General features: G+C 44.8%; 1 protein-coding gene across 2 annotated transcripts; it reads left to right on the plus strand.

The window, feature by feature from the left end:
* The first annotated feature begins 26,621 nt into the window (after window positions 1–26,621).
* BIRC2 (baculoviral IAP repeat containing 2) lies at window positions 26,622–55,727 on the plus strand. Of its 2 annotated transcripts, none has more exons than XM_040340210.1 (9): window positions 26,622–26,703; window positions 39,924–41,509; window positions 44,689–44,788; window positions 46,494–46,572; window positions 46,834–46,882; window positions 48,120–48,359; window positions 51,083–51,340; window positions 53,728–53,769; window positions 55,524–55,727. In XM_040340210.1, exons 2-9 carry the CDS (start codon window positions 40,642–40,644, stop codon window positions 55,715–55,717), a joined length of 1,830 nt encoding a protein of 609 aa, XP_040196144.1. In that variant the 5' UTR covers window positions 26,622–26,703; window positions 39,924–40,641; the 3' UTR covers window positions 55,718–55,727. The 2 variants fall into 2 exon arrangements, with proteins under 2 accessions (XP_040196144.1, XP_040196143.1); XM_040340209.1 differs by lacking the exon at window positions 26,622–26,703 and adding an exon at window positions 27,030–27,135.
* Window positions 55,728–72,089: the final 16,362 nt, after the last annotated feature.

Here is a 72,089-nt window from a genome sequence, read left to right on the forward strand (position 1 = left end):
TAGGTGTCATTCTTATCATATGACAAACAGTCTCCTTGTGATGTTGTATTAATATTATATATTAATAAATATAAATACCATCATGAGTGATTCATGTCATACTTCAAGTGCCTTTTACTTTCATGTTGAACTAAATGAAACAAATTCTACATCACTTTCATGTTTCTGTTTCAGGTTTAGGATAATGATTTTCAAGCACACCCACCCTTCCACATAGACACACACCCATAATACTCCTTAACCACTTGCTTACTGGGCACATATACCCCCTTCCTGCCCAGGCAAAATTTCAGCACTGCGTCGCTTTAATATAAAATTGCGCAGTCGTGCGATGTGCCTCCCAAACAAAATTGACGTCTTTTTTTCCCCCCACAAATAGAGCTTTCTTTTGGTGGTATTTGATCACCTCTGCGGTTTTTATTTTTTGCGCTATAAACAAAAAAAGAGCGACAATTAAAAAAAAAACACAATATTTTTTACTTTTTGCTATAATATATTTCCCATTTAAAAAAAAAAAAACTATTTTTTTTCTCAGTTTAGGCCGATATGTATTCTACATATTCTTGGTAAAAAATAAAAAAATAAATAAAAAAAAACGCAATAAGCGTATAGTGATTGGTTTGCGCAAAAGTTATAGTGGCTACAAAATAGGGGATAGAATTCTGACATTTTTTTTATTATTTTGTTTTTACTAGTAATACGGCAATCTGCGAATTTTGTCAGGACTGCGATATTATGGCAGACACTTTTGACACATTTTTGGGACCATTCACATTAATACAGAGAATACTATAAAAATGCACTGATTACTGTATAAATGTGACTGGCAGGGAAGGGGTTAACACTAGGGGGCGAGGAAGGGGTTAAATGTGGATCCTGGGAGTGATTCTTACAGTGGGGGGAGGGGACTGACTGGGGAGGTGACCGATGCTGTGTCCCTATGTACAAGGGACACAGCATCAGTCTCCTCTCCCTGACAGGACGTGGAGCTCTGTGTTTACACACAGAGCTCCACGTCCCTGCTCTGTCACTGCCGATCGCGGTTAGCTGGCAGACATCGCGGCCGCCAGGCATGCACATCAACATCTCGGTGCCGCTCGCTCGCCCAAGAGTGGTCGGAGGCCGTATATAGACGGCCTCCCGGCAATTAAGAGCCACATTGTGGCCGTAATTGCGGGCGGGAAGTGGTTAAGAAACTCATGTAGCATGGCGTGTGAAAATCAATGTTTCCTCATGGGAGCCATCTTAACTGCTCCTACACAAGTCGTCCGACTTTAAAAATGCTCCCTGCACTACTTTGGTCCGACTTTGATCGTACTTCAGCCCATTGAATATCACTGAAGTCGGATCGCCGTTTTGCATGATCCGACATTGGCATGTGATTTGTGCTCTGATGATATTGAGGGGGAACTTCATAACAAATAAAAAAAAATGGCATGGGTTCCCCCTCTAAGAGCACACTGATACAACACAAAATCGTACTAAAGGCAAAAATAGGGTACCACAAGGACCCAGGGGCTATTGAAATGGTGCAGATAGAGATTCACACAATCAAAGTTTTTAAAAAAATAGAAAACAATTTATTATAAACAATTATATGACATAAATATATTAGATAAATCTTGATTATATACATCTTGTGAAATCAAGACGAGACATTGTTTTGGTCAGCTCTACATGTTTCACTCTTTGAGTTTCCTCAGGAGCTTTAGACAGACAATGCTAGATAACAGAAAACAAGAAAAGCATATAATTAAATGACTGTAAAGAAATTTTACATGTCAAAACATACCGGTAAATATATAAGTTATAATTAATAATATGAACAGGGAAAAAGCAGTTGGTCAAATTACATAGATTTTAACAGAAAATGCATGCTCAGGGGTCTCAATCATAAATAAACAGGGGCACTATGATAAATTTCAAAAAGGAGAACTTACCAAGATAAAAATAAAAATCAGCATGAAAAGACAATAGATCACGCAGGAATAGCTAATGCTTCAAAACGAAACCCGAAGACACCTCGAGAGAACCACAGCAGAATATTAAGCCCTTAAAAGGTAAATATCTGAAAAATAGATGACACATATGAATACACGTGTGTCCAAATATCTCTCTAAATTGATACAACGAAAAAGTATAATCCAAAAGGAAATGGATATATAAGAGTACCTGTCTGGTTTAGACACAGAGGCTTATTTAAATATAACCAAAGGATGCTAGGAGGCTAGCATCCTTTCCCTTGGACCTTTTCTAATCAGGTATCTATTCACAAGTCGGTTTGGCTTGCTTTATGATTCTTTGCTATCATGATTTTTTTGATGTATGATTTTTTTTTGGCATACATCTATTCTTTTATACATTATTCAATATACATATATATTCCTTTCTTTACACAGTTATTGTCCACTGTGACGAATACCAGATCAACTGGCAGTGATAATGCCCTCTCTTAATCTAGTTCACAACTGTGGAATATATTGGATTGGTTCTATTTAAATAAGCCTCTGTGTCTAAACCAGACAGGTACTCTTATATATCCATTTCCTTTTGGATTATACTTTTTCGTTGTATCAATTTAGAGAGATGTTTGGACACACGTGTATTCATATGTGTCATCTATTTTTCAGATATTTACCTTTTAAGGGCTTAATATTCTGCTGTGGTTCTCTCGAGGTGTCTTCGGGTTTCGTTTTGAAGCATTAGCTATTCCTGCGTGATCTATTGTCTTTTCATGCTGATTTTTATTTTTATCTTGGTAAGTTCTCCTTTTTGAAATTTATCATAGTGCCCCTGTTTATTTATGATTGAGACCCCTGAGCATGCATTTTCTGTTAAAATCTATGTAATTTGACCAACTGCTTTTTCCCTGTTCATATTATTAATTATAACTTATATATTTACCGGTATGTTTTGACATGTAAAATTTCTTTACAGTCATTTAATTATATGCTTTTCTTGTTTTCTGTTATCTAGCATTGTCTGTCTAAAGCTCCTGAGGAAACTCAAAGAGTGAAACATGTAGAGCTGACCAAAACAATGTCTCGTCTTGATTTCACAAGATGTATATAATCAAGATTTATCTAATATATTTATGTCATATAATTGTTTATAATAAATTGTTTTCTATTTTTTTAAAAACTTTGATTGTGTGAATCTCTATCTGCACCATTTCAATAGCCCCTGGGTCCTTGTGGTACCCTATTTTTGCCTTTTTTTCTTTTCAGTATTCATTGGGGTGAGGTGCTTTTGACAATTGATATCTGTCCTCAAAAACTTTTTACAAAATCGTACTACTTTGGATCTGACTTTGCCCTGCGACTTGAAGTCTGACATGAGTCCGACTTCAATGAACAGGGATCCGACTTCGATCCCCGACAATGCCAGGCACTGTGTCTGGTATGAATCTTGAGGGGGAACTCCACGGCAAATAAAAAAAAACCTGGCATGGGTTCCCCCTCTAAGAGCATACCAGGCCCTCCACCCCAAAGCACTTTGCCCCCATGTTGATGAGGACAAGGGCCTCTTCCCGATAACCCTGGAAGTTCGTTGTCGGAGTCTGTGTGAATGATTAGGGGGTACCCCTACCCATTCACCTGGGAAAAAAAGTGTCAAAAATAAAACCCACTACACATTTTTTAAAGTAATTTATTAGGCAGCTCCGGGGGTCTCTTCCGACTTCTCTGCTCTCCGGTTCTTCTGCCTCTGTCCAGTGACTTCTTCCGTGCCTCCTTCGCTATCTTCCGCTCCTTTGCCTGCTCTTTTGCTCGCTCTTGCCCGGTCTTCTCCATTGTCTTCTTCCGATGTTGACACAACGCTCATTCCCGCTCTAATTCCCGGTGTGCGTGCCACTACTTATATAGGCATGGAGCGGGGTCACTGTGTGACGTCACCCAGAGGCCTTCCCCTTATGACATCACTACCCATCATGCTCCAGGCAGCGATGTCATATATAAGTAGTGGCACACGACGCACCGAGCATTAGAGCTGAAAAGAGCGTTGTGTCAACATCAGAAGAAGAGAAGAGGGAATAAGGCAACGGAGAAGACAGGCAGGAGCGAGCAAAAGAGTGGCCAAAGGAGCAGAAGATAGCGGCCTGGCAGAAGACACCGGACAGAGGGAGAAGAACCGAAGAGAGCGGAGAAGAGCCTGAGAGGGGAGCAGTCGGAAGAGACCCCCGGAGCTGCCTAATAAATAACTTTAAAAAAACGTGTAGTGTGTTTTTTTTTTACACCACTTTTTTTCCCAGGTGAATGGGTAGGGGTACAATCTATCCCCATACTCATTCATATAGGGTGGGGGGCCGGGATCTGGGAACCCCCTTATTAAAGGGGGCTCCCAGATTCCAATAAGCCCCCCACCCGCATACCCCGACAACCTACGGCCAGGGTTGTTGGGAAGAGGCCTTTGTCCTCATCAACATGGGGGCAAGAAGCTTTGGGGATGGGGGGGCGCAGTGCACCCCCCTGCCCCAAAGCACCAACCCCCCCATGTTGAGGGCATGCTCATCCCCACCCCCTTTCCTGACCGGCCAGGCTGCGTGCTCGGATAAGGGTCTGGTGTGGACTTTGAGGGGGGGGACTCCCACGCCGATTTTTCAGTGTAGGGGTTCCCCTTAAAATCCATACCACACCGAAGGGCCTGGTGTGCTCTTAGAGGGGGAACCCATGCCATTTGGTGTGGCGTTCCCCCTAAAGATTCATACCAGACACAGTGCCTTGTATTATCGGGAATCAAAGTCGGATCCCTGTCCATTGAAGTCGGACTTCAAGTTGCAGGGCAAAGTCAGATCCAAAGTAGTACGACTGTCGTGTCATACCAGTGTGAACCCGGCCTCAATTACTGTACCTTTTTCCCTATTAAAGTGGAACTGTACTTCTCCTGCTCATGCCACTATGCACAGCATACTTGCACTATATGATAAACTCATATGCTGTATGGTCTCTTCCATCACTGACAGATCAGAGCAGTTTTTCCTTGCCCCATCAGCCTCCATCTTCTCCAGGTCTTCTTATGCGGTCCTCCGGCTCCTCTTTGGGCGCTAATGATGTAGTATATGTAAATAGGAGTGACATCACCCTGCCACCAGACTCTCTACCTTGGCATCTTACAGGTGCCAGGAAGGGGGCAGATAGTATACACTGCACTGTACATGTGCTACAGTACATGTACAGAAGATCATTGAGCCCAGGTTTACACTAGCATGATCTTAGACATAGCATGTGATCCGCACCCGCACTGCCATTCCCATGCAATGTCTGTGAGATGCAAGTTCAGCCATACAGTTCACATAAAATTTGCAGGAAAAAATAGCAGGGACTTTTTTTCCCCCTGCACTACAAACATATTGCATGGGTGTTCTCACCTACACGATCCGATTCCTGTGCGAGTTCACACTGTGAACTGATCTGTGGGTGTCATTAACAATGTATAGACACCCGCAGCGTTTTCCAGAGAGCAGTGTGAACTGCCTGTGGGAGAGGTGTGATGCGGGAACCAGCGCTGTAATTGTGCTGGTTCCCAGATCGAATCAGTGTGAACCTAGGCTAAAAATTTGCTAGGAGATCGTGATTTTTTTTTTTTAAAGCACAAAGGAACAATGCAAAACCTAGTCTGCAAAAACACAATATCTCCTACCATTTATGTTTTTTTATTTACTTTGCTTTAAAGAGGTTGTAAAGTCACAAGGTTTTGTACCTTCATGGATTCTATGCATGAAGGCAAAAAAAACTATTGGCCGGGATTCAGATACATTGGCGTATCTTTGAGCGGGCTTAGCGCATCTCATATGCGCTACGCCGATGTAACGTAGAGAGGCAAGTACTGTATTCACAAAGCACTTGCTCCCATATGTACGCCGGCGTAACGTAAATGGGCCGGCGTAATCCCGCGTAATTCAAAGTAGCAAGGCAGTGGGCGTGTTGTATTATAATGAAGCGTGACCCCATGTAAATGCATGGCCGATCAAACGGCACATGCGCACGCATGCTCAGAATCATGACGCAAATACTCCCTAAGATACGTCGGCTCAATGCTTTGTCGACGTGAACGTAACCTATGCCCAGCCCCATTCACGTACGACTTACGCAAACGACGTATAATACGACGATGTTCTGACGTTTCTGACATCCATACCTTAACATGACTTACCCCTGCTTTATTAGGGGTAAACTTATGCCGGACGTACGCCTTACGTAAACAGCGTAGCTAAATCCGACGGGCGCAAGTACGTTTCTGAATCGGCGTATCTAGCTCATTTGCATATTCAACACGTAAATCTACGGAAGCGCCCCTAGCGGCCGGCGTAAATATGCACCCAAGATACGACTTACGTCTGTCGTATCTTGCAAAATTTAGGCGTATCTCAGTTCCTGAATACCGCGCATAGATATGACGGCGCACATTTGGACTTACGACGGCGTATCTGAAGATACGCCGTCGTAAGTCCTTTCTGAATCTGGCCCTCTGTGTGCAGCAGCTCCCCCTAATACTTACCTGAGCCCCATCTCCATCCAGCGATGTGCATGAGTGCCTCGGCTCTCCGGGGACTCTCACTCCTATGGTCAAGTCAGCAGGATGGGGTGTGTCCTGCACCAGACTGTACAACTGTAGTGTAGCTGCAGGGAGATCCAGGATGTAGCTGTGCTGTCTGGCAGGGGTCCCTGAATAATATTGTCAGTCTAATGAAACAGAATTGCAGTTGTTGGACAACAGCTTTCCTTCAACCATATTGTCATATGTAAATATGTTCACAAAAAAAGACCTCCAGGCAGTGAGCTTCTCTATTGCAAGTTTCACCAGACAAACCAGCTGCAAACCGGCAGTTATTAGTCTTATCCACCTGCAGATAATTGCATGGCTTCTAGTAAGGACTTCTGCGCTTGTGGTGTAAACACTTGGAAGAGTTAGGTCAGCTGAAACTGTTGTCAGGGAGGGACATATTCTTCAAGGATGGTTTTAGGTCAAATTTATTTCATGCATGTTGATTATATATATATATGAGAGAGATATATACAGATATATATATATATACAGGGCCGTGGTGAATTACATCAGCAGCTCAGCTCCCTTCTCTGTGCCAGTAGGAGAGCAAAGCGATGCCACTACCGGGTTCCCTTACCGGCAATGGAAACCATCAACATCGCTGGACTCCAGGACAGGTAAGTGTCCTATTATTAAAAGTCAGCAGCTGCAGTATTTGTAGCTTTTAGTTTTTGCAGGGGTGGGAGCAAGGTCCATAGAGACATGAATGAGCGAGTTTGGGGTGGAGGAACTTGACCTCAACCTGATAGAACACCTTTGCGATGAATTAGAGCGGAGAATGGTCAAACATTCCCATAGACACACTCCTAAACCTTGTGGACAGCCTTTCCAGAAGAGTTGAAGCTGTTATAGCTGCAAAGGGTGGGCCAACTCAATATTGAACCCTACGGACTAAGACTGGGATGCCATTAGTTCCGTCGTCCCAATTATTTTGGTAATATAGCGTGTGTATGTATGTATATATATATATATATTTTTTTATATCTATTATCTATACTGTAGCACTACCCCCGGAGAAGCTGCTGGTTAGTTTTGGGTGACATGTTACCTCTATTTCCTCACCGTGTAGGGTATCAGATGAGAGCTGAGAAAAAGTTCAATGTCCACACTTAAAGGCCCGTACACACGCTCTGACTTTTTGCCAACAAACTTCAAAAACAGACAGTTTTCAAATTAGTCCGATCGTGTGTACGCTCCATCGGACAAACTTTTTCGTGTTTCATAGGACAAAAAGTTTGCTCTGCAAACGGACAAACTTTACGTCAACAAGAGTCCGATGGTGCCTAGTCCGACCGTGTGTACAGCAAGCAATCGGACTTTTGTACAAAGTACAAACACGCATGCTCAGAAGCAAAGACCAGCCGGAAACGTTCTGTCTGGTAAAACTAGCGTTCGTATTTGAAAGAGCACATTCGTGACGCGGCAAGTTCTGAAATCAAGAAAAGCAGCGCACATTCTCTTCTTCTTTATAATGTGATAATACTAAAAGCTGCTTTGCTGGCGATACTGACAGAGTAAAAACAATGTCTTTACTTTGGATTAGTGTATTTTGGTTATATGAATCAAACATATTTCTAAATTTTTTGAGGGTCAAGTTAGCACAACATGTCTGCTTGACGAACGGACGTTCAGAAACGAACAAAATTGCACAAAACTGAAAATCGCGAATGCACACAGACGAAACCTCTACTAACTCTCAATTAGCAGAAGGAGCCCAAAGGGTGACGCCGGAGAATTGAACTTCCTCTTTTAAACTCTCGTCAGTACGTTGAAACGTCACTACGTTCGTGTTTGTTGCCGAAAAAGTCAGAGCGTGTGTATGCTATGGGTGTGACCGAACAATTCCCTTTCGGACAAAAATCCAAGGGAAAGTTTGTTGATGTCCGATCGTGTGTAGACCTCTTTTTCTTTGATTTATTTGCTGAACTTGGTAAAAGAATAAAAGACGTAGTTGAAGAGGTAGAAGGGTAATAGATAATAGGTTCAGGTGCACAACTTCTGTCCGGAAACACTCCTGCTTCCAGTAACGTAGCTTTCGTCGCCACTGTAGCCAGAGTGGGTATTGCGCACCCGGATAGGCTTCTCTCACCAGCCTAGCACCCGGGATGGCGCACATAAATTGGTAAAGTCTCTGCCACAGACCTTCCCACAGATGGAGGTATGTTCGGTCCAAAATCCTCTCAACACAGGATTCAGCACCCGGATGTCTCCCGATTAACTTCTTGTAAACTTAGAACTGACAGGCGACCATCATTCAGCCTCTCAGTAATTGTGCGTCCTTCGATGAAGTTCAAGGCCTCTCCTGAGATACCAGCCCTGTGCTCGGTGCTCTCCAAGACAGGTTCTCCATCGAGTGGCTTCCTCCCTCCAGGATGGACAGCACAGGACCACTCTGTGAATGTAGACCCAGTCTGACTACTGGGTTTAGTTAGTAGATCGCAACCCCGGACCAACATGGTCCCGGAGCCAGGAACACATGAACACGCACCCCCGGCCAGGAGGGCTACTCACGGGGGGTGGTAGGACGACAGACCAGCGATCGACGACCTCGGTCCAATAGCGTTTGTCCCTTAAGTACTCCTCCCCAGCATGCACAGCGGGACAATCAACCCCCACTGATTGGCTGCCGAGGGGGAACACCCAAAAGACCTTGACCTGACTGCTGCCACCCTTGGCCTGGGGTGGTAACGGCCCCCCAGACAACAATAGTGGTCACTCACAGTACAGTCACGGCTGGAACAGAGGCCCAAATTTGGAAAAAATCATACGGTCTGAGTCAACTAACTCTCAGACTACCCTCTAAATTTAAAGCAGCGCGGGCTAAAAAGTAGCAGGCCGCTACACAACATATGATAGAAGTACAAATTATCTTAAAAAGGTACAGAAGCAGTGGGAGTCTACTTTTTGACTTGCTTTGTTTAACCATTTCCCCTCTAGAGCTATATTTTTGTTTTCTGCACACAATAAAATCCACATTTTTGGCTATATAATTACCTTACAACTTGCTGTCCATGGCAATTTTTCAGCATTTTTTTGCTAGAAGATTACTAAACCCCCAGACTATTATATATATTTTCTGAACATAGCGGCCATATAGAAAAAAACTATGGTAGTTGCATTTTTTTACATTACGCAGTATTTGCATATTTTGTTTCTTAAATCTATATTTTCAGGGGAAAAAAAGTGCAAACAAACACAATCAAATCTATTTTTACAAAATAAAAAGATGAGGTAGTGTCCAGTAAGTAGATATATTGGGCCAGATTCAGAAAGGAGTTACGTCGGCGTATCTCCAGATACGCCGTCGTAACTCCGAATGAGGGCCGTCGCATCTCGGCGCCTGATTCATAGAATCAGATACGCCTCACTGTTGCCTAGATACGAGTGGCGTAAGTCTCCTACGCCGTCTTAGGGTGCATATTTACGCTGGCCGCTTAGAATATGCAAATGAGCTAGATACGCTGATTCAGAAACGTACGTCCGCCCGGGGCATTGATTTACGTCGTTTACGTAAGGCTTTTTCCGGCGTAAAGTTACCCCTGCTATATGAGGCGTAGCCAATGTTAAGTATGGACGTCGGGCCAGCGTCGGATTTTGCGTTGTTTACGTCGTTTGCGTAAGTCGTACGCGAATAGGGCTGTGTGTAAGTTACGCTCACGTCTAAAGCATTGACTATTTGCGGCGTAATTTGGAGCATGCGCACTGGGATACTTTCACGGACGGCGCATGCGCCATTCGTTAGTAGCGTCAATTACGTGGGGGTCACGATTAATTAGCATACAACACGCCCCCTACCAGCCTATTTTGAATTAGGTGGGCTTACGCCGGCCCATATACGCTACGCCGCTGTAACTTCGGGCGCAAGTTCTTTCTGAATACGGGACTTGCCTCTCAAAGTTACGGCGGCGTAGCGTATATGAGATACGCTACGCCCGCCTAAAGATAGGCATATGTTTCTGAATCTGGCCCCAAATGTCAGGCTTAAAAACTGTGCGCCCAGGAAATTACAAAACAAAATTATGAAAAACACCCAAAATGATCAATAGATACAGCTTCAAAAGGGCAACATAGTAAACTGGATCAGAACATTTCAGCACATTTTGTGGACAAAACCAATAACTAGATTTTGTTTATTGTAGAATAAATACTCCTTTATGTTCATCTTGAAGAAGTGGTTTTGTCCATGAAACGCGTTGAGTATGCTTTATATGTATACTACATCTTCTTTAACTACCTCAATACTGGGTACTTTCACCGCCTTCTTTCCCAGACCAATTTTCAGCTTTCAGCGCTTTCGCACTTTGAATGACAATTACTCAGTCATGCAACACTGTACCCAGCCTGGGATACAACTTCTCCTGCTTCTGCCCTACAGGACAGACAGAGGGTGCCCAGAGACAGCACTCACGTGTCCTTCCGGAAGCTCTGGTTCAGCAGCCTCGGAACAGAATCCTGTGCTCCAGTCCACATCATATGTAATTGGGGTCAGGTCGGCCCCTGCAGAGGTAGACTGTTTTCTTTTGTTATGTGTTTTTACCCAACTGTTTAATGTTTTTTGACTGATTTGGGCCGCTCCCAGCGGTTTAAGGGAGACTGGCACCCTGTTCTGCTCCTTGACCCCATCTGGGTCGGCAGCGGAGTGGGGGTAAGTGCAAGGTGGAGGACACACATAGTCCACTGGGGTTCCTAATCATACGAACACGGCTGTTCCCCTGTACCTCTGAATTATTGTCTTCAAACGTATGTATTGATACAAACGATAACTGGAATGTGTGATTATGCCATAGTTATTTTTGTGTCCTCAAGGATATATTGCCTGTTTGTTTTTTGTAGCGCATTAAAACATGTATGTGTTTTTTGTGTTGTTTTTTTCAATAAAAACTATCTGATTTAAAAAAAAAAAATTGGGGTCAGGTCACTCAGTATTAGGTCAAATAGTTGCTCTCCACAGTGGCTTCATCTGCTCCAAACTCTCACCCCCAATGGTCTTCGACAGGTGCCACGCACTGTATGTACACAGGTGCTTGGCTCCTCGGACGGTGCCCATATATCACTGCTGCCCTGATCTAACAGCCTCACCACAACACTTGTGTCAGTAAGGCACACAGGCTCTTCTGCCATCCGACCCACTCTCTCCACTGCCATGCACGCACGCACGTTGTAATCTCAAGCCTGCATAGTTGAACGGCATGTACCCTGCCATTTTGGTGCACCTTACCATGAGTTGGGTTTACTCCCTTGCCAAAGTCCATTCTCTAACTTTGCCCCTCTCCCCAGGGCTCACTGGCTCCCATGCCCTTCTCCCTTTGCTTCGGGTTAACGCTTTCCTTCCTGCACAGGCTTGAATCTTTCTCTTCCACTTCTCTTCTCCAATAGTTAGCAGTAGCAACAGCTGCCTGCACCGGGGGAGATCCAGGGCCGAGCCACCACATGTAATGTAGACTCCGCTGTTTGTTACAGGTTCTGTTAACTATTGGGTGCACAGCAGCCAGGCACACTGCAGTCTCTTCAGGCAATACCCAGGCAGGAAGTGTCTTATTAAGATTTATGGCTTGAAGAACTTGGATTCTCTGGAACTATTGCAAACTTTGACCCTCTCCCTGGTAGTAGAGGCCCCCGTCAAGGTGGGCCTCTAGTGTAAGGCCCCATGCACACGAGAAGCAATTACAAACACCTCTAAACTCACGTTTTCAAAGGCAAAAACCGGCGTTTAAAACGCCCGTTTTTGCTGCGAATTGCGCAGCGTTTTTCCGTGTTTGCGGCTGTCAGCGCTTATCTCAAAGACATTGTAGACCCTCCCAAAGTTTAAAACGCAAAAATAAAACACTTCTGAACCCAAAATTTTGCGTCTGAAAAAACGGACATAAACCCAACTGCTTTAAAACGCCAAAAAACGTGATTGTGTGCATGGACACATAGGATAACATTAAATGTGTTCAGGGGCAGTTGAAAAAAATGCCCAAATGCCTCTGAACTCGAGTTTACCAGTGTCTCGTGTGCATGGGGCCTAAGAGGATGTGGACATACAGCTCAGGGGATCTCTCACTGGAAACCTCCCTGAGCCAGCAAATCTGGAACAGTCTCTCTTAACAAAAAAGTAATGTCAAACAGCAATAGTCTCTCTAGGATCTCTCTCTCAGACCCCCTACTCATATGTGTCTCTGTGTACATGGATGCCTCCTTCCAGTACCAGCCAGACCCTGCACTGTAATCCTTCAGGCCAGAACCTAAGCAGACTCTCTCAGCTTTTGGCAATAGCCCCCCCCCCCCCTGGGACTTCAAAGAACCTTCTGCAGTCTTCAGCTAAAGTAGCCCAGGGGGGGGCAGACAACCCCTCCAAGCTGGGTCTCTCTCCACCAGGACAAGGACCCTGCTTTTCCAAGTGCCAGGCCATTTATGCACACCTCGGCACCCTGCTGGTCATCTTCTTGACCAGGAATTGGCTGAGGTTGCTAATAGCAACCTAACTAGGAGTATGCTACATACATCTTCTATGAATAGGGGCATTGTCATTGTTGGTCAATAGAGTTGCCACTTTTGATGAGTGCCTGTGAGAGTTTCAACTGAACATATTAACCCTCACAGCACTGGATGATTGTGGCTGGGGGGGGGGGGGGGTGAAAGAAAGAGGGGGCAGAGGACTCCGGATTCCAATTCAGAGAGCAGTCAAAGCACCAGGAACACTTCTCACTGAATGCAAGTACAATTCCTTGTGCTGATAAAAACATAAATAAAAACGTAGGCTATAGGTATGGACCTAGGGCTGTTCTGCCTATGTGTATAATAGAACCAACATCCCAGCTTTAAGCAATACATGCAAGAGAAAATATTAAGGGACTTTCAAGGTACCCAAGAGAAATCAGAGAAGTACATACATACTGTATTAATAGCTTTTATTATTATACAGGACTTATATAGCACCAACAGTTTGCGCAGCGCTTTATACATGGGGGCAGACGGTACAGTTTTAATACAATTCAATTCAATACAGGAGGAATCAGAGGGTTCTGCTTATAATCTAAACATAAGTTATGAAATTGTATAAATCACACCCAATACAACAAGGCTCACACACAGTAAAAACAAAAAATGTATTCTTTTTATTGTAAGTAAAACAACATCTTAAAATGACATCACCATGCTTGTGTTCCCTATGTTGCTCATTTACAGTTCTAATGAACGAGCAAACCATCTTCTAAAAGTGCATTGTCTACAGTACAATCGCAACATTATTGGAAAGAGAGGTCAGCATCCCGCTCAACGCGTTTTGCTGAATACTTCCAATTTCTTCAGGAGTTAACATAGGGGCAGTGGCTGTAAAATCAGCTGAAGCTTACTACAGAGCTGGAAATACTTGGCACTCATGAGTGAGAAACTTATATAGCGCAAACAAATGCGAACTTAATCGCCTCATGTGATCTAACACCTGCAATGGAGGTCATGTGACCCACCGCATGTACCACCATCTGAAAATTCATCATCGCTTTTTACGAAAGACTGCAGACATCAGCGTCCCAACACAGGCAGTGAGGAGGCACTAGAATGCTTCTTTGAGGTCTGACAAATGGGTTCACACCATCACCGCATCCAACGCACAGCAGGGGTCCGATTTCAGCCCTAATTTTGGGCTGAATTCGGACCTGAAGTTAACCAAAAGACTCACAGCGTTTTTGTGCAAAATGCACCGGACCTGCTGCAGAGATATGTGAACCGGCTCTATAGAGAGACGGTCAAAATCTCCTGCTATTGCAAATTGGATGTGGTAAATCCACATCCAATTCGCAATGGTGTGAACCCAGCCTAAAGGAGTTTAACTGACAGCAGCAGCTTATGGTTCCCACTGCCCTAATTTTCTCTTGTGAAAGCAGACGTGTGGGGAGCATTTCTTCAGTATAGGTAAAATAATACTTTAGACCCACTTCACACTGGGGTGGATTTCAAAAGCTAGAAATAGCCTCTGCAAAGCACCTGAAAACAGCCTCCCATTCATTCCAGTGTGTCTTTTCACATTGGGGAGGTGTGCTTGCGGGACATTAGGAAATGTCCTGCAAGCAGCATCTTTGGGGCAGGTTGGGAGTGCTGTTTTTAGTGCTCCCAAAATGCCCTGCCCATTGGAATGAATCAAAGTGGCGTAAAACTGTAGTTTTTAACCTTTTTTTGGGGTTTAAAGTGCCCCGCTAGCTGCCAAAAAGCGTCCCTAAAATGAGGTGCGCTTTAGCTCTGATGGCCGGTGTTTTCAGTGTGAAAGCAGCCTTACAGTGGTTGTAAAGTCTCAAGTTTTTTTTCACCTTAATGTATTCTATGTACTAAGGTAAAAACCTTCTGTGCTGCAGCTCCCCAGACCAGCGGGACTAGGGAGCGAGCCCAACCAATGAAGGGGAGGAGCCATATGCACTGGCGGGCACCCCAGAAGAGGATTGGGGCTGCTCTGTGCAAAGCCCTTACACAGAGCAGGCAAGTATAACATTTCTTATTTTTACACAGACATATTTATTCAAAAAAAAAAAAAAAACAACTGACCTTTACAACCCCTTTAAATGTCTGCTTTCTGGCCCTGGCTGCTGAACAGAAATGGGGCATAAACAAGGTCCTTTACCAACCTATGAGGCCGCTGGATGTGCAATACAAACTGTATGTACTCTCTCTCCTATCTTATTTTAATATGCAATTTTTTCATCCTCTCTCCATCCCTCTTTCTCTGTCCCTCCCTCTTTCCTTCTCTCTCCCTCCATCCCCCTTTGACACTCCATCCCCTTTTCTTTCTCTATTCCTCTTTCCTTCTCTCTCCCTCCATCCCTCTCTTTCTTTCCTTCTCTCTCCCTCCATCCCTCTCTCTCTCCGTCTGTCCCTCTTTCTCTCTCCATCCATGCCTCTTACTTTCCTTCTCTCTCCCTCCATCTGTCCCTTTCTTTCCTTCTCTCTCCCTCCATCCCTCTTTCTCTCTCTGTCCGTCCCTCTTTCTTTCCTTCTCTCTCCCTCCATCCCTCTTTCTTTCCTTCTCTCTCCCTCCAACCCTCTTTATTTCTTTCCTTCTCTCTCCCTCCATCCCTCTTTCCTTCTCTCTCCCTCCATCCCTCTTTCTTTCCTTCTCTCTCCCTCCATCCCTCTTTCTTTCCTTCTCTCTCCCTCCATCCCTCTTTCTTTCCTTCTCTCTCCCTCCATCCCTCTTTCTTTCCTTCTCTCTCCCTCCATCCCTCTTTCTTTCCTTCTCTCTCCCTCCCTCTTTCTTTCCTTCTCTCTCCCTCCATCCCTCTTTCTTTCCTTCTCTCTCCCTCCATCCCTCTTTCTTTCCTTCTCTCTCCCTCCATCCCTCTTTCCTTCTCTCTCCCTCCATCCCTCTTTCTTTCCTTCTCTCTCCCTCCATCCCTCTTTCTTTCCTTCTCTCTCCCTCCATCCCTCTTTCCTTCCTTCTCTCTCCCTCCATCCCTCTTTCCTTCTCTCTCCCTCCATCCCTCTTTCTTTTCTTCTCTCTCCCTCCATCCCTCTTTCTTTTCTTCTCTCTCCCTCCATCCCTCTTTTCTTCTCTCTCCCTCCATCCCTCTTTTCTTCTCTCTCCCTCCATCCCTCTTTCTTTCCTTCTCTCTCCCTCCATCCCTCTTTCTTTCCTTCTCTCTCCCTCCATCCCTCTTTCTTTCCTTCTTTCTCCCTCCATCCCTCTTTCTCTTTCCCTCCATCCCTTTCTCTCTCTGTCCGTCCCTCTTTTTTTCCTTCTCTCCCCTCCCCCCCCCATCCCTCTCCGTCCGTCCCTCTTTTTTTCCTTCTCTCTCCCTCCATCCCTCTTTCTCTCTCATTCTGTCCCTCTTTCCTTCTCTCCTTCCATCCCTATGTCTCTCTCCATCCGTCCCTCTTTCCTTCTCTCTCCTTTCATCCCTAATTCTCTCTCTCTCTCTCTCCCCATATTACCACATTCTGCACCATGCAAGTCATCTCAGACTCTAGTTAACCACACCACATTTAAGCCACACGCATTATTTAGTATAATTTAAACCAAGCCCATTTTCACCCACACCTACAAAGGAATGCCCCACGCCTAACTAAAATAATACTGCCCCTACATACAAAAAAAAAAGTGTCCCTAAAAAATTTGGGAGAATGTTGGCAACTATGCATTGGGCCAGCTTGGCCCAAAACTATGTGAATTGTATGAAAAGCTGGAGTACTCTATAAACCCAACAGCAAGCATTTACTATATTGCAGTTTACCAATTCTTACTAGTTTTCTTCTTTAGACTTTATTTTCACCTGGTGATCTGGCCAGTAAGTCTTTTTTTTTTTTTTTAAGAACAAAGCTCTCCTGTAGATGTAGCAGTAAGACTTCATGTACACTGTTTGTAAACAGACGTTTAGGAGCAGCTGCTCCTGAACTCTCCTCTATGTTATCTTATCAGTAGATATACACAGGGTCGTTTATAGCCATTTCTGGAGGAAGTACCTTTTATATATGTCAGTTAAAGGGTTTGTAAAGGTAAAACATTTTTTCCCTAAATAGCTTCCTTTACCTTAGTGCAGTCCTCCTTCACTTACCTCATCCTTCCACTTTGCTTTTAAATGTCCTTATTTCTTCTGAGAAATCCTCACTTCTTGTTCTTCTGCCTGTAAATACAAACAGTAAATGCAACACTTTCTCCCTGGTGTGGAAAAAGCCTCTTGAGGGGGGAGGGGGCGACCAGGAAGTCAGGACACTCTCTACTTTGCAGATAGAGAAAGGAGCTGTGTGTTAGTGGGCGTCCTGACACTGCTGCTCGCCCCCTCCCCCCTCAAGAGGCTTTCTCCACACCAGGGAGAAAGCCTTGCATTACGGTGTGTAGTTACAGACAAAAAGAACAGGATGTGAGGATTTCTAAAAAGAAATAAGGACATTTAAAAGCAAAATCGAAGGATGAGGTAAGTGAAGGAGGACTGCACTGAGGTAAAGGAAGCTATTTAGGGAAAAAAAATATTACCTTTACAACCCCTTTAAGACAGGGTAGGCATAAACTAGCTAGGCAACATGAATGAGCAAAGATAAAATAGGATTTTTGTACTCACCATAAAATCCTTTTCTCTGAAGTTCATGGACGGACACAGCTCCAAATAATCTTGACAGTAGGGTTATGTTCCATCTATCAGGAGAGGACGAGACAAACATGTTAAATGGTTAAAAAACATGTAATACAGCAAAGCCAAACAGCACAGCCCAGGGGGCGGGCCCTCTGGTCAGAACCCCTCACCCTGCAGTCAGCAGCTCAGTTCCTCTAAAAGCAGTACAAACTTAAAAAGGTGGGTGCTGTGTCCGTCCATGAACTTCAGAAGGATTTTACGGTGAGTACAAAAATCCTATTTTCTCTTTCGTTCATGGACGGACACGGCTCCAAATAATCTTGACAGTAGGGACATCCCCAAGCAGTGTAAAAAAAAATGAGGGGTGGGCACAGCAAGCAAACCAACTTCCACCCAAAAACAAAGCAGTGCTTCTCAACGGAGGAGTTGCAACCTGCAAAACTTTGCGGCCAAAGCAAGCATCTGCAGATACATGCACATCAACCTTGTAAAATTTAGTGAAGGTGTAAACGGACGACCAGGTCGCCGCTTTGCATACCTGTGAGACAGACGCTTGATGTCGGAAGGCCCAGGAGGCACCCATCGCCCTGGTTGAATGTGCCGTGACAGGAAAGGGAGGTGCCTGCCCCTATAGGGCATAGGCCTGAATCACGATCTGTCTGATCCACCGAGAAATGGTGGCGGACGAGACCGCCAGACTCTTCTTTGGACCAGCCACCGATACAAACAGTGAGTCTGACCTCTGGAACCGTAGCAGAGAGATATACTCGCAGGGCTCGGACAACATCCAAGGAATGTAGAGCAACCTCTTTTGGATGAGACAGCCGAGGACACAGGAATGGAAGCACTATGGCCCGGATTCACAGACAGCGGCGCACATTTATGCCGCCGTAGCGTATCTCTGATACGCTACGCCGACGCAGCGCATGGAGGCAAGCATTGAATTCACAAAGTACTTCCTCCCAAAACTGCGCTGGGTTTCCAAGGCATAAGTCGGCGTAAGTGGAAGTAGGCGTGAGCCATGCAAATGAGGCGTGACCCCATGCAAATGAAGGGCCGAGCGCCAGACAGATACGTATAACGAACGGCGCATGCGCCGTCCAGTGGGCGCATCCCAGTGTGCATGCTCACAATCACGTCGGAACAACTGCCTAAGATACGTTGGATCACTGCCTACGGCGTGAACATAACCTACGCCTAGTCATATTCACGTCCAACGTAAACTACGTAAAATACGCGGGCTTGAGTTCCCTGGTGCTGACCTTTCAATGTCTGCTGCTGAGTTACACCGGCTTAATGCCGGATGTACAACTTACGCGCACCAGTCGTAGCCTGCGTCGAGCGCATGTACGATCGTGAATCGGCGTATCTCCCTCATTTGCATATTTGAATAGAAAATCAATGGGTGCGCCAAATGCGTCCAGCGTAAATTTGTTACGTCGGTCGGATGAAGCCTGTTTTTAGGCGTATCTTAGTTTGTGGGTCAGGCGCATAGATACGACGGCGCATATTTGCACTTACGCGGCGTATCTGGAGATACATCGGCGCAAGTGCTTTGTGAATCCAGGCCTATGCCCTTATTAAGATGAAAGGCCAAAACAACTTTAGGAAGAAAAGAAGGCTGCGGGCGTAACACCGCCTTATCCTTGTGGAGGATTAAGTAGGGGGACTTGAAAGACAAGGCCGCCAATTCAGAAACCCTCCTCACTAGTGTAAAGGCCACCTTCTGAGGCCCCGTACACACGACCGAGTTTCTCGACAGAATTCAGCGAGAAACTCGGTCGGAGCTGGATTCTGCCGAGAAACCCGGTCGTGTGTACACTTTTCAGCGAGGAACCCGTCGGGCCGAAAAGAGAACATGTTCTCTATTTTCTCGTTAGTCAATGGGAAAAGTCGGCCCGCCGAGATCCTCGGCGGCTTCAACACTGAACTCGACGAGGAACTCGATGTGTTTGGCACGTCGAGTTCCTCGGTCGTGTGTACGGGGCCTGAGAGAGTGTCAAAAGGGGAATCTCTTCGATGTTCTCAAAAGGAGGTTTCTAAAGTGCTGAGAGCACCAGATTCAAATCCCACAGGGGTAGTGGTGGCCGAACTGGAGGGGCCACATGTCGAACCCCTTGCACAAACGTTCACACCAGTGGATGAGCCGCCAAGGGACGTTTAAAGAAAACTGCACCCACGGAGCCACCAACGCATCTGTCGCGTCCACCCAGGGATCTTTTGACCTGGCCACAAACCTCAATATCTTCCGATTGAGAAGAGAAGCCAGGAGATCCACGTCTGGCATGCCACATCTTCGGCAAAGTAGCTGAAACACATCCGGGTGTAGTGACCATTCTTCTTGGTCTAACATCTGGTGACTCAGGTAGTCTGCTTGCCAGTTTTCTATGCCCGGAATGTATACGGCTGACACACTCCGCTCGGCGAGCGACCTCCAATGCTGCAGCCAAGCTTCTTGTTCCTCCTTGATGATTGACATATGCCACCGACTTGCCGTTGTCCAACTGGATGTCCCTGAAGCCGATTCTGTGCCGACTGAACACCCTAGACACACCCCCAGCAGGTCAGGCTGGCGTCCGTCGTGATCACCGTCCAGTGGAAATGAAGGAACGAGATCTCAGCCACCATACCAGGGAAGCCCTGACTAGTTGACTCACCTGGATTTGACAATCCAGGGACAACGGAGACTTGTCCCATTTGGACAGGATTTCCTTCTGCAAGACACGGGTGTGGAATTGAGCATACGGTACCGCCTCGAAGGCCACCATGAGACCCAGGACTCGCATGCAGAAGTGCAGTGTCGACCACCTGTGATATGCCAGCAGCTTCACCGCCGACGGAAGAGTGTGCAACTTCTTCAAGGGGAGGTAAACTTTTGCCTCCGAGGAGTCCAGAATTAAACCCAGGTACTCCAGGTGCTGAGTCGGCACCAACTTCTGTAGGTTCAGTACCCAACCGAATTCCTGAAGAGTTTGACTGGCGATCACCACATCCTCCTCTAAGTCTGAGCCCAAAAGCCCCCAGTTCACCACCTGGAGCCCCCCCAGGGACCCCCGGAAAACAGCAGGCCCAGCAATGCATGGAAAGGAGGGATGGATGGGGGGAGAGGAAAGGAAGGGTGAGAGATCCGCTAAACGACCGCCCCAGGAATGCCCAGCTGCTCCGTCCCGCCAAGGCAGGAGGAACCTACTTACCTGTCCCGCGGGGGCCGCTGAAAACGTTCCTGACAGACCCACCGCCGACCAGAATGGGGTGGCTGTCGGCCATGGCCCACAGTGACACGGACTGCAGTAACCCAGTCATAAGTGAGCCCCGGAGCATATAGCTCACCGGCCACCCCTGGAGTAATGGGGTATGCTGTGGCCGACCGCGCACATAGCTAAATGTCTGCTCACGCTCGATGGCCGGGCTGGGGAGACTACAAGGATATTATCCAGCCTGTCACCCAGCCGGCAGTTCATAGTAGATCTCAAGATCAAAAAAACAAAAAATAAAGTTCAAAAATAAAAGTTCTTCTAGGACCAATGGGCCCCTAGGGAGCCAGGTCCTTCTCCTATGCTAGGCAGAAAAAAAAACTAAGCTGCTGACTGCAGGGTGAGGGGTTATGACCAGAGGGCCCATTTAACATGTCTGCCTAGTCCTCTCCTGATAGACAGAACATAACCCTACTGTCAAGATTATTTGGAGCTGTGTCCTTCCATGAACAAAAGAGAAAAGTAGAGACCTTACTTGAAAAAAATACCACAGAACAAAGGCAGCCTTGTAGACATATGTACATAAAAATTTATGAGATGACTATATATAAAAAAAAAAGAAAACGGATTGGATTCTCAGTGGGAGGAGGCAAGAAGAAAGACCAAGAATAACTTGAATTTAGACGCATTTCGTTTACAGCCTTTTAATGACGATTTGAAAAAAAAAAATGCGGCAAAATGTTTTAAAATGTCGGTTACTAGCTGTCAAGTTGAAAAGTTCAGGAGAGGTTGTAAAGCGTCCCATGTACATTAAACTTAAAGCCTCGTACACACGATCGGATTTTCCGTCGGGAGTTGCGCGATTGCAGGCTGTTGTTGGAAAATCCGACCTTTTGTACGCTCCATCGGAAATTGTTGTTGGAATTTCCGCCAAACAAATGTGGGATAGCATGCTTTAAAATTGTCCGAAAACAAGTGTGATGCCGGACTATCCGATCATGTGTACAAACACGCATGCTCAGAACCATTGCTAACCATAACACAACATTAGCACAAGTTGCCCAACGGGTGGCACCAAAGAGCTGAAAAAACACATTGTTTCGTGTTTGCTGGCCAACAATTAGTTGCCGTTTGCATGCAAGACAAGTTCATGGCCAACGCCCGTCGGACGAAAGTCCTACGCTTTGTCTGATGAAAATCCGATCGTGTGTACCAGGCTTTAGACTTGATGAGACAAAACATTTAACACTGACATGGGGTGCTTACAAAAGTCAGCTTTTATTTATGTAAAACCTTTATGCCTAAAGGGTAAAAAAATTGTTTGCTGCAACTGAATATAAAGTGTGTTTGGCGTAAATTTGTTAGTGTATTGAAAATGTGCTACTATTAAGGCCCATACACACGATCGGACTTTTTGACAACAATGGTCCGACGTACGCGTTTTATCGGACAATTCGACCGCGTGTACGCTCCATCCGACAATTGTCCAATTGTGTAAATGAGGCTTTAGCCAACACTCCCTCCCCCCTTAGACTGAAAATGGTGCTGTGCCCCCTGTGCTCCTTCATCCAGAGTAGAGGGGACTCTAATACAGGAGGTGTGTTAATGGTCAGATCACCAGGTGAAAACAGAGGGGGGGGGGGGGCTTCAAAAACTGAAAAGTAATGCAATCACCATATCTAATGATTGGTAATCTGCAATACATGACAGATTTGGGGTTATTATGGGCTAGATTCAGCATTGATTTACGCGGGCGTATCTATATATATGCCGCATAAATTCTAAGCTGCGCCGGCGCATCTTTTTTCTGTATTCAGAAAGCAAGATACGCCGGAATTAGGCTAAGATCCGACTGGCGTAAGTCTCTTACACCGTCGTATCTTAGGGTGCATATTTACGCTGGCCGCTAGGTGGCGCTTCCGTTGTAGAATATGCAAATGACCTAGATACGCCGATTTACAAACGTACGTGCGCCCGGCGGAATTTTTTTACGTCGTTTGCGTAAGGCTTTTCCGGCGTATCGTTGCTCCTGCTTCTATGAGGTGTACGCAATGTTAAAGCGGTGGTTCACCCTAAAAACGACTTTCCCCTATTACACTGCCCCCCCGCATTACAATACGATTATGCCTTTAATTTTTTTTTTTGCTGCTGTACATACCTGGGTACAGCTATTCACCCATGTCCTCCGGGTTGCGAGTCCCGCGGGAGTGGGCGTTCCTAACATGGCGGTGATTGACGTTTTGACTAAAAAACGAGCTCCCCCCGTCGCGTAAGCAGCGTCACGATTGGCGGAAGGAGCCGAATGGCGAGTCGGCGCTATACTGCGCCTCGCCGTTCGGCTCCTTTCGCCAGTCGTGACGCGGCTTACGCGACGGGGGGGGGGGCTCATTTTTTAGTCAAAACTTCAATCACCAGCATGTTAGGAACGCCCACTCCCGCGGGACTCGCAACCCGGAGGACATGGGTGAATAGCTGTACCCAGGTATGTACAGCAGCAAAAAAAAAAAATAAAGGCATAATCGTATTGTAATGCGGGGGGGGGGGGGGCAGTGTAATAGGGGAAAGTCGTTTTTAGGGTGAACCACCGCTTTAAGTACGGACGTCGTTCCCGCGTCAAATTTTTTATTTTTTACGTCGTTTGCGCAAGTCGTTCGCGAATAGGGCTGGACGTAATTTACGTTCGCGTCGAAACCAATACGTCCTTGCGGCGTACTTTGGAGCAATGCACACTGGGATATGTACACGGACGGCGCACCCATTTACATAAAACACGCCCCCCTCATACTCATTTGAATTAGGCGCGCTTACGCCAGCCCCATTTACGCTACACCGCCGTAACTTAGGAGGCAAGTGCTTTGTGAATACAGCACTTGCCTCTCTGTTTTACGGCGGCGTAGCGTAAATACGATATGCTACGCCGCCGTACAAATGCGCCGCCCTACCTGAATCTAGCCCTATCTCTTTAACCACTTCCCGCCCGGCACATAGTCAAATGACGGCTGCAGGAACCCTTCGTCCCTGTTCCTGCAGCGTGGAGAGCGCGTACACTCGCTGCATCACTGAGGACCCGCGATTGCTCGTCACAGAGCAGGGACGTGTATCTCAGTGTGTAAACACAGAGATCCACGTCCTGTCAGAGAGAGGAGACCGATGGTGTGTCCCTTGTACATACGGACACCGATCGGTCCCCCCCCCCTATAGTTAGAATCACTCCCTAGGGAACACATTTAACCCCTTGATCGCCCCCTAGTGTAAACCCCTTCCCTGCCAGTCACATATTAAAGAGGAGTTCCACCTAAAAATGGACCTCCTCTTAACCCACTCCTTGCCCCCTTACATGCCACATTTGGCATGTAATTTTTTGGGGGGGGAGTGGGGGCTTCAGGAGAAGGGGACTTCCTGTCCCACTTCCCCCTTCCGCCGAGGGGCTGGAAAGGCGATTAGCTTAATCGCCTTTTCACAGCCCCTCCCTGTAGGCGAGCGCCTGTCCAATCGGACGGCGCCGCTCGTGCATGCGCACTGTGGCTCGCGCATGCGCAGTGGGTGCCCGGCCGCGAAGCCGAAAGCTGTCACTGCCGGGTGCCCACACTAGGAATGAAGAGGGGGGGCGAGGAGCGGAGCCCCGGCTGGCGTGTTGCTGGAGCCGTGGAGCAGGTAAGCGTCAGTTTATTAAAAGCCAGCAGCTACACTTTTTGTAGCTGCTGACTTTTAATAAACTTAAAAAAAAGGTGGAAAACCCCTTTAATTTGTTCACTGTATAAATGTAAATGGTCCCAAAAGTGTCCGATCTGTCTGCCGCAATATCGCAGTCCTGACAAAAATTGCAGATATCTGCCATTACTAGTAAAAAATAATAATAATAAAAATAAATGTCATAAACTATCCCCATAGTTTGTAGATGCTATAACTTTTGTGCAAACCAATCAATATACGCTTATTGCCAAAAATATGTAGAATACATATCGGCCAAACTGAGAAAAACAAAAAAAAACATTTTTTTTTTTTTTTTTTTAATTAGGATATTTATTATAGCAAAAAAAAAAAAGTTGTTTTGTTTGTTTAAATTGTCGCTCTTTTTTTGTTTAACCACTTCCCGCCCGGCCTATGGCCGATTTACGTCCGGGAAGTGGTTATGAAATCCTGACAGGACGTTCTAGAACGTCCTGCAGGATTTCATGCCGCGCGCGCCCGTGGGGGCACGCATCGCGGCGATCGGTGATGCGGGGTGTCAGTCTGACACCCTGCATCTCCGATCTCGGTAAAGAGCCTCCGGCGGAGGCTCTTTACCACGTGATCAGCCGTGTCCAACCACGGCTGATCACGATGTAAACAGGAAGAGCCGCCGATGGCTCTTCCTCACTCGCGTCTGACAGACGCGAGTATAGGATAGCCGATCGGCGGCTCTCCTGACAGGGGGGGTTAGCGCTGATTGTTTATCAGCGCAGCCCCCCCTCGGATCGCCACACTGGACCACCAGGGATGCCCACCCTGGAGCACCAGGGTGGGCAAAAAAAAAAAATGCCAAAAAAAAATGCCAAAAAAAAAAAGTCTAAAAAATAAATAAAAAAAAAAAAAGCATAAAGAAAAAAGATGCCAGTCAGTGCCCACAAATGGGCACTGACTGGCAACCTGGCAAAAATCAGTGCTGCCACCCCAGTGTCCATCAGCGCCACCCCAGTGTCCATCAGTGCCACCCCACAGTGCCCATCCATGCCCAGTGCCCACCTATCAGTGCCCATCTGTGCCACCCATAAGTATCCATCTGTGCCGCCTATGAGTGCCCAGTGCCGCCCATGAGTGCCCAGTGCCCATCAGTGCTGCCTATGTGTGCCCATCAGTGCCGCCTATGTGTGCCCATCAGTGCCGCCTATGTGTGCCCATCAGTGTCGCATACCAGCGCCGCCAATCAGTGCCACCTCATCTGTGCCCGTCAGTACTACCTCATCGATGTCCATCAATGCCATCTCATCGGTGCCCATAATGCCGCCATATCAGTGCCCGTAATTGAAAGAGAAAACGTATTTACAAAAAAATTAACAGAAAAAAATAAAAACGTAATTTTTTTTCCAAATTTTCAGCCTTTTTTTAGTTGTTGCGCAAAAAAAAAAAAAAAAAAAATCGCAGAGGTAATCGAATACCACCAAAAGAAAGCTCTATTTGTGGGGAAAAAAGGACGCCAATTTTGTTTGGGTACAGTGTAGCATGACCGCGCAATTGCCATTCAAAGTGCGACAGTGCTGAAAGCTGAAAATTGGCTTGGGCAGGAAGGTGCGTAAGTGCCTGGTATGGAAGTGGTTAAAGGCAAAAAATAAAAACCGCAGAGGTGATCAAATACCACCAAAATGAAGCTCTATTTGTGGGGAATAAAGGACATAAAGTTTGTTTAGGAGCCACGTCGCACAATTGTCATTCAAATTGCAACAGTGATGAAAGCTGAAAATTGGCCTGGGCAGAAAGGGGGTGAAAATGGCCGGTATTGAAGAGGTTAATGAGAGGAATGTACAGTCAGCGCTGAGACAGATTTTGGGCAATCCCCTGAATCCCCCTTGCAGTGCCCTCTCTAACCCACCCGGAAGGGGTTATCACCGGAGAATGCGGGACTTTCCTGGGGGTGGGTGTGTTAGTTACACAATAACAGAATGAAGGGACTTTCCACTCTGTACTTTCCGGCTTGTCTACATTCCAATTCATTATCTCAGTTCCACCTTTACACTCGCTTCGCACGCCAACACTACACCCATAAAACAACAAACAAGAATCATAAAACCCAAATGAATCGAAATAATAATAAAATCCAAATAAATCTAACAAAAAATTCCACCACCCCCCAGTCCGGTCTAGTTGAGCTCTCCCGGTCCGCTCCTATTGGCTGACGAGCAGATGAGGGTTCGGTGGAGCTTCGGGCGGACGACGTGCGCCATGTCGTGGTAAGTATCCAAGCGGGAGATACCACCATGGAAGCCGGAGAGAGAGGGGGGAGTCCTGAGAGAGAAGGGTCTGTGTCTCCGGGATACAGCTGGAGTCTGTATGCCACCAAAGCAGCTTCACCATAGACAAGGGCAAGACTGACACTCAGCCTGCCCGAGGAGAAGTGGAAACTGGAAGAGAGAGGCCATCTAGGCGGGGAAATCACGTGGCAGTTATGACGATGATGAAGGGGGAGGAGAGAGGGAAATTTCCTGTGTTATGTGTACACTTGAATTGACCAACCGGTAGAGCGCAATTGTTGCCTGCATGCATTAGGATACTATAAAAAGAGTAGAAAATTGTCGGTGTCTTTTGCTTCTGTCTCTTTATCCCACTCTGCGATGCTGGACGATTCTCTAAACTGTGTGTGTGGACGGGGACAGCTGTGAGGGGTAGGTGACCTGCGACATGACAGGGGGAGGGGGCACTGCAATCTAATATGACAGTCTCCTTTAGAATGGGAATACTCTATGCAATCTGATTGGACAATCTCCATTAGGATAGGAATACTCTATGCAATCTGATTGGACAATCTCCATTAGGATAGGAATACTCTATGCAATCTGATTGGACAATCTCCATTAGGATAGGAATACTCTATGCAATCTGATTGGACAATCTCCATTAGGATAGGAATACTCTATGCAATCTGATTGGACAATCTCCATTAGGATAGGAATACTCTATGCAATCTGATTGGACAATCTCCATTAGGATAGGAATACTCTATGCAATCTGATTGGACAATCTCCATTAGGATAGGAATACTCTATGCAATCTGATTGGACAATCTCCATTAGGATAGGAATACTCTATGCAATCTGATTGGACAATCTCCATTAGGATAGGAATACTCTATGCAATCTGATTGGACAATCTCCATTAGGATAGGAATACTCTATGCAATCTGATTGGAAAATCTCCTTTAGGATGGGAATACTCTATGCAATCTGATTGGACAATCTCCATTAGGATGGGAATAATCTATGCAATCTGATTGGACAATCTCCATTAGGATAGGAATACTCTATGCAATCTGATTGGACAATCTCCATTAGGATAGGAATACTCTATGCAATCTGATTGGAAAATCTCCTTTAGGATGGGAATACTCTATGCAATCTGATTGGACAATCTCCATTAGGATGGGAATAATCTATGCAATCTGATTGGACAATCTTCATTAGGATGGGAATACTCTATGCAATCTGATTGGACAATCTTCATTAGGATAGGCATACTCTATGCAATCTGATTGGACAATCTCCTTTAGGATGGGAATAATCTATGCAATCTTATTGGACAATCTCCATTAGCATGGGCGTACCATAGCGCCCAGCTGTCCCTGATTTCGAGGGGCTGTCCCTGATTTGGAACAATGTCCCTCTGTCCCTCATTCTCCTCATTTGTCCCTCATTTTGGTCTAGAGTTGTATATAAAATGCACTTGTTATCTATCAAAGTGTTTTCCAGCCCTAAACCTTTTATCTGATCTCTAAATTGCTGCATTTGTAAATTCCAGAAGCCAATATAAAGGAAGAGTAGTGGTAAAAAAAAAGCACTTGTGGGTTTAACAAATCTTCTTTTTTTTTTTTTTGTACAATTCTCCATTAAGGGGGCGTGACAAGGGGTGTGTCCTCTATGCCTGCATACTTTTGCTGATAGGTGTCCCTCATTCCCATCTCAGAAAGTTGGGAGGTATGGCATACTCTATTCGATTGTACAATCTCCTTTTTAACCACTTAAGCCCCGGACCAATATGCTGGCTAAAGACCCAAGGGGTTTTTACAGTTCGGGACTGCGTCGCTTTAACAGACAATTGCGCGGTCGTGCGACGTGGCTCCCAAACAAATTTTGGCGTCCTTTTTTCCCCACAAATAGAGCTTTCTTTTGGTGGTATTTAATCACCTCTGCGGTTTTTATTTTTTGCGCTATAAACAAAAATAGAGCGACTATTTTGAAAAAAATGCCCAAAAACATATATAACATTTTTTTTCCTCAGTTTAGGCCAATACGTATTCTTCTACCTATTTTTGGTAAAAAAATCGCAATAATCGTTTATCGGTTGGTTTGCGCAAAATTTATAGCGTTTACAAAATAGGGGATAGTTTTTTTGCATTTTTATTTTTTTTACTAGTAATGGCGGCGATCAGCGATTTTTTTCGTGACTGCGACATTATGGCGGACACTTCGGACAATTTTTGACACATTTTTGGGACCATTGTCATTTTCACAGCAAAAAATGCATTTAAATTGCATTGTTTATTGTGAAAATGACAGTTGCAGTTTGGGAGTTAACCACAGGTGGCGCTGTAGGAGTTAGGGTTCACCTAGTGTGTGTTTACAACTGTAGGGGGTGTGGCTGTAGGTGTGACGCCATCGATCGAGTCTCCCTAATAAAAGGGATCACTCGATCGATGCGCCGCCATAGTGAAGCACGGGGAAGCCGTGTTTACATATGGCTCTCCCCGTTCTTCAGCTCCGGGGAGCGATCGCGACGGAGCGGCTATAAACAAATAGCCACGCCGTCGTCCCGGATCGCTCCCCGAGCGGACCCGACCTCCGCATGTACCGGGGGGGGGTCCCGATCGGACCCCCCACCCACGTCTAGGCAGGCACGTACAGGTACGTTGATGTGCCTGTCCGTGCCATTCTGCCGACGTAAATGTACATGAGGAGGTCGGGAAGTGGTTAAGGTGACTATACAACCAATCTAATTGCACAGTTAGGGCCCTTTCACACGGAGCGGATCAGTAATGATCTGCTCCGTGTGTCCACTTTGCTCAGCGGGGATCCTCTGTCAAACCGCCGCTGAGCTGGCCGCTGACAGGGCGGTCCCCGCACACTGTGCAGGGACCGCCCTGTCTTTCCTCCGCTCTCCCCTATGGGGGATCGGATGAACACGGACCGTATGTCCGTGTTCATCCGATCCGGCAGACGGAAGAAAAATAGGATTTTCTTCCGTCCGCAAATGCGGATCTTTGCGGAGGCGGACAAATTACGGGTGTCAGCGGATGTTCATCCGCTGACACCCGTAATCACATAGGGACCCATGTATGTCCCGTTTTCATCCGCAAACGGACGGATGAAAATGCGGACATACGGTCCGTACGTGTGAAAGGGCCCTTAAAGTGTTACTAAACCCACAACAATAAAACCAGTCTGTATATGCTGTAAAGCATGCTTGTTATACTCACTGTGGAACCTAGGGGGTTACTCCTCTGCATTTTGTATAACGGCTGTTTGATCCTGTATGCACAGATCCTCCTCTTCTTGCATTGCCCCCATAACATCTCCTGATAGAACAGAGCCTTGGAGTCACTCTGCACATGCTCAGTTTGATGTGTATTGCTAGAGTTTTTTTTTTCTTCTTGCATGTAATCAGCACAGGGCCAATCAGCACTGTCCAGACAGAGAATCCGGGGTCCTGCATCCTCTTAGGACAGTCAGAGGAGAATGAAAACTCCTCCTACAAGCTTTAACCAGACACTGATAGAAGTCACAAGACTGCTATATACACTGTACTGCTGATGAGAAAAAGTATTTAGCCGTTTATATTTACTAAAATAATTGCATTTCCATGTTCTGTGTACTAGATATAGTGAATGCAGGGTCCTGGGTTTAGTAACACTTTAAGTTCACCACACAGGCTACAATCTGATTGTACAATTTTCTTTAAGCTTTTTTTTTTTTTTTTTTATCAAAAACTATAAAATGAGGGCACACCTGAACAATCCATTCAATTTGCCACTTATCAGGCTCTTGTACTACATAGTTGATGGTGGATCCGAAGCCAATCGTACAGTGTATGGTCATCCTGAAGGAGATTGGATAGTTTGTGGTAAGCCTAAAGCTGGCCATACACTATGCAATTTGATTGTACAGTTTCCTCTCCCTTTAAACTGAATATAACATTCAGCGGTCTCCTGTATTGCAGAGCTGTCAGATCTGAAGGAAATTGTACAACGAGAGGCGTCTGGCCAGCTGGGAAGATCTAATCTGGTGTAAGGCTGGATTCACACCTGGGCATTTCTTGTGCTTTTTGCAAATTTGCACGACAGAACGTGTTCCATAGGAAACCGTATTAAATGGACTGTAGTGCAAATCTGCAAAAAACACCTAAAATGCACAGGTGTGAACCCAGCCTGAAGGAGGGTGTGGGTATATTTTTATAGTGAATAACCTGGGTGTGTTTATTGGACCAGCAGGGAGGGTTCCTATACAGGAGATCTCTTTAGATCTCTCCCTCCCTGTTTGACATTTACTCCCTTTAATGGACATCAGAGGGTTAAAGGAGGAGTTAAAATACACAGAGGTGGGGGAGGCTGAGAGCTGTGGGTTGGAAAGCTCTAGGGCAGTGACAGGCTGTCGGTGACACCCTCTGTTATTTTGTTGACTGCTGCAAGAAGTGGGACACACACTAAGCCTGGAGCAGCTGTGCAAAACAACCAAACCATCTTCTAGATTTCATTTTCAGAGATTAACAAAGCAAGCTGTAGATGGAAGCTACTGAACAACTGCCCCCCCCCCCCCCATCCTCTTCCTACCTTGTGTTTAGTAACTAAACTTTGCACTGTTTGGGGGGTATTAGAAACCAACAGGGGGTCCAACATCTTCTCACTGATGTAATGCATACATGTGTTGGTACAGGGTGGATAGGCCTCAATGCTCAGATGCTGTACATACACCATGGATGGCTGCGGAGGGGAGCATGCTCCCTGCATACTGACTGAGCTGTCACCGACAACCCGTGGGCTCTGTTTATTATTGGGAGCCTGTGGGATGGACTAATGTACATGTGCTTGCTGTGAGAGCCAATCACAGCGATCATGTGATTAGGACAACGCCTTCCTGCTTCTCAGCGTTAACACCCCCCCTAAAGGGCCGCCAGTCAGTTGACTGGCGGGAAGAGGTTATGGTGGCTGATACCAAATAGAATTAATTATTGTTATTAATCTTATAATAAAGATATAATTTATTATATTATAATTATTCTTTATTCCTTTATTAACCTTATTCTTTAATTCTTCTTTATTAGTAGTATTCTTTATTCCTTCTTTATTCTCCGTCATAATTTTTATTATTCTCATTCTTTATTCTTTTGTTATCCTTCATCATTATTATTTATTCCTTGTAGTATTCTCATTATTATTATTATTTTTATTATTATTATTATTACTCTCATTCTTTTATTATTCTTCCTAAATTTAAAATATTATAATATTCTTCATTTATTTTTATTTATTTTTTTTATCCGTCATCATCAGGCCTCATGCACACTGGGTGTTAAAATAACGTTGTGAAAATGTCAGTAGCTTTGCAGTGAGTTTCAACTTTTTTCAGCTTTTTTCAACGTTTTTTTGAAAGCTTTTTTTTTTTTTAATGGATCAAAAACGTTAAATGCTGGTGAGTGTCGTTTGTGAGTGTTTATCAGCGTTTATTGACGTTTATCAGCGTTAGAGCGTTTTAACAGCTGAAAAACGTCTCTCAGAACCCACTTTTTTTTTTTTTTTTTTTTTTTTACTGCTCAAAAACGCCACTGCCCAAACTGCTGATAACAGCCTATGTGTGCATGGACACAGAGGATAACATGATGGAGAGTTTATTGACAGTAGAAAAAAAACGTCTACTACCAAAAACCGCTGCTGTCAAAATGTCTAAAAACGTCCAGTGTGCATGAGGCCTCAATATTATTATCGATTAATTATTATTTATCCTTTGTCATTCTTATCCTTATTAATTTTCCTTCGCTCCGTCCTTTTCGCTCCCTCCTGTCTGTCCTTTTCGCTCCCTCCTGTCTGTCCTTTTCGCTCCCTCCTGTCTGTCCTTTTTGCTCCCTCCTTTTCGCTCCCTCCTGTCTGTCCTTTTCGCTCCCTCCTGTCTGTCCTTTTCGCTCCCTACTTTTCACTCCCTCCTGTCTGTCCTTTTTGCTCCCTCCTTTTCGCTCCCTCCTGTCTGTCCTTTTCGCTCCCTACTTTTCACTCCCTCCTGTCTGTCCTTTTTGCTCCCTCCTTTTCGCTCCCTTCTGTCTGTCCTTTTCGCTCCCTCCTGTCTGTCCTTTTCGCTCCCTCCTGTCTGTCCTTTTCGCTCTCTCCTTTTCACTCCCTCCTGTCTGTCCTTTTCGCTCTCTCCTTTTCGCTCCCTCCTGTCTCTCCTTTTCCCTCCCTCCGGTCCTTCATACAGGGTGCATGTTGGTTGGCCTCAGCTTTGCCTGCAAGCCTATCCACAGCTTGCGTGTATGTACAAGCTGTCGGAGAGATCTATAGGATGGCATTGCTGATATCCTGGAAATGGCAATGTCATGCTGACTGGTGTCAGTACTGATACAGAACAAGTGTTGGACAAGTGAAGTCATATGTATTCTGGGCTGATTCAGAAAGTACTGAAGCTTGGGGATTAGCATTACAAGCTGGCAATGGCAGCCTCCATTCTAGTAGTACAGGTCCACTTTAGGGTGTCTGCACACAACTGCAGCAGCTTTTAATAGTCTGGGCTTCACCAAAATGCTGGTCATATCGCATTTTTTTTTTTTTGCTAGGAAGATAGACCACGATTCTCTCACGGCGTAACATCATCTTTCACATTAATAAAAAAATTGGGCTAACTTTATGTATTTTTTTTATTTTTTTATTGAAGTGTATTTTTTCCCAAAAAATTGCATTTGAAAGACCACTGGGCAAATACAGTGTGACATAAAATATTGCAACAATCACCATTTTATTCTCTAGGGTCTCTGCTAAATATGTATACTGACCACACTAAGCATGATAGCACAGCGTGGTAAGTTCCCTAGTTATGCTGGCAACTCGGCCTGCTCTCATCCAATGATCAGACTAGTCCTGAAACCCCCCCCCCCTCTGCACAGCCAGTCACTGGGGAGATCAGTGTGCTGCCATTTCTCCTCCCCTAGCTTTCTGATCTCTTTATGCAGCTGAGAACAGAGGGAATGTTTTTTTTTTTTTTTTTTTATCTGTATGCAGATATTTTGCCTTTCGTTTCCTTTAAACTGAATGGGCTGTTTTACAAGGTGATTATTTAGTCACTTTAACTACTTCCAGCCAAAAGACCTCATATTGACTTTCAGTGGGAATATCTACAGGCATTATACAGCTTCTCTGGACCCGGAGAAAGAATCGGCTGCCGCCGGATGATGACTATAGATTTCCGGTGATCTCTATGATAAGGTGACCAGATTTTCTTTATGAAATCAGGGGACATATATGTAGTGCCCATCAGCTCAGCCTGTTCAGTGCCCATCAGGCCTCGTACACACGACCAGACCGTTTTCATCGGACATGTCTGCTGGCAGATTTTGGTCTGATGTGTGTACACACCATCAGACCAAAATCCCCGCGGACAGAAAACGCGGTGGCGGCGACGATGACGTGTGTGACCCAGGAAGTTCAATGCTTCCACGCATTCGTCTAATCACTTCGACGCATGTGAGGGATTTCGGCCCAGCGGACATGTCCGATGAGTCGTACTAATCATTGGACATGTCTGACGGACAGGCTTCCAGCGGACATGTTTCTTAGCATGCTAAGAAACATTTGTCCGCTGGAAACCTGTTCGCTAGCCCAGGAATCCGGTCCGCTAGGCCGTACACACGGTCGGACATGTCCGCGGACCAGTTTCAGCAGACATGTTCGGTCGTGTGTACGAGGCCTCAGTGCATAGCGAGCGAGGAGATGGATTATACAGAGCAGGGATCTCCTGTTTACCCCGCACAGCTGCTGTCCTCAGACAAAGTACCGCCTCTTATAATAGAGGTCTGACAGCCGAGTAAGCGGGAGATCCCCGATCTGTATAATCTGGCGGTGCTCGCCTCCCACCCCACCCATCTGGGACCCATTGTAGGGCCGGCCCTGGGCCCAGCTTGCAGTGCACCCACACAGGATAGGCCCTGAATCTGGGGACAGACGGGCTCCGGGGACAATGTCCTCAATTTGGGGACTGTCCCTGGAAACCAGGGGCTCCTGGTCACCCTACTCTATGACCGTCGGAGGCCCGGGTGCAACGTTATGATGTCACGTCTGGGCCGCGGTTGTAAACAAAGCCATGATTGCAGCTGGTAAGCGTGAGATCGTGAGTGGATTATTTTTTTTGAGAGAGATGTGGGGTCTTATTGACCCGGCACCTCTCATTAAGAGGACCTGTTACCAACGATTCCTGTTACAATGGAATTTTATAAAAGTGATTCAAAAAAAGTGTAAACATAAAGTAGAATTTTAAATCCCCTGTCCCCAGTAGCTTGCACTCAGAAGCGAATGCACACGTAAGTCCCGCCCACATATGTAAACGCCGTTCAAACCACACCTGGGAGGTATCGCTGCGCGCGTTAGAGCTCGAGCAACAATTCTAGCACTAGACCTCTTCTGTAACTCTAAACTGGTAACCTGTAAAAACAATTAAAGCGGCTATGGAGATTTTTAAGTACCGAAGTTTGGTGCCATTCCATGAGTGTGCGCAATTTTAAAACGTGACATGTTGGGTATCTATTTACTTGGCGTAACATCATCTTTCACATAATACAAAAAAAATGGGCTAACATTACTGTTTTTGTTATTTTTTTAAATTGTGAAACGGTCCCCCACCCAAAAAAAAATGTTGCAATAACCACCATTTTATTCCCTAGGGGTGCCTGCTAAAAAATATATATATATGTTTGGGGGTTCAGAATAATTTTTCTATCAAAAAAGATGATTTTTACATGAAGGAGAGAAGTGCCAGAATAGGCCCGGTAGGGAAGTGGTTAAGAGCCGTCTGGGCCTTTGCCTGTTCTCTGAGGAAGGAAAACGATTGCATCATCCTTGTCTTTTCCTGAACTATGCACCTCTTTGTGATATGATCTTTGTTTTGTTCCTATTTGGTTGCTGTGAGAAAACATAATGTTCTGCACATAAAGACCTTGCCATGAGCCTAATAAAGCAGCCATTGCCTCAGGGCCAGTTCACACCAGTTGCAGTTCTGTGCGCTTTTTTTTTTCTGCACAAAATGCATGCACAGCGTTTTCCCATGTATTCCAATAGCTCTCGTTCACACCATGCAGTTTCTTCACCGGAAACTGATTGCATGGTGTGAACGAGAGCCATTGAAATACATGGGAAAACGCTGTGCATGCATTTTGTGCAGGAAAAAAAAGCGCACAGAACTGCATCTGGTGTGAACTGGCCTTTAAAGCAGAAGTCGACAGTGCAAATTGTCACCCCCCCCCCCTATAATTGTGGGGAGGGGCAATTGCAGCTGGTGTTAAGGAATACTGGGGGAGGGGGATTTGTAGCTTATGTGGGGGTACACGGGGGGGGGTAATGTACTTCATGTGGGGGGAGGGGATTTGTAGCTGATGTGGGCGGGGGCACACTCACGGGTGGGAAGAAGTTGTAGCTGATGTGGGTGGGGGCACACTCACGGGTGGGAAGAAGTTGTAGCTGATGTGGGTGCACACTCGCGGGTGGGAAGAAGTTGTAGCTGATGTGGGGGCACGCTCACGGGTGGGAAGAAGTTGCTGCTATGGGCGGGGGCACACTCACGGGTGGGAAGAAGTTGTAACTGATGTGGGGGCACACTCACGGGTGGGAAGAAGTTGCTGCTGTGGGCGGGGGCACACTCACGGGTGGGAAGAAGTTGTAGCTGATGTGGGCGGGGGCACACTCACGGGTGGGAAGAAGTTGCTGCTGTGGGCGGGGGCACACTCACGGGTGGGAAGAAGTTGCTGCTGTGGGCGGGGGCACACTCACGGGTGGGAAGAATTGTAGCTGATGTGGGGGCACACTCACGGGTGGGAAGAAGTTGCTGCTGTGGGCGGGGGCACACTCACGGGTGGGAAGAAGTTGTAGCTGATGTGGGCGGGGGCACACTCACGGGTGGGAAGAAGTTGCTGCTGTGGGCGGGGGCACACTCACGGGTGGGAAGAAGTTGTAGCTGATGTGGGGGCACACTCACGGGTGGGAAGAAGTTGCTGCTGTGGGCGGGGGCACACTCACGGGTGGGAAGAAGTTGTAGCTGATGTGGGCGGGGGCACACTCACGGGTGGGAAGAAGTTGCTGCTGTGGGCGGGGGCACACTCACGGGTGGGAAGAAGTTGCTGCTGTGGGCGGGGGCACACTCACGGGTGGGAAGAAGTTGTAGCTGATGTGGGGGCACACTCACGGGTGGGAAGAAGTTGCTTCTGTGGGCGGGGGCACACTCACGGGTGGGAAGAAGTTGTAGCTGATGTGGAGGCACACTCACGGGTGGGAAGAAGTTGCTTCTGTGGGCGGGGGCACACTCACGGGTGGGAAGAAGTTGTAGCTGGGGGAGGGGGGGGGATTTTAGCTGGTGTGAGGGCATACTGCAGAGTTACTTCATGTGGGGGCACCCTGGGGGGGGGGGGTTTGGCTGATGTGGGGGGCACACTGAAGGATGGGAAGAAGTTGTAGCTGATGTGGAAGCTGGAGAGGGTAGTTGGGTTTGCAGGCGATGTGGGGGTGCACTGGAGGGGGTGTAGGTGATGTAGGAGCACATTGGGGTTTTAGCTGGTGTGAGGGAATACTGGGGGGGGGGGATTTGTAGCTTATGTGGGTGCACACTGAAGGATGGGAGGACACTGGAGGGGGAGATGTATTTTTTTTAGCTCATGTAGGAGCACACTGGGGGGGGGGGGGTAAACAAACCCTCAGGCTGCATTTAGACCTGAGCGTTTTCAGTTCGAAAAACGCCAAGCAAGCAAAATCCCATTCATTTAATGGCACCTGTTCACATCTGAGCATTTTGTCACCTGATGCAAAACTCATGAGCTGCTTTGGGGCAGATTACAGGCGTTTTTCTGCGTTTTACATTGGACGAGCCGACGAGGGACCTGCAGGAGGAGGAGAGATATATACCCCCCAGACTCCTCCTACAAATCCAGGCTAGCCTGCGGCCAGCCTTCTGACAGATCTCTTTTGTGGCCCCAACAAACCCCTGAACGCTGCTCATGTCGAAGGATGAGCTTGGGTGTGTTATTTGGACATACCGTATTTATCTGCATATAACATTCACTGGCTTACCATTGCCATGAATGCAGCCTTACCATTGCAACCAATGCAGCCTTACCATTGCAACCAATGCAGCCTTACCATTGCAACCAATGCAGCCTTACCATTGCAACCAATGCAGCCTTACCATTGCAACCAATGCAGCCTTACCATTGCAATCAATGCAGCCTCACATGTGCCATGAATGCAGCCTCACATGTGCCATGAATGCAGCCTGATTGATGCCCATCTGCAGCCTCGAAGGGGACGAGTGACGACAGATTAGAAAACAGGAGAATTTTCCTGTTTACTCGGTTACCTCTTTAATACAAAGTCCTGCCTCCTATGATAGACAGAACAGTCATCCAATGGCATCCCAGGAGACTGGACTTCCTATTACAAATGCCGCTGAGTAAACAGGAGATTCTCTTTGTGTAATCTGATGGTGCTCGTCCCGCCCCCTCCCTGTCCCCTCCGAGGCAGCTCCGATAAATACGGTATATATCTTTTGTGGCCCTGGGGGCCACAAAAAAAATATATCCAAATCACCAGGGGGGCCGTATTAAATCACCAGGGGGGGGGGGCGCAATTGGCCCGCGGGCCAGACTTCGGACATGCCTGATGTACATAGATCATGTGAATGCTCCATGTATGTGTGGTGGGTTAGACATGGGGCATTGGTGAACACATTTTACAAAATTCCTCAGCATATTTTAGAGCTGCACAATTAATCATTAAAAAATTGTGATCTCGATTCAACCCCCCCTGATGATCTCCAATGCAGAATTTGACGATTCTTTCATATAACAAGTGGAGAGATTTATCTGCTCACTCGGCTGTAAAAAGAAAATATAAGCAGTCTGCCAAGTTTGTAACAACATGAAACTGTGTGTAAATGCAGGAAGTTTAACAACTTCAAGTCCAAATCTTTTTCTGACACTTGTTTCTTAAGACCCCTTTCACACTGGAGCGGTGTGCAGGCGCTATTGCGCTAAAAATTGCGCCTGCAAACCGACCCTAAGGCTGCATTCACATCTGAGCGACAGCCGCGTTCGCGTGTAGCGGCGTATTTTGCCGCGAGTACAAAATTTTCACTTTTTTTTAATTTTTTTTTCTCAAAGTCTTCCCATTGCTGTCAATGGGAAAAAGCCTATGTCGCCTGAAAAAAAGGGTCCGGGACTTTTTTTCAGGCGACAGGCGTTCGGTGTCTATGAGATGTGAACCATCTCCATAGACAGCAATGGGAATTCTCCCCTCGAGCGACAGAAGCGTCCGGCGTCGGGCGTTTTGTCGCTCAGGTGTGAATGGGGTCTAAACAGCGGCTGCTGTTTCTCCAGTGTGAAAGCCTCAAGGGCTTTCACCCTGGAGAGCAGCGATATTAGGACGAGAAAAAAAGTCCTGCTAGCTGTATCTTTGGAGCGGTGTGTTTAGCCCTCCTCCACCGCTCCTTACCATTGAAAGCAATGGGAAACCGCCAGCAATGCGCCTCTGCAGTGGTTTTTCGGCCGCTAGTGGGGGGGTAACCCCCCCTCCCCACTAGCAGCCGACTACTGCTGCAAAATTAGCGGTAAATTGCCGCTTAAAATAGCGCCGCTTTAACACCACCGCCCCAGTGTGAAAGGGGCCTAAGTTAAAATCAATATTTTTTTCTAGAAAATTACTTGGAACCCCCAAACATTATATATATTTTAGCAGAGACCCTAGGGAATAAAATGGCAATTTTATGTCACACTATATTTGCCCAGCAGTCTTTTTTTTTTTTTTTAGGAAAAAATACACTTCAATGAATAATTAAAAAACAAAACAAACGAAACGGTAAAGTTAGCCCAATTTTTTTTGTTTGTTTTAATGTGAAAGATGATGTTACACCGCGAGAATCGTGATCTATCTTCTAAGCAAAAAAAATGTGATTCTCATTTTAGCCAGAATCGTGCAGCTCTAGCATATTTTGTGTTTAACAATGACTTGGAATAAAATCTCAACAGATTCGGTGACGGCTTGGTAAATGACATTCTTTACTGGTACCCTAAAAGTCCCTTATGTTTTTCTTTCGGGGAAATTTCTGCCTATTAGAATACATTGCCTAGAATGTTTTGCATAAGTTTATTAAAAAAAAAAAATAACGTAGCGGAGAATGTGTGGAGAATGCCTTGGGACTCATCTATGGTTTTCCTCTTCTCTCTTTAGATTGTGGGACCTTACAGCACCTCTTCTGACCGGTCTACAGAATTTTTTCTTTTTTTTTCGTTTTGGCTACTCGCTTATCATGCAAGGCTAAACACCCCACAAGGGGAAGTCATTCTCTAGGAGGTAGTTATTTGCAGCCATTGTTTTAAAGTAAAATGTGCAGCCAGGTATCATCTATGGAGTCATCCCATCTAATGCAAAAAAATTGCACAAAAACATGTAATGTTGTGCAGACAAATTTGGAAATATCCCTGCTAAATCTGTATGAAAGTCCTCTACGCCAAGCTAGTTACATCCCGCCAGGATAGTTTTTAGATGCAGAATAATTTATTTTTACGGATTTGTGGTTTTGTTTTTATTTTAGCCACTTAGATTCATGCCCTGTGTTGCTGCTTGGTGTGCCAGCGAGCAATGAAAGGTTGGAGAACACAAGCTTGCATTCACACCCGCAGAGGCCAGAAGCGTTGGGTGCCAGCTGTTGCTGTTCTGGCCATTGGTTCCATTACTCTCTGAAAGCGTCATCCTCAATATTGCTTTGACACCAGGTGATGTGATCCTAAATAATGCTTTTCATTGTAGAGCACCACAAGAATAACAGCAGAAAGGTAGCAATTTGACACGTGAACTCCTCAGTATCACAAAGCGTATTCGTCTTTATGTAACACCATATTTTCCTGGCATTAGCTTGGGGCTTTAGTACAGGGCTACCTCCTAGAGAATGACTTCCCCCGTCTTTTGTTTTTTAACTCTTATAATGGAAGAATTAAACGGCAATGCCTATTTGGCAAAGCTGCTGAAATCTAGCCAATCTGTGGGCATGATTACCTTGGAATTTTCATGTGAACTTTACCGCATATCGACTTTTTCTAAATTTCCCTCCAATCCGCCTGTTTCCGAGCGAAGCCTTGCTAAAGCTGGTTTTTACTACACCGGAGAGAATGATAAAGTCAAATGCTTCACCTGTGGACTAATGCTAGATAACTGGAAGAGGGGAGACAGTGCATTTGAGAAACACAAGAGGCTTTATCCAAGCTGCAGCTTCATCCAGAACGCATCTCCCGTCAACCTTGGAGCATCCCTAAATTCGGCTTTCTCGACTCCACGTTCTCTGGGCAGTCAGGCTTCGTCTTCAGAAGAAGGTGTTATAAGTAAAACCTACACGAGCATTCCTCATGATTCAGTTACAAGGGCTGTGGAAGACGTGTCTCACCTAAGGAGCAACGACGGCTTGTACACAGAAGAAGCCAGGCTTCGCACTTACACAAACTGGCCTGTGACCTTTCTTAGTCCTAGCGATCTTGCTAAAGCTGGGTTCTACTACATAGGTCCAGGAGATAAAGTCGCTTGCTTCGCCTGTGATGGGAAGTTGAATAACTGGGAGCCCAACGATAATGCCTTGGCAGAACACCGCAGACACTTTCCAGAATGTTCTTTTGTGAGCACTAGCGCCAAACCATCATTGAGATCCAATGTTTCTAATGTCTGCATGCAGACCACGTCATCTCGGCTGAAGACGTTCATAAATTGGCCCTCCAGGATCCCAGTGACACCCAAAAAACTAGCAGAATCTGGCTTTTACTATGTTGGTAAGTGTAGTATGTATACTTGCTAAAATTGCATTTTTTTTTTTTTTTTTTATATAAACCTTGCTGTTCCTTTCCGAGTGCCTTTATTGTGGGCATGTGAAGCCCACTAGTATCATCTTCCGGGATACGGCGCTGATGGCTACCCAGCATGCACCCCCCGATCTCGCGCATGCATTCCACTGTAAGTAATGCAATGCTACCAGTGGGGGAGAATAGACATTGACTCCTGGGATTGATGAAACTTCTCTCCCAGGAGCCAATGCGCTCCTGGAAATGACCTACCGGAAGAGCAGCAATTGCCCCGCATAAAGAGGGTAAAATAATGGCCAATGTGGATTTATACTGAAATAAGTGGGAAGGTGCAAAGTTGTCAATGTGGGTGGCATTCCGCTTCAATAGCGGAAGAATAAATAACCTTTTAAAGAGCTGGTAACATCAATAAAGAAAACTATGTGTATGGTGAAATTCCGCGCCTAACTAAAAACATATAAAAAAATATTTAGAAGTTATAAGCTGCTCCTCAATAACACAAGTGATATGTGAACAAGATATAATATAAATAGAGGGCGCTAGGCCCATACAAGGTAAGTATAGTGCCGTGAAAAAGTATCTAATTGACAATAAAATTGCAACATAAATAACAAAAAATATATAAAATATAAGTCCCAACAAATCGCAGTCGGCGCTGCACTTGAAACCACACACAGTGAATTCAAATATGATCAGATGTAAAAATAAATTGAAACAATGAACAAAGTCCAATTGTGATTATACAGTAATTCTGTGAAAGAAGAAATGCCGCCACCGCTTCTATGTATTTTTCAATTCCACCCAAGGTGCTTTAGATAAAGTTTGCTCTTACCAGAGCTTGTTGACCCCTTTAGTGAAAAAGATGGTCAACTGAGCTTATGCAGGATTGTGCCTGCACACATGTAGATACGGACAGACCACTTTGCAGATTTCAGGAGCATTGGGGGGTGCCCACCCGGCACTGAGGCTGCGGACCTGTCACCGCTCAAAGCGGTTCCTATAGTGGGATTCGCTGGGGGATGAAAGCCGCCGCTATCATGTTGTCCAAACGATCTCTCCGACAGTCCAAAGCACGGGGGGTATGTCACGTGACCAAACTGCCTCCGACGTACGTTTCGTTATGTTAACGTCATCAGGGACGCCCCCCTGATGACGTTAACATAACGAAACGTACGTCGGAGGCAGTTTGGTCACGTGACATACCCCCCGTGCTTTGGACTGTCGGAGAGATCGTTTGGACAACATGATAGCGGCGGCTTTCATCCCCCAGCGAATCCCACTATAGGAACCGCTTTGAGCGGTGACAGGTCCGCAGCCTCAGTGCCGGGTGGGCACCCCCCAATGCTCCTGAAATCTGCAAAGTGGTCTGTCCGTATCTACATGTGTGCAGGCACAATCCTGCATAAGCTCAGTTGACCATCTTTTTCACTAAAGGGGTCAACGAGCTCTGGTAAGAGCAAACTTTATCTAAAGCACCTTGGGTGGAATTGAAAAATACATAGAAGCGGTGGCGGCATTTCTTCTTTCACAGAATTACTGTATAATCACAATTGGACTTTGTTCATTGTTTCAATTTATTTTTACATCTGATCATATTTGAATTCACTGTGTGTGGTTTCAAGTGCAGCGCCGACTGCGATTTGTTGGGACTTATATTTTATATATTTTTTGTTATTTATGTTGCAATTTTATTGTCAATTAGATACTTTTTCACGGCACTATACTTACCTTGTATGGGCCTAGCGCCCTCTATTTATATTAAATAAAGAAAACTAACTGACACGTAAAGGAGAAGTATGGCATGGGTTAAATAACTAGTACATATCCCATTAGTCACATATCGGCTAATCTCTTTTTCCCTACCTCTTTTAGTTTTTACAGCTTTTCCTTCAGCTGGCAAAAACGGTCCATTTTCAGTTTGAAAAGTTTCAGGGGGTGTGAACATCTTCACCATCACACCCCCTGCCTCTGTCCCCACTCCCCTAAGAGACGTGGCTGTGCGGATAGATAGGGATGGAGACGGGAGGGGGGAGCAGCTATGCGCTGTGACGTCTCAGAAAGAAGCAGAGGGAGGAGAGAGGCAAATTGGCAGGGAAGGGGGTGTATCCAGACTCTATATTCACACCATTGTCTGGACGATGCTGTATGGAAGTCTGTAGAACTTCTCACAGGTATTCATCTCGATTTTAACAGAATAGGGGCACTTCTGAGAGGGCTGGAAAGGTTTATAGATATCAGCAGCTCACAAAAATGAAACTTATACTTTTCTTTTAAAGGGCTATATATCTAGTGATCCCTGTGGCAAATCCTGCACATGCGCCAGGCCCCTGGGCATCTGTGCCATGGTCCCTGTTCACTCCTATCGATTGGCTTTGCACTTCGGTTGTACAGATCCAAGCAAAGATATAGAGGTGTTGTGTATAATCTTTCAGCATTTTTGTTGTTAAATCTAGAGATCTGTAAATGGGCCACTAGAGGAGGGCAAAATGCAATTGGGCGCAGTTGCTCCAGTAGCTAACTTTTGAGATGTCAGACACAGGGATTGTATTGTTTTTTATTGAGTTGGTTGACTCGTAGGGGTTGATTTATCAAAGGAAAACTGACTGTGCACTTTTCAAGTGCAGTTGCTCCAGAGCAGTGTTTCTCAAGGCGCCCTAACAGGTCATGTTTTCAGCCTTCCCATTATTTTGCACAGGTGATTTGTTCAGTTTCACTGCCTTGGTAATTACCACAGCCGTGTTCATCTGAGGAAAATCTAGTGAAAACATGACCTGATGGGGCGCCTTGAGGACTGGAGTTGAGAAACTCGGCTCCGGAGCTTAATAAATGTCGGGAAGCTCTGACTTCCATCATCCAATACTGTGCAAGCAAAAAAATACAATTTCTTTTCTTTGCAGGTGATTTGAGTTATTTTTTTTATTTTTTTTCGTAAAGTGAAGCCTTACCTCATTTACTAAGCTTTGTCGCAACTGCACTTGCAAAGGGTACAGTCTGTTGGCCTTTAGTAAATCAACCCCATTGACTTTCATTGCGAGAAGGAGCAAGTACAACCGTTGGCAACTTTTTCCAAAATAAGTCATTTTAAATCTCGGCATTTATTTTCTTTATTATTATTTTTATTTTCAATCAATCTGCTTGTTTTATTGCAGGACGGAATGATGACGTGAAGTGCTTCTGTTGTGACGGTGGTTTGAGGTGCTGGGAGTCTGGAGATGACCCCTGGGTTGAACATGCAAAATGGTTTCCAAGGTACAATATTTCTTCTGTTTTATGTAGCATTAAAGAAAAAAGAGAGAATAGTTTAAACCTGCAACCAAATCTTGTAATTTATTGTTATGTGTAAATTTTTACATGCTTCTGCCAGTCCATTGTGTTGATTTGCAGGTTCCATAGACTCACCTTTTACCATTCCCACTTGTCCAAGTGTTACTGCTTTCGATTGTCAACAAAGCTGTGATAGGAGCTGTAAGAACAGGATGGTGGCTAGGGAAATATAATCAGGTCTAAATTTTATATAGAATATTACACACCTCATCTACCCAGTAGCAAATTGGTAGTTCTCGTCAATGATATCCCTAGGGAAGTCTCACCAGATGCCAGTCTCTGGAGCCCATCCGCACTGTAAAGCCTCGTACACAAGATCAGATTTTCTGCAGACAAAGCCTCAGACTTTTGTCTGAAGGGCGTTGGCCAAGAACTTGTCTTGCATACAAACGGCACACAATTGTCAGCCAACAAACGCGAACGTAGTGACGTACTACGTGGTTTTTCAGCTCTTTAGTGGCAGCCTTTGAGCACCTTCTGCTAATGTTGTGTTTGGTGAGCATTGATGCCGAGCATGCGTGTTTTGTACTTTTTAGACTTGTGTACACACGCTCGGGAAAATCCGATAACAGACCATTGTCCGCGGGACAATTTTAAAGCCTGCCATCCAACATTTGTCAACTGGAAAATCCGACAACAATTGTCGGATGGCGTGTACAAACGGTCATATTTTCTGCCCACAGTCTTTCATCACACAATTTCCGTCAGAAAATCCAATCGTTCGTTCGAGGCTTAAGAAGGCGGTGCCAGAATAGGATGTATGCACACCGAGAATGTCCCAAGCTTCAAAACGGTTATTCAATCATACAGTCTGTGTTGACCATCAATGTATGGTGGCCCTCTCTGACACATTTCACTCATATGGGCCTAATTGTGAAGATGGCACTTTGACCCATTTTTGATTGAAGTGGATCCAGAGCTAGCATGGTTGTCTCTATCAACCATGGCCAACAGTATGAAGTTTCTGACCTCCTGAGACTGCTAGTTGCCTTTTTGCTTCATTAACCAGTATGAATTTGTCACGGAAGGTCCCCGCATCCAGATCGAATGCTTCCGTCATGTACCGCTTTCATCAGTCTGGACATAGATACTCGATTTTAGCTGCCTTGAAACACACAACGAGACGAGACTTGTATGTGTGCTAAGTATGGACTATCAGTATCAGTAATGTCCCATCTCATAGAATTTATGATATAATTTCTTAGTCACCCTATGGCCCTATTGGACATAAGGTGACCCTAGACATAGGAGAATCTGAGTCTGTCACAGAATTCATATATGATACTGTAAACTCTGGTGTGCCCTATATTCTCCACTTTTTTGCAAGGGAAAAAAAAAATGTGCTTTGGATTGTAGGAAGCTTGTTTGCTATTATACATGTGCAAAGTGCTGCTTTTTAATATCGGACATTCCACTTGTTCTGGTTGGACCCATGACCCCAATGCCACAGCTGCTTTTAACCTCCCAGCCAGGGATGAGTTGGCATTCAGATAACATGGTTGCCTGGACAGGAGATGATGGTGGCACCTGTATTCTCCCTCAGATTTACTTTGTCACTTGAGCCTTGTGTCGCACTATTTGTGAACACACTACTTGTATCATTTCTTATATTTCGACTTTTTTCTTTTAGGTGTGAATATCTATTGCACATTAAAGGTCAGAGTTTTGTCCAAAACATTCAAGAGCGGTATCCACATCTTCTAGATCAGGTAGGTTGGTGAGAACTGTTAATGGAAATCACATTTTTCTTTCTAGTTGGGGGGGGGGGGGGGGGGGGGGGGGGAATTGGAACCTCCCCTGTTTAAAAATAAAATAAAACTTGTTATGGGATGACAACCGTAAAATAAGGGATAGAAAATGTATGTTGTCCACATTTGGATATTATTAAAGGGAATTCTGTCTACACTTCTAGACGAGTATAAGTTACATCTGCTTATAATGGCTAACTTTTTTTTTTTTTTTATTTCTAGTTGCTATCAAATTCAGAATCTCAAAATAATGAAGCCCAGTATCCACCAAGTGAGTATATTTTAATAGAAAAATAAAAAATTCAATAATTTGTGTAAAGAGTCCCATTGGCAGAGTTCAGAGACTGGCAGGAATAGACCCCCTTATAAGGAGGACATACACCAGGCACATTTGGTTCACACTGAATGCGGCTTTTGAATAATAATAATAATGCTTACACTTATATAGCGCCAATTACACCGTTGCCGATGTGTCTAAGCACTGATAATGGTTGTCATTATTACCCAACTCAATGGTACTCATTTTACCGACCTCGGAAGGATGAAAGGCTGAGTGGACCCCGCTGGGATCGAACCTGCAGCCCTTGGGACACAGGCAATCACAGACTGCTGCAAAGGAGCATTTAGCCCCCTGCGCTATCTTACCAGCTTGAATCGCGCTACTTCAGCGTGATTTCAAAGTTCCCGGTCAGTGCGGCTTGACAACATTGTGCGATTTTCATGCACAGATGTCAATGCAAGTTGCACATGAAATCACCAAAAATAGTGCAGGAACCTTTTTCAGATCGGTGCAAGTCAGCCGGAACAAATTGGGTGCTACTTGCCATGCGATTTGACAGTTAAAAATTGCATGACAAGTGACATCGGTGTGAACGGGGGCTTAACCAAAGTTTGATTTGAAAAACAAGCTAATGGATCAAAGTGACCTGCCACCAATCATGTGTATCATTCTATGGCTTTGAACTTTGGATTATTTTTTTTTGAAAGTGGCTGAAACTGCTAGACAGTTGCCCGAAGGTTATGCAAGAAATTTGACTCCATGAAGATCATTTTCTCCTAGGCACATCCGTAGTTGACTTTCAATTGCTGCAAGGCTGTTGCGGGTTAGGAACTCAAACATTTCTAATATTACAGCCAGGAAAGTGGCATTTTCAGAATTTGGGCTATATCAGCCCAGTAATCTCTCATGGCAGATCTTTGGTTCTTTTGGCTATACCAGGATACTACCCAGAAACATTATTTTTGTTGGGTTATATGTAATGGCATTATTATTCATATATGATAAAAATAAATAAAATAAAATGCCCTCCTCCGGTAATGAATGGCATTCAGTTTATTACCGCAGAGCAGCCATTTCATTGTTTACAGGCAAAGTTTAGTACCTCTCTGTGCTTAGAAATCAGTTGATTAGGATATCAGAAGCTGGTGTTTAGGTTAAATGACTGTTTTTTGGTAAACTTTTAAAATAAAATAAAAAGTCAAATATCATCATCTTTTGTCTTTTTTAGTTATTCGCTTGGATAAGGAGAATAACCAGGATGATGAGACTTGTATGAACACCACAGAGGTCCAAGATGTTCTGGCTATGGGCTTCAACCGCAGATTGGTCAAAGAAACCATTTTTAATCGCATACTGACCACAGGAGAGAATTACAAGGAAGCTGCAGACTTGGTGAATGATTTACTGAGCGCCCAGAAAGAGCAGACTGAAGAGGAGAGAGACCGACAATCAGAGCAGAGTTCAGCAGGTAATTAACATGCATGTGAATCGCTGCCTATAAAAGAGGATGCAGCAGGCCCAGATTCAGGTACATTTGCGCGATATTTGCGGGGGAGCAGGGCAACGATTTTGCCCTGCGCCCCCGCAAATATTTTGCGCTGCCCTCGATTCACGGAGCAGTAGCTCTGTAAATTGCGAGGGCGCGCCAGCAAAATTGCCCGGCGTAAGTGTGCGCAATGTAAATGATCCCGCCGGGGGTGGGAATCATTTAAATTAGGCACGCTCCTGCGCCGAGCGTACAGCGCATGCTCCGTCGGGAAACTTTCCCGACGTGCATTGCGGCAAATGACGTCGCAAGGACGTCATTTGCTTCAAAGTGAACGTGAATGGCGTCCAGCGCCATTGAGGAATCACTTACGCAAACGACGTGAAATTCAAATTTCACGTCGCGGGAGCGGCGGCTATACTTTAGCATTGGCTGCCCCTACTATTAGAAGGGGCAGCCTTGCGCTAAAGTTGCCGTACGGAAACTCCGTACCTGGCTTGCGCAGGGCCCGTGCAAGTTTGTGAATCAGTGGTAGTATGCAATTTGCATACTACACGCTGATCACAATGGGAGCACCCCCTAGTGGCCCACGCAAGAATGCAGCCTAAAATCTGCGTGGCATAAGAGCCTTATGCCGCGCAGATTTTAGGCTGCAGTCGGTGTAACGAGGTTCCTGAATCAGGAGCACTTGTTACACCGGAGCAAGTAAGCAATTGCGCCGTGTAACCTATGGTTACACGGGCGCAATTGCTTCTTGAATCTGGGCCAGTGTTGAGTTTTTGCTATACATACACTTAATCCAAAAACATATTTTTAAAACTTTTTCCTGTCTTTTTGCTTCGGCCTGATTCACACCTATGCATTTTTTTAGTGCATTTTGATTGATTGCATTTTGAGTGATTTGCACTACAGTCCATTTACCAGGGTTTCCTATGGAACACGTTCTGTAGTGCAAAAAGCACAAAAAATGCACAGGTGTAAATCAGACCTTCCTGTGTCCCAATGTGAAGATTTTCCTTCACTTCCATTCCCTGAGATTTAAAAAGACGCAAAAGGAATTTGCCTGATGTAAGGGAAATTTCTCTTTTGAAACGGACTATACACTTGGGCGAATTTTGTCTGGTTCTTAATGAACAGGCTGACGTTTGCTCCTTGGGTGGTCCTATGGGCACCCAATGTTTCGAGATCCTTTGATCTGAAAAAGTTGCAGCAGAACGTTCAATCGGATGCAGCCACTTTTTGGGTATTCTGACAGCTGCAAGTACCAGCTGTCAGAATACAATAGCCAGCAGGGGAGATTCGCTAGATTGTTTTAGATTTTTATTTATTTTTTGTTAGCACTGTGTACAGAACTTCCCCAGAAATGTCCTTTTTCCTGCTTGTATGACTGGCTCACTAGTTTTCCCCAGCAGTCTTAGATACTAGTACAATTTTAGGCATCCTCTGCAATAGAAACTATTTTTGGTGAGATATTCCCTAAGGCTTGTTTCACACGGGTAGTCTGATCAGGTCTGCCTGTCCGTTTTTCAGGTGGACCTGTTTGGACCAGCCATTGTTCTATATGGAGCGGCGGATGTAAGCAGACATGTGCCTGTTGACACCTGACAGCATCTGATCCTGTCCACCAAAAGTAGATGGATGGGGGATCTCTTTCCCATCCGTCTATCGGTTACGGTGACCGGGGGTGTTTCTGTGTCCGCTCTGCATAGCGGAGTGGACATGGACCTGTTATGCGCTGGATCAGCGAAAAAGAGGACCCCTGCTTAGCAGGCAGAGGCACTTCATGAAGGCCCTGTGTGAAAAGGGGCCTAAGGGTTGATTATAGGGCCGAAAACAACTAATCGATTATGAAAATAGTTGTCAACTATTTTCATAATCGATTAATCGGCCAGTTGATTAATTGGCCTGCATATAGTATGCATTATTTGTTTACATATCAGAAAATACCGTGCAGCACACATACAGCTCAGTACACCATCCATACATGTCACTAAGTGCCTGAGAATTTTTGAATGTGAAAGTGCGAGGAGCAATGCCTCATGGGACATCTAGTCCTGGGCAGGAAGTGAGTGGTTCTAAAGGCAGAAGTTTTTTAACCTTGCTATAGGGGGCGCTCTATACTAATACTTTGCAGTTTGCTATTGAGGCTCTCTGAGGGCAGGAGGAGCCAGAAGCATCGGTGAGGGACCCCAGAAGTGGAGGATCAGGGCTGCTCTGTGCAAAACCATTACACAGAGCAGGTAAGTATAACAAGTTTTGTTTAAAAAAAAAAAAAATCACTTTAAAGACTGCAGGGAAGATCAGCATCTGAACCCAGAGAAAGTGGAGGTAATAGAAGGCATTACAATTACTGTAGTTGGTTATTTTTTTTTTTGACCACTGCATATGGATATTTAAGAATAAATTGCCTTTTTTTTATTTTATTTATAAGATGATCCGATTAGTCGATTAATCGAAAAAAATAATCGGCCAACTAATCGATTATGAAAATAATCATTAGTTGCAGCCCTAGTTGATTACTTCTAATGAGGAAAGTTGCAGTGTCTGCATTACAGAGCGCATCAGCTGATTATATTGAACTCACACTCCCAGTCAGGACTCTCCAGTGCTAGTAAATCAACTCAAAGTGTACTAGATGTATAGATGTATGTTGGTTAGGGTTTGGCAGACAAGTTTCACAAAAATGTAAATTTTTTGTTTTGCAGATGAGATCAATATAATAAAGAGAAGCTACCTTGCCCTGTCGCACCAAATGCCATCTGCCCTCTGCATGGCGATTATGGATGACCTTGTTGCACAAGCTATAAGTTATGAGGAATATGAGATGATGAAGAGCAAGAAAACTCCTATTCTACAAGCCCAGGATCTGCTTGATAAAGTTTTGACCAAGGGAAAAAATATAGTAGAGACTTTCAAACAGAGCCTTAATAGCCACGACCCAGGACTTTACAAAGAATTATTCAGTAAGTGGACCATGCTTACTAGAAGTATAATGTCAAGGAACAACACTGATCTTAATGCATATAGGGATGCATACACCTTTACATGTCCTAAAGTCTTCCACTATTTTAAGTTCAATAGACGTGTATTCTCACTAGCCCAAGTTATGTGCCTGAGTGTCTCATCCCTAAAGCAATATTCATTAAAAAACGTGGAATTGATCTTTGAAAAGGTACCCAGAATATCCAAAAATTATGATTTACTTGATTAAAATCAGAACAAAACATAATGGGCACATATCATATCTGGATTCTATCATACAAGGTTCTCTTCAAAAGTATATATTTAGTAGTCTTAAACTTCAACGTGTTTCAACTCATGGAGTCTTCATCCGTAGATGAATCTTAAAAAAAACAATGATGTGTGAAAAGTGTTTGTGTGTCCACAGGAGCTCCAGGTGGCTTTGAGCGAAGACTGGGCTCACTATACATTGCTGCGACCCCCTCTGGAGTTCAGACGCCATATACTGGGCCACTTATTTTTCTGCACACATAAGATGTTTAAACCCTTTTTTTTGGGATGTATTTGTAGCTGGGTTCAGCATCTCTTGCATTAAAAGCAGCCTGGAGCTCCTGTGGACTGTGAGGCAAAATAAGGGTCAGTGCCCATGCAGCCTTGCCATTGCAGGAGATTCTCACTATATATAATCTGTCGGCGCTCACCCTGCCCCCTCACTGTCCCCCCCCCCCGAGGCAGCCAGAACTGAACGATTGGCGTATAACGCACACGATTTCAGGGTGAAAAAGTGCATGTTCTATGCCGATAAATACAGTACCCGATGACTCTCCATGAGTTGAGGTTTAATACTACTGATCCTTTTGAAGATAACCTTGTATGCTGAACTCCAGATATATGTACCCATGGTGTATTGAATATAATGGGTTTTATACTGATTTTAATCTGTATTAATACAAAAAAAAATTTTTTTTTTTTTTATGTTCTGGGTCCCTATTCAAAGTCCCATTCACGGTTTTTGTATGGAATCTTAAAGCGGTTGTAAACCCGCATATACAATTTTTTTTATTTTTATTTTTTACACCTGAGCTAGTATGCACCGCATATTCGCTCATTATGAAATACTTACCTCGGAACAAGGAGAAGAGAACTTACCTGGTCCACGCTGAGCGAGATGTCCTCTTGACTTGGCGTGTCTTCCGGGTATCGCCGCTCCATCGCTGTGATTGGCTGGAGCGGCAATGTCGTCACTTTTTCATTTCATTCCAGCCCTTCAGCCGAGGATCCCCCCTGTGCATGCGCCGCTGCAATCAGCGGCGTATTGCGAGGGGAATATCTCCTAAACCGTAGAGGTTTAGGAGATATTCTTTATACCTACAGGTAAGCCTTATTATAGGCTTACCTGTAGGTAAAAGTCAAAAAGTGGGGTTTACAACCACTTTAAGTTCAGTTTATGGGAGCACCATCTTTCAGTGAGTAGGTTACAGGGGGAGCACCTGCAGTCTTGTACACGTTGCATTACAGTAGGTGATAGTAGTGCTCCAGCATTTTAATGATTGCAACATTTGCATTTTTATTACAAGTGTGTTAAGACTTTGCATGGTTTTGCATGCTAGTGGATTGTAATTTTTACTCATTAGCAACATTATTAAAACCATCAGACATGTTGCAGGCTATGCCCCCCTGAGGGTCACATTTGGGTGTTCCTATATGGGCATGAAGGCCAGAAAGTCCAGACCCTGCAATCCTGCGATGCCGTGTGTGTGTGTGTGTGTATGTATATATGTATATATATATATATATATATATATATATATATATATAGGCAGTCATGTCAGCACAGGTCCACAAATTGCTGACCAGGAGCAAAGTATTGTGCAATTTTAGACTTTCTGAACTGTGGTGTGTCCGGTGATTGCCTCAGAGTGTCACTTCCTATGAGCCCTGTGACAGTTTGTTTTTAAGTGTATTAAACTCTGTCAGGTTTTCATACTATCTGTGTCCCCATTGGGGAGGTTTATCCTCTATTTGTACTGTTAGCTATTTGTCACCAAGAAACAAATTTTAAAGCTGTCCCAAGAATAAGACACAAGGGAGAATCTTTCATTGGGGACATCTGTCTAGGAGGAGAATTCCCCTCACTTTGGGAGATTTCCCTGTAGGACCTCTGGGGCATCAGATAAAGAGATTCCCCCAATGGTACACACAGGGGAATAAAAAAAACTAAAAAACACTGGCAGGGGTTTATCTCCTCTTATCTAGTCTAAAAAAAAAAAAAAAAAAAAAAAATGGTTTATACATATGCAAACCCAGTCTCACCCCCCCCCCCCCCATTTTTTTTTTCTTTTTATATTATGCTAAACTAATACTAATTTGACTATTTTTCCCATTTCAGTTGAACAGTCTTTGAAGAGTCAAGCATCAGATGACTATTCAGGTAAACATTTTTGGCTCTGCAATGTACATATTAGAAAATGACTATTCAAGTGTATATGTTCTGTCTACAACCTCTAAGTGGCACATTTACCAAAATAGAAAATTGCTGCTACATGAGTCTACATTTCAATTGCTTTAGAACAGTGGATTGTTTAAATTGTTCAATGTGTGACACTTGTTTATACCGAGTCACACACCGATGACTGATAATCAGGATATGATGACTCGCTACCATTGGACTTGTGTTTCTAAAACGGGACTTCCTTATTTGAATGGAGTATGGAAGAATTAAAATGACTCTAATGCCCCGTACACACCATCACTTTATGTGATGAAAAAAAACGACATTTTCTGTGAAGTAAATAATGACGTTTTTGAAACTTCAGTTTTCAAAGACGAAGTTGCCTACACACCATCGTTTTTTTCACAATGCTCTAGCAAAGCGAGGTTACGTTCTCACCACTTTTTCCATTGAAGCTCGCTTCATAAGTAGCTTCTGGGCATGCGCAGGTAAAAAAACGTTGTTTTAAACAACGTTTTTTACTACACACGGTCAATTTCTGTGAAGTAAAAAATGACGTTTTGAAAAACGACACATAAAATTGAAGCATGCTTCAATTTTTTTTGGTCGTTTTTTACAAGACATAAAATGACGTTTTCCCCCACACACAGTCAATTAAAGTGACGTTTTTAAAAACATCGGTTTTTTTCATCACATAAAGTGATGGTGTGTACGGGGCATTAGGCTTTTCTTGCCCTTTATGCCCCTGCTGAGAGGATTCACTCTTTTGGTGACTATTGTCTCTGGGACAGTGAATGATGGGGGACATTCCAACTTTTACAGTTGTCATTGGAAAAGAAGGTGAGGGATCGTCTTCCAATGGATAGGAAGTGAAGGGGACTTGAACCATTCCATACTCTTTACAAAAGAAGAGAAATGATTTTTGGCAATGTTCTCCCCTTAACGGCTTGCTGACCGTATACAGTACATATACAGTGGCTTTCCTGTGCAAAATCATGTACAGGTACGTGATTTTGCACTTGCGGGTCTGGAACACGCATTTGCGCCGCCGGTGACCCACGCCTACAGTGATTTGGCCACGGCGGGGGCCAATCAGCGGGTCTGGCGGACTCTGTTTGCTGGGTCCTGCCGATCGTTCCCAAGAGGCAGAACGGCAGTCTGCCTATGTAAACAAGGCAAATCTCTGTTCTGTTAGTATGGGAAGGTAGAGATCCTGTGTTTCTGCTAAGCAGGAACATAGATCTCTGCCATCCCACAGTAAAAACACCTCCCCCACAAATGGCAAGCACTCCCTAGGAACACATTTAACCCTTTAATTGCCCCTGATGTTTATCCCCTTCCTTTCCAGTGTCATTTGTACAGTGACAATGCATATTTTTGCAATGATCATTGTATTACTGTCATTGGTCCCCCCAAAATGTCACTTGTTGTCCGATTTGTCTGCCGCAATGTCACATTCCCGCTATAAGGCTCTGATCGCCACTATTGCTAGTAAAAAAATAAAATAAAAAATCCATAAATTATATTCCATAGTTTGTAGATGCTATACATTTTAAAATTGGGGTGTATTTTTTTTTATTTATTTTTTTGTCAATGTGAACTGGAACAAGCCTGAGAATATCAAAGTCCAGGTCACAGCTCACAAAGTAGTGAAGAAAGTATAACTAGTTCTAAATTACACACCTGATACAATACCAAAAGGCTTCACTAATATTTTCTCTTTTTTTCTTTAGATTTGCCAATGGAAGAGCAGTTAAGGAGGTTGCAAGAAGAGCGGACCTGTAAAATCTGCATGGACCAAGAAGTGTCCATCGTCTTTATTCCATGCGGGCATCTGGTAGTATGCAAGGATTGTGCACCATCCTTACGGAAATGCCCAATTTGCAGAGGAATAATTAAAGGCACAGTTCGCACATTTCTTTCCTGAAGTTGGAGAAGAAAATTCATATAAGCTAACATCGTTTGCATAATGTTTTAATTTTTATGCACTATAAATTAAAGCTTGTTGAGTTAAATTTTGTGTGGTTGCTTCTTTCCGAGATGCTAAAAAAAAGATCTTTTCCCCAGTGAAATAGGCTTTTCATCGCTGAGGGTTCACTTTTCCTTTTTTGTACATGGAGGAGTATTTGTGTTTGTGGTTTGCCTGACTCAGAATGATTTCCCAGTTCTCTCCTCCTCCATCAGGCTCAGTTCACACCTATGCAGTTTTGCTTTTGGTCATTTCTGCTGGGCGTTTTGCGCCTTTGCACACACGAGTTGCATTTTTTTTTTTTTTTGATGGTGTGTGTTGTTTTTTTTTTTTTTTTTGGGCCAATTTGTTAGGCAGATTAAAAACGGCAAATCGTGGCAAAAAAACATTACATGCTTCTCCATTGAATCAAAAAAGCACGGTTTGCGTTTTTTTAAAACAAAAAAAAAATCCCTGACCCGTTCCAAAAAATGCAGCGGCTGAAAAACGCATGGATGTGAACGTGTCCCATAGGAAACCATGTTGAATGAACTGTAGTGTTTATGCAAAAAACGCATTGGTGTGAACCGCGCCTCACTCCCCACAGAATTGCAAGGCCAAATGGATTATATATTTTTCCAAATTAAATGGAACTTATTTGAAGTCGCTAACTTGATAGAAGTAAGCCAAATAAGTGTTCAAGTTTTTCAGACCACATTGATTATAGCTTCTTTCAGGTCTGGCTTACTAGGTAGATTAGAATTGGGATTGAATAAAAGCACAGCTGCATCTCCTGTGCTTCATGATTGCCACCCTTTACTTCCCTACTTGGTGGATCTTTTGTCCTGGAACACATGGTGCCTATCAGGTGGTGATGAGCCTATTTTAACTAACTGTAACTAAGCCCAGGTTCACACTGGGTACGATTTTGAGATGCGATTTCACATGTCAAATTGCATCTCAAATTGGCGGCATTTGTCCTAATCGGTGCGACGCCGCATCTGCGGCGCTGCACCGATTTCAAAAAGTAGTTGCTGTACTACTTTTTGCGATTTCGGGCCGCGATTTACATTGAACCCTGCACAGATGTCTCTTAAATCGCGGCAAAACCGCAGCCACGAAATCGCGGTAAAATCGCGATTTTGAATTTGCAGTAGTGTGAACCTAGCCTTAAGATGATGGCCGCTCTAATTTCTTTCCTGAAATATTCCTTTCAAGGCCATACACACTTTTTGTGTCAAGAGTAGGGGGTGAACTTGTATTTTGTCAGCGACCATTTCTGGTCCAATGAGCTGTAGGCAGGGGATTCCCCATCCCATATCTGTACACACATGGGGTGGGGATGCTCATGACATCATTGACCTAAAATGGCAACATGGCCATATTGGGGTAATAATGAATCCAGCTGCTTTTGTATATGTCAGCTGTGGGGTGGGAATCCATGCCTACAACTCATTGGATGAGGAACGACGGCTGAATTCTGGGTTTGGCCCCAAACTGATTCTGAGCAAAAGCAAGCTAATCTCCAGTCAAGAGTGCACAAAACGTGCGTCCCTGCCGCCTGCCAAATGTTCTCCAGCACCCATTCTAGACGGTACGGGAGCCAAGACGGGTGGATCAGAGCTGGGTATTCAAAACCTTAATTGTATACTTGTTTTAATGACGTTTTAAACAATGTAATGTGTCCTTTTTGGATTTGTAGTTAATATTTTTTGTTTCGTATGGTACTATCTGAAACCCTGAGGACTATAGCAGTAGTGCTGAATTCTATTCAACCAGCTACTTATAATGTAACCTGCAATGTGCGGACATCTGGTAGAAGCACTGAGCAAATTACAAAAGTTGAAGAATACATTTTCAGAATCTGGCCTAGAAACGGCTCCCTTCATGGTTGTAGCCTAGAAGATGTGAATACCTTTAGCCAAGCCCCTGATCATTGCTGCTTTCCAGTACCTGTTTGGCGATGACCCTGAGACTGGACCTGATATTCTGTTTTTCTGAAAGACTGGAATGGAAGACATGCACACAATACATTTTTGTGTAAAAGTGGGTACTCACAAAATGCAACTGACAGCCAAAAACACGCACAGAACACGGGGTACAGCCAACGCGTTTCGGGGGCGCACCCCCTTCCTCAGAGCTTTATTTTGTTCTTCTACACTAGGGACTCAACTTGATGGTAGAAAATGCTAATTTGTAGAGCCCTGCAACCAGACAATTGGCATTTTGTGAAGGCAAGCAATGGCAGCCTACATCTCTTTAAAGTGGAGTTCCACCCATAAATATAACATTACATCAGTAGTTTTAAAAAAATGTCATTAGTCCTTTACGAAAAAAAATATTTTTTTTAGATGCCTTCAAAGTGTTGTTGCTAGGCAGAATAGTTAATCTTCCCACTTCCTGCACCTAGGTGCTTAATGCTTCCTAACCTACACCGCACAGACTCCTGGGAATGTAGTGGGTGTAACTTTCCAGGAATCATGTGACTTGGACAGCACAGGTGCTGAAACCTGATCTGACACTGCTTGTGCAGCACTGAGCATGTGCGAGATTTGCAAGGCTGAAATCCAGGAAGTCATACAGTCTGGCTTCATGATGCCCACATTTAAGATGGCCCCAGTCAATTTCTATTTTATAAAGTGTCTAAATGCTGTAACAACCTAACAAAACGGACCTTAGTTTACAGACTAACTTTTCTAGAATACATTAAGCTTGTGTATTACAGGGGTATTTATATTTAAAAAGTGAAATTGTGGCCGGAACTCCACTTTAAGGCTGTTTAGAGAGAATCTCTTCTTTTCAGCCTCCACCAGTTCTCCCCTTTTATCGGGTTCATCACAAGGGGGTTTGACCTCTTCCTGAGATTTACAGAGCCCTGCAATACAGCAGTGCTAGGTTGGTGACCTTGCCTTTCTCTACTGCAGGTCACCTGATCACTCCCAGCCTGTGCAGGAGCAGAGTGAAGGCTTTTCTTTCTGGTCAGCATTTGCACCCGATTGGCTCCTAGTGCGGCCTCTCCTTTTTTAGTTTTGGTTGCAGTACAGGGGAGGGAGGCTGATATCAATATTTAAAGGGTCACTAAAGGATTTTTTTTTTTTTTAGCTAAATAGCTTCATTTACCTTACTGCAGTACTGGTTTCATGTCCTTATTGTTCGTTTTTGCTTTGAAGTTGCTGTAATTCTGCTGTGATCTCCACACTTCCTGGTTGTCTGTTTCCTTATAACCACAGTACTGGGAGCTTTTCACGGTGGTCTAAGCTGTCATTACTGTGTGTCTAAAACTTAACAGAACCAATCAGATTCATTTTAAAAACAAAACACTGCCCTGGATTTGTTTGTTTTTGTTCTGTGTGTCTCTCTAGTTCACAGGAACATGAAACCAGTTTAAAAGTGAAACTAACCTGCAGGCACATTATATGATTGATTTTTATCTATTTGTAATCATTTTTAAAAGGAATCGGTTAACTTTTATGTCTCTATACCCTGTAAACAGTCATTTCAGCAAAAAAATGTTTTTCCTTTTAGTGACCCTTTAAGTTACTTACACAAAATACATTTTAAAAATGTTTAACCTTTTAATGCCAAAAGCCTTTTTTTGACGTACTTGTTGCGTACAAGTTAAAGTCCCTATTTTTTGCTAGAAAATTACTTGGACCCCCAAACATAATATATATCATTTTATTTTCTTTTTTTAGCAGAGACCCTATAGAATAATTATTATGCAATATTTTATGTCACACTGTTTTTGCACAGCGGCCATTCAAATGCAATTGTTTTTGGAAGAAATACACTTTCATTAATTAAAAAAACAAAACCGTAAAGTTTGCCCAATTTTATTTTTTGTAGAATATGAAAGATGTTACGCAGAGTAAATGGATATCCAACATGCCATGCTTTTAAAATTGTGCGCACTCGTGGAATGGCAACAAACTTGAAAATCTCCATAGGCAAAGCTTTAAACATTTTTGCAGGTTACCAGTTTAGGCCCCTTTCACACTACTGCGATTTTTCCACGATTTCAGGGAATGCCTGTGTAAATTTGGAGGTCTATGGACCTCAACTCGCATGAAAGTCGGACCAAAGTAGTACAGGGACTACTTTGAAGTTGATGCGACTTGAAGTCATACATATATGAATAGTTATTAGAAATAATGGGGAACGACTTATCATGCGACTTTGAAGACCCAGAACAAGTCGCACAAGTGTGAAAGGGGCATCCCTCCTTTTGCACTTTAAAGGCATTCAAAACACCAAGTTTTAAATGCAGTAATTAAAAAATAAATTGGCGACTTTAAAGTGGCTGTAAACCCTCCATACACCCAGTGGCCCGGATTCAAAGAGAATTGCGCTTTTTTTGCGGAGGCGCAGGGCAACGATTTTGCCCTGCGCCCCCGCAAATTTGCTCCGCTGCCCTCGATTCACGGAGCAGTAGCTCCGTAAATTGCGAGGGCGCGCCGGCAAAATTGCCCGGCGCTAGAGCACGCAATTTAAATGATCCCGTAGGGGGCGGAAATCATTTAAATTGGGCGCGCTCCCGCGCCGAGCGTAGAGCGCATGCTCCGTCGGGAAACTTTCCCGACGTGCATTGCGGCAAATGACGTCGCAAGGACGTCCTTTGCTTCAGAGTGAACGTGAATGGCGTCCAGCAGGGCTCGCGCAACATTGTGAATCGGTGTTAGTATGCAATTTGCATACTATACACTGAGCACAATTGGAGCGCCCCCTAGCGGGCATCTCAAGAATGCAGCCTAAAATATGCGTGGCATAAGAGCCTTATGCCACGCAGATTTTAGGCTGCAGTCGGCGTTACGATGTTCCTGAATCAGGAGCATTCGTAACGCCGGAGCAAGTCAGCAATTGCGCTGCGTAACTATGGTTACGCAGGCGCAATTGCTCTCTGAATCCGGGCCAGTGAAGTGAACAGTCTGAGATGATACACAGAGATGAACCAAATCTCCCTACATAGGTTTTACATGTATATTATTCTGCTGTCTTCACATTTATATACAGTTTAGAAAGTTCAGATTTTGTTAGATTTTCTCTTCCTGTTTAACACAGAGTGTGATGTCTGGGCATACAGCCAAGATAGCTAACATTGCTGATTGGAGGAAAGGCACACACCCCCTCTCATCATAGGCATCTCAGACACTCAGAGGTGTTTTGTAATAGGGCCAGCTCCCTGCTAATCTATTTTATCAACCTCCCCCAACAGGGCAGTGAGCAGTCTAACTTGAGCCAGTGAGCTCTCCAAAAGGGTTTTGTCCGCTCACTATTATATATGAACTCATAAAAAGTACCAGCACCTCTTGGATGTTTTGCTTTTTATTATTGTCCAACAAAAGGCATAGGAAGGTTGAACCTTTGTGGGGTACATTTACCTATGCAAATAAGAAAAAAGCTTTGACATTTTTGAACAACATTTTTTGATTTGGCAATCTCAGGCATTCTGGGGAACCGGAAGGTTGTTCATATACCTAATACACCGCTGAAATTAAAGGAAACTGTTCAAGAGTCAAAAGTTACAATTGTCATTCTGCAATCGCTACCGTGTTTCCCCCGAAAATAAAACCGGGTCTTCTATTCATTTTGGCTACAAAAAAACATATTGGGGCTTATTTCCAGGGAATTATTTATGGTATGTACAAAAAGTTCACGTGTCCCCCGTTAGCTCAGGAGTCAGCATTATGAAATTCTGTAATCCTAAAAATAAGCCCTAGTTAAAGTTCTTGATACCGTATTTATCGGCGTATACCGCGCACTTTTTTGCCCTGAAAATCAGGGCAAAATCGTGGGTGCGCGATATACGCTGATACCCGCGCTGTGTTTGAACCACTGCGCCGGCATATACTGAGTGCAGTACACTCGGGTATAGTCGGGCAGGCTCGGCTCCTCTCGCGGTCACGTCCTGTACGTCCTTTACGTGAGAGGAGCCGAGCCTGCCCGACTATACTGCACTCAGTATATGCCAGCGCAGTGGTTCAAACACAGCGCGGGAAGCGGGGATCGAGCAGGGAGGACACCACGATGGCCGCAGAAGGACGCCGGACCATGCGAGGCCGCCGATGGACGACGGGCAGGACTCGATGGACGACGGGCAAGATTCGATGGACGACGGGCAAGACACCGACGAGGGGCATTCAAACTGTAAGTATTTTTTTTTTCCAGGAATTTTCCTTCAAGTTCAGGGGTGCGCGCTATACGCCGGGGCGCGTTATAGCTAGATAAATACGGTAAATTACGTAATCCGTTCTGTAAAAATATTATATAATGTGCAGTGTGTCTCCTTGTGTAACTTTATTGTGGAAAATGCCTTCTTTACAGTGCCTCTGGGCGCTCACGTGACCTGCTGGAGCTCTTCTTCCCCGCGCCGAAAAATGCAGAGGGAGGGGCCGAGATCCTCACTGACGTCAGCCTGCTCCGAGGATTGCAGAGGGGTGGGCTGCTGATGTCCGCCGGGAGGAGAAAAGAGCTCCGGCGGGTCATGTGAGCGCCCAGCGGCACTGTAAATAAGGTGTTTTCCACAATACAGTTACATAAAGAGACACACTGCACATTATATAACATTTTTACAGAACGGATTACATGATTTTACAAGGACTTTAACCACTTGTTACGTCGCTTTGCCCTGTGGCCACTAGGGGTGCGCCCGCTGCTCTTCCGGAGCCAATGCGAGTGCCCGGTGGGCGCAATGACCGCTAGGCACCTGTGATCACACAGCGGGAGGGGAGAAGTGACTGATCGTCTGTTTATACAATGTATGAACACCGATCTGTCATTTCCCTTAGTAAGTCCCATCCCCCCTTCAGTTGGAACACACTTAACACTTTGATCACCCCCTAGTGTTAACCCCTTCCCTGCCAGTGACATTTTTACAGTAATCAGTGCATTTTTATAGCACTGATCACTGTAAAATTGTCAGTGTTCCCAAAAATGTGTCAAAAGTGTCCGATGTGTCCGCCATAATGTCACAGTCCCGATAAAAATCGCTGACATTACTAGTAAAAAAAATAAATAATAATAAAAATGCCATAATTCTAGACCCTATTTTGTAGACGCTATAACTTTTGCGCAAACCAATCAATATACGCTTATTGCGATTATTTTTTTTTACCAAAAATATGTAGAAGGATACATATCGGTCGAAACTGATTTTTTTTTAAATTGGGATATTTATTATAGCAAAAGTAAAAGATATTGGGGGTTATTTACCACTTTGCACTACAAGTGCAGTCGCTGTAGATCTAAGAGGAACATGCAAGGAAAATAAAAAACAGTATTTTACATTGTATATGATTGGGTGATAAAATAAGCAGAGCTTCCCCTCAGATCTACAGCGACTGCACTTGTAGTGCAAAGTGGATTTGCCTTTCGGAAATAACCCCCATTGTGTTTTTTTCACAATTGTCGCTGTTCTTTTGTTTATAGCGCAACAAATAAAAACCGCAGAGGTGATCAAATGCCACCAAAAGAAATCCCTATTTGTGGGAAAAAAAGGACGCATATTTTGTTTGGGTACAGCGTTGCATGACCGCGCAATTGTCAGTTAAAGCGATGCAGTGCCGAATCGAAAATAATGGCCTGTCATTGAGCAGCCACATCTTCCGGGCTGAAGTGGTTAAAGTCTTTGTTAAATTATGTAATCTGTTCTGTAAAAAGATTATATAATATGCAGTGTCTCCTTGTGTAACTTTATTGTGGAAAATACCTTATTTACAGCTGGGCGCTCACGTGACCGGCTGGAGCTGTTCTTCCCCGCTCCGAAAACTGCAGACGTCAGCCTGCTCTGAGCACTCCAAAGGGAGGGGCTGGTAATATCAGTCGGGAGGAGAGAAGAAGAGCTCCGGCAGGTCACGTGAGTGCCCAACGTCGCTGTAAATAAGGCCCCTTTCACACGGGGTGGATCAGTAATGATCTGCCCCGCGAACCTCCGCTTGCTCAGCGGGGATCACTCCGTTGATCCCCGCTGAGCCGGCGGATGACAGGGCGGTCCCTGCACACTGTGCAGGGACCGCCCTGTCTTTTCTACGCTCTCCCCTATGGGGGGATCGGATGAACACGGACCGTCTGTCCGCGTTCATCCGATCCGCCAGACGGATGGAAAAGTAGTTTTTTTCCTCCGTCACACTGACTCTGTGCTCCATAGAGGAGCACGGAGTGCCCGTTCAGGTCCGCCTAAAAAACTGGCAGGCAGATCTGAACCGTGTGAAAGAGCCCTAAGGTGTTTTCCACAATACAAGTTACACAAGGAGACACGCTGCACATTATATAACATTTTTACAGAACAAATTACATGACTTTACAAGGACTTTATCTAGGGCTTATTTTCAGGGTAGGGCTTATATTGCAGCCATCCCAGAAACTCACGCTACGTCTTATTTTCGGGGGAAAACTGGTGGTTGCTTTTCTATCATGCTGACCCTTTATAAAAGCTTGAGTCACTGACCCATTTCCAGTCTGATTTTGCACTTACACTCCTAGGGCCAGATCAGAAAGATTAGCGGATCTTTCTGCTGGCGTAACATAACTCATTTACGTTACGCCGCCGCAAGTTTTTCAGGCAAGTGCTTTATTCACAAAGCACTTGCCTGTAAAGTTGCGGCGGCGTAGCGTAAATCGCCCGGCGGAATTCAAATTCGTCGGGTAGGGGGCGTGTATCATTTAAATGATGCGCGTTTCCCTGCGTTGAACGAACTGCGCATGCGCCGGCAGCGACTGAATCCCAGTGCGCATGCTCCAAATGACGTTGGCAATTCGTCATTCTTTCGACGTGTATGTAAATTACGTCCATCCGTATTCGCGAACGACTTACGCAAACGACGTAAAAAATTCAAATTTCGTCGCGGGAACGACGGCCATACTAAACATTTGCTGCGCCTCATAGACCCAGGGGTAACTATACGCCGGAAAAAGCCGAACGCAAACGACGTAAAAAAAAAAGCGCCGGGCGGTCGTTCGTTTCTGAATCGGCGTAACTCCTCATTTGCATATTCCTCGCGTAATAATACGGAAGCGCCACCTAGCGGCCGGCCTGGAATTGCAGCCTAAGATCCGACGGTGTAAGTCACTTACACCTGTCGGATCTTAGGCATATCTATGCGTAACCTGGTTCTATAAATCAGGCGCATAGATACGACGGACGGAACTAAGAGATACGACGGCGTATCAGGAGATACGCCGTCGTATCTTCTTTCTGAATCTGGCCCCTAATCTGTAGTCTACTGACCCTGAATGCAGTGCATCTGAGATCACTCTGTAACCTGATGTAGAAAACTAGTCTGTTGAAATCTTTTTGCAACACATCCACTTTTAGTCTCCAGTTTACACAACTTTGTATAACTGCAGCCAAACCCGCTCCCCTTTTCTGGGGACAATGACTCTCTCTAGCAGGAATGGAACCTTCTCTACTCTTCTAAAGGGGATTTGCCGTGCTGAAAAATGTCACTGGGGTATGCGGCAGACAGCAGTAAGAATTCCTCCAGGGCATGCGGATTTTCTCTCCATGCCCTGGGTATATAAGACATGAGTTATGAGTATACAAATAGTGACTTGCAAGTTTTTAAAGGTCATATTCATAAGTAACACGTGTGTACCTTGTGATAATAAAGCATGAGTGTGCTTAGAACAAACATGTGTCATTTCTTAATCACTCTAGATTAATAAAGCCAGCAGGTGATTCACCCCACTAATAAACATTAATGTCAGTATTGAGTGTGTTAGACATTTTAACCACTTGCCCTCCAGATGATTTACCCCCCCCCTTCACGACCAGGCCATTTTTTGCGATACGGCACTTTGTTACTTTAACTGACAATTGCGCAGTCCTGCAACGCAGTACCCAAACAAAATTGATGTCCTTTTTTTCCCCCACAAATAGAGATTTCTTTTGGTGGTTGATCACCTCTGTGGTTTTTGGGCCAGATCCACAAAGAGCCGGCGTAACGTAAAATTTCCCATTTAAGTTACACTGCCTTAAAATTTCTACCTAAGTGCCCGATCCACAAAGCACTTACCTAGAAATTTTCGGGCTGTGTAACTTAAATTCCGCCGGCGCAAGGCGTTCCTCTTCAAATGGGGGCGATTCCCATTTAAATTAGGCCCGCTCCCGCGCCGGCCGTACTGCGCATGCTCGTGACGTCATTTTCCCGACGTGCATAGCGCGAAATTACGTTACGCCGAGCTTTGTGGATTGCGTCGGGTCAATAAAGTTGCGTCGGGAAAAAAAAAAAGATACGGCGGGAAATTTTTTTTTTAAAACAAAAAAAAAAACGCGTCGCTGGACAGAAGGGTCTACTTTTACAAGGTGTAAACAGTTTACACTTTGTAAAAGCAGCCCTAATTCTACACATGCAACTTAATACTTACGGAGAAAAAACGAAGCGTAAAAGCTTTGTGGATCTCCGTAAGTGCTAATTTGCATACCCGAAGCGGCATTTCGACGCAAAATGCCCCCAGCGGCGGCTGCGGTACTGCATCCTAAGATCCGGCAGTGTAAGTCTCTTACACATGTCGGATCTTCTGTCTATCTCTTGGAAACTGATTCTGTGGATCAGTTCCAAAGATAGAAACAGGGATACAACGGCGTATCAGTAGATACGCCGGCGTATCCCTTTTGAGGATCTGGCCCTTTATTTTTTGTGCTATAAACAAAAATGTTCGAAAGAAAACATTTTTTTTACTTTCTGCTATAACACATAACCAATAAAAAATTTAAAAATCAAATTTCTTCATCAGTTTAGGCCAATATGTATTCTGCTACATGTTTTTGGTAAAAAAAAAATACCAATAAGCATATATTGATTGGTTTGCACAAAAGATATAGGGGCAGATCTGCCCCGGCGCAGCGTATCTGAGATACGCTACGGCGCCGTGACTTACTTGTCCTCGGTTCGAATCCTGAAAGAATTTGCGCCTTAAGTCACGGCGGCGTAGTCTATCTCTGGCGGCGTAACGGCGCGTAATTCAAAACGGCGATTAGGGGGCATGTTTCATTTAAATGAAGCGCGTCCCAGCGCCGAATGAACAGCGCATGCGCCGTCCCTAAATTTCCCGCCGTGCATGGCGCTAAATGACGTTGCTAGGACGTCATTTTTTTTTTCATAGACGTGAATTACGTCCATCCCGATTCACGGACGACTTACGCAAAAAACAAAAATTCAAATTAAAAGCGGGAACGACGGCCATACTTAACATGGCAAGTCTAACTATACGCCGCAAAACACCAGCTTTAACTATACGCCGGAAAAAGCCGACTAGAGACGACGTAAAAGAATGCGACGGCCGCGCGTACGTTCGTGGATCGTCGGAAATAGCTAATTTGCATACCCGACGCGGAAAACGATGCGAACTCCACCCAGCGGACGCCGAAGTATTGCATCTAAGATCTGTCGGTTCTAACCCAGATGCCGTCGTATCTTGGTTTGAGGATTCAAACTAAAGATACGACGCGGGAAATTTGAAAGTACGCCGGCGTATCAGTAGATACGCCAGCGTACTCTCTCTGTGGATCTGCCCCATAGTGTCTACAAACGATAGGTTTATGAAATTTTTATTTCTTTCTTACTTTTTTTTTTACTAGTGGCGGCGAATAACGATTTTTAGCGGGACTGCGACATTGCAGCGGGCAAATCTGACACCAATGCCCCGTACACACGATCTGAATTTCCGTTGGGATAAACTCAGACGAATTTGTCTGACGGAATTCCATTCAAGCTGTCTTGCATACACACGGTCACACCAAATTCCGATCTTCCAAAGCGCGGTGACGTACAACACTACGACGAGCCGAGAAAAATTAAGTTCAATGCTTCCGAGCATGCGTCGAATTGATTCTGAGCATGCATGTTTTTTTCTCTGTCGGAGATCCACACAGACGATCAAAATTTGCGAATTTTCATCGAAAAATAAAGAGAACGTGTTCTCTTTCTAAGTCCGTCCGAATTTCCGATGGAAAAAATCCGATGGGGCCCACACACGGTCGGAATATCCGATGAAAAAATTCCGTCTGACTTTTTTCATCGGAAATTCTGATCGTGTGTACAAGGCATACGTGACATTTTTTGGGGACCGGTGACAATACAGTCTTCAGTGCTAAAAAAAAAGTGCACCGTCACTGTACTAATGACACTGGCAGGGAAGGTGTTAACATCAGGGGCAATCAAAGGGTTAAATGTGTCCCTGGGGGTGCTTTCTAATTGTGTGGGGGATGTGCTGTGACTATGGGAAAACAGATCTGCGTTTCTGCTTAGCAGTAACACAAGGTCTCCATGTTCCCCTCTGACAGAACAATGGTCTGTCTTGTTTACATAGACAGACTGCCCATTCTGCCTCTCCTGCGAACGATCATGGAGTCCGCCAGACCCGCCGATTGGCTCCCGCTGTGTCCAATCACAGTGGGAGTGGATCGCCCCAGACCCGTGTACAAAATCACGTACAGGTATGTGGTTTCGCGCAGGAGGGCTGCCCTGCCACAGTATATCTGCGTGGAGCTATCCAGAAGTGGTTAACCACTTGCCAACCACCTCGTGTAGCTTTACTGCTACAGGGTGTCTTGGCTGTGCACAATCACGTAAATATATTTGATTTGCACTTCTGGGTAGGGGGGCGCGTGCCCACCTGCCCTGGCTGTGCTGTCATTCGCTACAGCACAAGCCAATCAGCAGGTCCGGGGCCAATGATTTATAAAACCTGCTAAGCAAATGGCAGAAGAGAGCCCTGTGTTGTTAAAAAACACAGGGCTCTCTACAGACAGCAGCAATGTGCCATTTTTTTTTCTCCCTGAAAAACTGACACATTGCCTAGTAAAACAGCACACAGTACACACACTAAAGCCCTGTACACACGATCGGTAGATAGAATATAATCCGATGGAGTTTTTTGTCGGATATCCAATGAAGCTGGCTTTCATCAGTCTTCATCCGACTGTGTCCAAACGTAAAACACTACGACGTGCTGAGAAAAATGAAGTTCAATGCTTCCGGGCATGCGTTGATTTGATTCTGAGCATGCGTGGATTTTTGACCGATGGACTTCCACACAGGCGATCGTTTTTTTCTATCGGTTTTTTATCCATAGGAAAATTTTAAAACATGTTCTATTTTTTTTTCATCGATGGAAAACAAACCGATGGGGCTCACACACGATCGGTTTGTCCGATGAAAACGGTCCATCGGTCCATTTTCATCAGACAAACCGATCGTGTGTACAGGGCTTTAGGCTTGGTTCACACCTATGCAATGCATCCAATTTGCACGACATTTTATAATACCTTCATTTGAATGAGGCTGGTTCACATATCTGCGGGGCATTCGCACTGCGCATTGCCGAAATACGCGTGCGTTTTCTAGGCGTTGCGTTCCGGCTCAGGTGCGAATTCAGGCCCATTATCTTCTATGGGCACGTATCTGATTGGCAGATGCATTCCGTTGTGAACAGGCCTTCTCTCCCCCTGCTTACTACACCTTCCCCTCTCCCTGCTCATCTGATCCGCACTGAACAGCTGCTTCTTCTCTCCGCACAGAGAACGGAGCTGCAATTCGCACCGGACTGGCGTGAACCCAGCCTAAATGTTGTTAGGCACACAGTTAACCCCTTGATTGCCCATAAATGTTAAAGGGTCACTAAAGGATTTTTTTTTTTTTTGCTAAATAGCTTCCTTTACCTTACTGCAGTCCTGGTTTCATGTCCTCATTGTTCGTTTTTGCTTTGATGTTGCTGTAATTCCTCTCTGTTCTGGACACTTCCTGGTTGTCTGTTTGCTGATCACCACAGTACTGGGAGATTTCTCACTGTGGTCACTAATCAAGGAGGTGTGATTACTGTGTGTCTAAAACCCCTCAGCACCAATCCAGTTTCGTTTTACAAACCATCACTTCCCTGTATTGGCTCTCTGGCTCTGTACATCAGAGAACCAGGAAACAACAGCAAAAACTAAACTAAACTGTAGGTACATTATATGATTGGTTTTTATCTATTTTTAAAAGGAATAAGTTAACTATTATGTCTCTATACCCTGTAAACAGTCATTTCAGCTAAAAAATGTTTTCCTTTAGTGACCCTTTAATCCCTTCCCTGCCAGTGCAATTAGTACGGTGTCAGTGTATATCATTAGCACTGATCACTGTATTAATGTCACTGGTGGTGTCAGTCAGTCCCCCCCCCCCCAGAATCAGTTAGTGTCAGATTGCCCACTGCACTCCCATTATAGGTCACTCACTGATCACCGCAATTACTAGTATAAAAATAAATGAATAAATAAAAATTCCAGTATATATACCATAGTTTGTAGATGCTATAACTTTTATGTAAACTAATTAATATACACTTATTGGGATTTTTTTTTTTACCAAAGATATGTAGCAGAATACATTCTGGCCCAAATTTATGAAGAAATGTAATTTTTTTTATTGCATATGTTTTATATATGAAAGTAAAAAATATATACTGTATTGTTTAAATGTTCAGTCTTTTTTAGCTTATATTACAAAAAAAATGGCCATGGTGACCAAATACAACCAAAAAAAAAAAAAGAAAAAACTCTATTTGTGTAAAAGAATTAATAAAATAAAATGATAACAATAAAATGACTGCGCAATTGTCAGTTAAAGTAGCGCTGAAGTGGTTAAAAGGATTTCCTGCTCCTTGAGGCTCCAGGAATTGAGAGCTTGCGTTTCCCCATTCAAGCAATGCTGGAAATCCTCTAGTTATGTCATCATGTGTTGCAGGAATTACGGTATTTGGCAGGTAAAATTTCCCCTTTCCTCTTACGTAAGAAAAAAAAAAAACACAACTACAGACATGAATATGTAGTCGCTGACGGAGTGACATGCAGTGAATGTGTCACGGATATAATGCAGTATACTAATAAGAATGGGCAGCACAATTGCTTAGTGGTTAGCACTTGGCAGGTGGTTTACCAGGTTAGCAGGCGGGTTTACAGTCAAAGAGAAGAGCTTCCAGGCAGTCATGGCTACTATGGGGGAAGTTGTTGCTGAGGCAGAATTGGGTGGGTATAGGTCCATGTCCTGGGCCTACAGACGAGTGTTCCGTCAGATTAGGTGACCCGTGAAAATCGTGTAACAGAAGTGACGTTCTGTCTCCGCCATCTTGGTACACCCGCACTCAGCCACAGTAAGCCTACAGTCTAAAGTCGCCAAGAGAACATCTTTTTACATCCACCGACGTCTTGGGTTTCACACTTATTCTTACCACTAAACAGCTTATATCGTGAAATACAGTATTTAGAAGTCCGTGACACTGTTTTGATGTTTAATTTTAAAAGCAGCGGTCTTCTGTCAGATTATCAAACCTGTGAGAACCGCAGGCTTTGCCGCTGCTTTTAAAATTCAACATCAAAACAGTGTCACAGTGTTCTAAACACTGTATTTGACGATAGAAGCTCAGTTCAGTGGTAAAAATAAGTGTGAAAAGCAAGATTTCGGTAAAAAGATGTCTGCTTGGCGACTGGAGGCTTAGTGTGGCCGAGTGCGGGGTGTACCAAGATGGCCATGACAGAACGTTACTTCCATTATGAAATCTGACGGGTCGCCTAATCTGACGGAACACCGGCACCATTTGACAGATATCTGTATATTACAATGAGACACTTGTATAGCCAGTGAAACAGTGCTTTATAGGCAGAGAGGATGCCCAGATCAAGTTGGGTGACCAAGTGGCCAGAAGCTAGATGCTGCTTTTGTTACATAGTAGGTGAGGTTGAAAAAGACACAAGTCCAACCTATGTGTGTGATTATATGTCAGTATTACATTGTATATGCCTGTATGTTGTAGTCGTTCAGGTGCTTATCTAATAGTTTTTTTAAACTATCGATGCTCCCCGCTGAGACCACCGCCTGTGGAAGGGAATTCCACATCCTTGCCGCTCTTACAGTAAAGAACCCTCTACCCTCTTTGTGGCTGTAATAAGCAGAAACAAACCCCTGCAAGAGGATCCCTCCGCTGGGAATGCCTGGTGTAAAGGGGGGACTCCGCTGGGAATGCTTGGTGTAAGGAGGGACTCCGCTGGGATTGCCTGGTGTAAGGGGGGACTCCGCTGGGAATACCTGATGTAAGGAGGGGCTCCACTGGGGACACCTGGTGTAAGGGGGAATGCTTGGTGTAAGGAGGGACTCTGCTGGGATTGCCTGGTGTAAGGGGGGACTCCGCTGGGAATACCTGATGTAAGGAGGGGCTCCACTGGGGACACCTGGTGTAAGGGGGAATGCTTGGTGTAAGGAGGGACTCTGCTGGGAATGCCTGATGTAAGGGGGGACTCCGCTGGGAGTGCCTAGTGTAAGGGGGGACTCTGCTGGGAATGCCTGGTGTAAGGCTGGTCGGTAAGGAGGCTTGGCTTTTC

This window comes from Rana temporaria, chromosome 2 (genome assembly GCF_905171775.1).
Source record: "Rana temporaria chromosome 2, aRanTem1.1, whole genome shotgun sequence".
NCBI lineage: Eukaryota > Metazoa > Chordata > Amphibia > Anura > Ranidae > Rana > Rana temporaria.

Excerpts from the sequence above, each read along its gene's own strand:
- BIRC2 (XM_040340210.1), top strand. The coding sequence starts at position 40,642 with ATGACTTCCCCCGTCTTTTGTTTTTTAACTCTTATAATGGAAGAATTA. Across the intron at positions 46,883-48,119 it reads TGAAGCCCAGTATCCACCAA|TTATTCGCTTGGATAAGGAG; the intron begins GTGAGTATATTT and ends TGTCTTTTTTAG. Across the intron at positions 48,360-51,082 it reads ATCAGAGCAGAGTTCAGCAG|ATGAGATCAATATAATAAAG; the intron begins GTAATTAACATG and ends TTTGTTTTGCAG.